The sequence below is a fragment of the Carettochelys insculpta genome, chromosome 18 (genome assembly GCF_033958435.1).
Source record: "Carettochelys insculpta isolate YL-2023 chromosome 18, ASM3395843v1, whole genome shotgun sequence".
Classification (NCBI taxonomy): domain Eukaryota; kingdom Metazoa; phylum Chordata; order Testudines; family Carettochelyidae; genus Carettochelys; species Carettochelys insculpta.
Window position 1 is genome coordinate 12216229 of NC_134154.1, and position 56244 is coordinate 12272472.

General features: G+C 58.6%; 1 protein-coding gene across 5 annotated transcripts; it reads left to right on the forward strand.

Annotated features, from left to right (window-relative positions):
- The first annotated feature begins 24542 nt into the window (after positions 1-24542).
- On the forward strand, positions 24543-45745 carry TBX1 (T-box transcription factor 1). Of its 5 annotated transcripts, none has more exons than XM_075012676.1 (9): positions 24543-24676; positions 25769-25891; positions 27244-27637; positions 32672-32773; positions 35580-35751; positions 36478-36633; positions 39450-39517; positions 40074-40174; positions 42885-45745. In XM_075012676.1, exons 2-9 carry the CDS (start codon positions 25858-25860, stop codon positions 43298-43300), a joined length of 1443 nt encoding a protein of 480 aa, XP_074868777.1. In that variant the 5' UTR covers positions 24543-24676; positions 25769-25857; the 3' UTR covers positions 43301-45745. The 5 variants fall into 5 exon arrangements, with proteins under 5 accessions (XP_074868777.1, XP_074868776.1, XP_074868778.1 ...); XM_075012675.1 differs by having other exon boundaries at positions 24614-24798; XM_075012677.1 differs by lacking the exon at positions 24543-24676 and adding an exon at positions 25428-25638.
- Positions 45746-56244: the final 10499 nt, after the last annotated feature.

Genomic DNA, 56244 nt, shown 5'->3' on the forward strand with positions numbered 1-56244 from the left:
GACATGACTGGTGCTGGACGGGAGAATTTGCTGAACCAGAGGATTTCAATATTGTCTAGTACTTGACCACCATTTCCACTGCTTACTGGGCTCTTAGAAGACATTTAGGGGCAAATTACAGCCAAAGAACAGCACAGAACACAGAAAGGCAGGGCTGGTGGCTAGAAACAAATTTTATGGGACCACGGGAAACTTGGCCACTCCCATGATAAGTGGACATCTGGCTAACTCAAATCATGCCGGACCACAGATGTCGCCAGGTGAGAGAGGTTCAACCTGTAGTTCATTATAAACCCAGGAAGGCCAAAGTATTTTGTTAGATTTTGATTTAAACACTTGTGTCCACAAGACGTGGGCTTCAGTTCTGGAATTCCACACCAACAAATAAACCCCAGAACCCAAAGCTCATGTGCCCTGTATGTCTGATCTCCACGTACGCTGTATAGCACACACAGTGATGGAGCCTGCTTCACCTACAAAGCCATGCATCCACATCCAGCTTTGCTCTAATCCCTAAACAGTCTTTAGGTTCCTGAAAGGGAGAAAAGAGTGTTTTTAAACCAGAATATTAGCCTGGTGCTTTTGAGCCTTGGCTGTCAAAGTCAGAAGAAGATAAATATTGCTTCCCTGTAGAGTTAATCATGTAATTATACTGAGCATTATTGGTTTGTAATTCACTAAATTGTTGGGTGTTGTATGAAATCTAGAATCTCTTTACACAGAGCCAAACAAGACAAGACCTATGCAATGCCGACCAATCAAAGTGCCAGGCCATTGTTCTGCACGCACTTTGAAACGCTGGCACTTTAACTGCTGCTCTGCTGCTATTGTGGCATGCCCCTACTTGTGCTCTCTGGCTCTGGCTCACTTCCCCTCCTTGTCTACCTGGGTTGCAGCTCAGTGTGTGTTCCACCGCAGAGGAAGTGCCCGGATGGAATATTCAGAGCCTTCAAGCCCACAGGGATGCCAGCTGGCTGAAGAAACTAAACAATCAGCGGGCCGACATTTGCTGAGGGTTTTAAGGGTTTGTATTGTCCTTAGTAAATGTTCTGTTTGTCTTTTCAAAAATGGAAAAGGGAATTGTGAGGTCTATTTGTCTAAACACCCTGCTCCCAGCCTTCAGGGACTCATTGTTACATTCACGCCTCTGGCTCCCAGCTCAGTTAATTTCCTCCACAGGCTTAGAAGATGCACTCACTTCACAGTATGTGCAAACCCTCTACAGCCAAAAGCAAGCCATCAATCTATTCTAAGGTGCTCCATAGCCTGGTATGTACATGGGTACCTTGCACAACCGGGTGCACCAACAGGTAGATGTGCACTGGGTTATGAAACATGCCTTTACACTCCTTTGCGTGTATTGATTCTTCCCTGGTGACACCACATTTTTACGACTGAAAATTCACATAATACCATGCGTCTCACTGTTTTTTCAATGATTTCAATGTGTGTTGAAGGCATTAATAGGATGGAAATAAGTTAACGTCTATCCTCCCGGTTTTCAGATTCTCCATGGCCTCTCAGCTGCTCTCTGATTCTCTGCCATCTCGCCTGGTCTTTTATTAAACCCCGTGAGCTTGTTACAACAGCCACTTGGGGAGAAACTCAGTGTCGAATACACAGCTTCAGCTATGTGAATTGCCTAGCACAAGGGTCTGCAACCTGAAGCTCTGGAGCCACATGCAGCTCTTTAAGGACTTCTTTGTGGCTCCCAATGCTCTAATTGCAAAGTAGAAAGACCCTCCTGATTATTTTCAATATTTTGGTGCCTGTCTAAATGTCAAACGATGAACAACTCATATCTAAATAGCAAATGATATGTGATCTCAAAATGTGTGATGTGCAGTGCATTGTGGGATATGTGTGAGCACTGGTCTTAAAACAAGGGTTACAAGAAGTACGGTTTGACGTTATTGGTTGAGTACCGTCTCCTATTGACATGTATTGCAGCTCTTGAATTGTCGAGATTCTTAGGGTGCGGCTACACTTGCATTCCTCTTTTGAAAGAGGTATGCAAATGAGGGAAATCGAAATGCAAATAAATAAATAAATTCCATTAAATAAAGGGAAGAAGGATTCTTTTGAAGATGGATTTACTTTCGAAAGAGCAGCATCTACACTGGCTTTCTTCTTTCAAAAGACACTCTTTCGAAATTGGAATATGCAAACGAGGTGCCAATATGCAAATTTATACCATATTTGCATTTTTGATTTACCTCATTTGCATAACTCTTTCGAAAGAGGAATGCAAGTGTAGATGCACCCACCCTTACCCTGTGTCTACACGTGCCCCTTCCTTTTGAAAGGGGCATGTTAATGAGCTGGTTCGAAAGATGCTAATGAGGCTCTGCAATGAATATGCAGCACCTCATTAGCATGATGGCAGCCATGGCGATTTGAAAGGGCTGCTTTTCGAATTGTGCCCCACCCGTGGAGATGGGACCTTCTGAAAGGACCCCCCCTGCCCAGTTTTTGGAAGCCCGTCTTCCTATCTCTGATCTGTGAAAGATCTGTGATCTGTTGAACCTGCTCATTAACATGCTCCTTTTGAAAGGAAGGAGCACGTGTAAACCCAGCCAAAGGGAAGAAGGATTCTTTCAAAGATGGGGTTTACTTTCAAAAGAGCAGCGTCTACACTGGCTTTCTGCTTTCGAAAGAAGCTCTTTTGAAATTAGAATTTGCAAATGAGGTGCTAAATATGCAAATTTATACCTCATTTGCATACCTCTTTCAAAAGAGGAAAGCAAGTGTAGACACACCCTTAGTGAATTCCAAAAAAAATGGCTCTTCTTTCTCTTTCTGTCGCAACCTCCAGGCCTAGCTGGAGTTCACCTCTCTTCATCTCTTCTCCTCACGATCCCTGGGGGGAATCTCTCAGCTGTTTCATCCCGTCCAAGCTCACCTTAAGCCTCCCCCTTTGCTCTAGGCTCAGCTAAATGCTTCTTCCACCATTCTATTCTTGAAGGAAATCTCCTTTCACCGTAAAAGCCAACTTCAGCCTTGCCACCTACCAGCTGCAGATTCCTTTGTTCTCCTTTTCCTATATCCCATCATCCAATCCCACTTCCCCTTTTGCTCCTGTACAATACCACCTAGCTTTTACCTAACACCTCCCATCGGAAGCCTGTAGCACCATTAGGCCTCACAACACCCTGCTAATGCACAGCATCATCTTTCTGTCTCTCTTTTGTGTTTGCACAAAGAACTCTGCCTGGAAGAATAAATGGGATTATTTATACTTGTGCAAAGTCAGCACTTCTATTACCCCCTCCAGCTCTGCACGTGCTCTGAGCTGAAGAGCTGAAGCCTCTGCGTCTGTCAGGGGAAAGGAGCCCTCAGTGCAGTAGGGGGTTGGCGCAGAGATCCTGCTATTAACCCAGTCTTCCAAAGCACCGTGATTTGCAGCGCAACACGCAGTCGCTACTGAATAGAACCGGTTGCAATGGAGCAGCGGTTCTTAGTCTGCGTTCTGCGAACAACTCGCAGGCGAGCTCCGAGCCTCGGCCGGTTTGTCGATATCACACACCGAAGGTCTATGTCTGCTTTCTTTAAAACCAGAGCCAATGCGACTTCTCCATTGCTGCGGTTCCTGGTGCAGTGGCTTCATCCGGGGGGTCGCTGGGCATGTTGCTGGTGGGGTTTGGTGGGGCGGGGGGGGCTGATGGTTAAGAAGTGCTGCCTTTGCGGACGGTGGGCTAATGAGGCTTTCTGGTTCATTCTGAGCTAAGCTACCCACCTTCCCCAGCGTGTTTAGCAGGCAGAGCCCGGGGGGCGAGCGGGTACCTGCCTCCCTTTCGACTGATCGAGCTCCCGCTAATGAGCGGTGTGTTTTATGGCACAAGACCCTTCCCTGGGATCCAGGGGACCGGTTTTTACGGTGGATCTTGCTCGGCCGAAGCTGCGGGTGCTGGGTGAGCAATCAGCTCCTTCTGGTACCGAGCTCGAGTCGATGGGTTTCAGATGAAGCCTGGGCTAATTCCATATCTAATGCAATCAGCCACACACAATGCTTGTGAGAAGTTACCAGCCCAGGGGCAAAGGATGCTGGTCCTCCCGTTACCATGGCAGTTGAGGGTAATGGGGAAGAAAACCCTATGGATGATTTTATTCTCCCATTTAAATGCCCAGCTCCCCCAAGTCCCTAGGCGGAACAGGATTGTGCACAGTTGTTTGCAATAAGAATAGCGGCTGTTAATGTGTATTTGATTGGCTGGCTGGCGTTGTTTGGTTGTAGTTGTTCTCCTGCACCTTTGCCCTGGCACAATGTTAGAACCCACGAATGAGGGTTGAGTGTGTTCTTCTGCCACACGCGTGTGAATGACAAGCGCAGTGAGAACGCTCACGCCTCAGGCTGGTGGCTAAGGAGCCTTTTCTTCTACCACGCCTCCCAAGTCAGGGTCACAAACAGCACCGGGAGAAAAAACTCAGGGGCACTGGCTTGCCCAGGATCACTAGGGCAGCAGAGGCGCTGCTGGGAGCAGAATCCGGGATCCTGCTTTCTAATTCAGCACTCCAACTGCTAGCCACTACTTAACGTGCCTTTGCACAAAGAGCTCTGCCTGGAAGAGGAAATGGAATTATTTAGACTAGTGGCTCTGTGTTATCGCACTATTATAACCCCAGAGAAACTCCCCAGAAGATTCAGAGCCCTGAATTAAACGGACACTCGGCACCTGGCTGAAAAACCGCTCCCCCCACGCTAGTCCGAAGGGGCAGCTGGTATGACTGAATTTGTCTGTTTCATCATCTTGGGCTCTGTGTTTTCAGTCGCTCTTTGGGCGCTTGACAGAGCTCTGGGGGCTGTTTCTCTGCCTTCAGTTTTCGCTGCTTAGGTGGGATTTTCACGCAGCCGCAGGGGAAAGGACGAACATTCTTCTCTGTTGGAAGTTGCACCGGTTTAACACCAATCACTGTTTAACCAGTGCAAACCCAAATGGACACGTATTTTGGGGTAAAAGTAGCTTATTTTTGGTTTTAGCTTACACCTGTTTCTGGGGCTTTCTCAACACTTACAAGATGTACCGCTTTACAGATGCCAGTTTAGCTAAACTAGGACAAGATCTCTTGTGAGGATAGGGTTATCCGAGTACAAAGATACTTCCACCAAGACAATTAATTCCCACGAGGGAGGAAGAAGCTATAGTGCTAAAATTTGCCTTTATACTGACATACGCGTCCGCATTACAGCTACAGTTACACTGCCGAGTTTTGCGGACAAAATTGGTGGAACGTCCACACACAAAATGCATTTTGTGGACAGTTTTTCAACAAAACTCAGAACTTTTGCCAGGAGCCATGAGGCATAACGCTGCTGTTGACAGAATCTCTCGACAAAAGAGCTGTGTGGATGCTCGGGGGGGGGGGAGGCTTCTCTCGACAGACAGGGCATCCAGGACAACGGGCAGCCCTGTCTGCTGTGATTCCTGGTGCCTTTTTTGTCAAGAGAGTGCTTTTCTTTATGGCCGCACTTTGTCAATAGAAGTTTTGTCGGGAAATCTCTTCGTACAGTGATTTCCGTCAACAGAGCGCTGTAGTGTAACTGTAGCCTATAGGTTATACCTGTATTATCGTTTTGTTTTTAAAAAATTGCCTCCCTCTCTGAAATGAACTAAGGGGTAGCCCTTTTCGTTTGTAGCTTCACAAATAACAAGCAGTCCTGTGTCACCTTTGAGGTCTGCTTCGTTTGGGTTTCTTTTTTTTTTTAATTTAAGCATGTTTTATTTTATACTTTCATGGCAGATTTTGATTTGTAAACACAGATAAAGTACTAGTTCCATCTCTTCTTTCATGTTGACAACTGAGAGATGCATTTAAAAATGCAGTTCCTGAGTTTAAAAAGAGAGATTTGTTGTGTCTTTTACCTTACAATCTTTTATAGTAATGTTCACAGAAGGCACACAAAAAGGAGCATTTCTCAAAATAAGACAGTGTCCTTTTTTACTATAAAGTTATCAGCTACATCTACACAAGAAGATTTTCCCAGCAAAACCGGGCTTTTGTCAGGAAAAAACAAGGAGCATCCACACACAAAACCCACTTTGGTGGCAGTTGGTCAACCAAATCCGGCTCATCCACCGGTAGTGTTCTACCTCTCCCCATTGAGGTATAAGGCCTCTCTTGACAGTGTTCTGTCGACAAAACAGCCGTACGATACGCCTTCGCCCTTTTGTCGGCAGAGATGGGTTCTGGACCACTGACAAGCTCTGTTTGCAGAGCTTCCTGTCAGCCTTTCTGTTGAGAGAGGACCGGCAGTCTGGTTGCTCTCTGTTGACAGAGCAGATTGCTCTTTCAATATGCTTTTCCACGTAGAGGTGATCTGTCTACAGAAGTTTGCCTGGAAATCCCTTTCCATAGTGATTTCTGCCGACACAGGCTTCTTGTTTAGACATAGCCTTAGGCTACAGTTACATTACAGCGCTCTGTTTACAGAAGTCACTATCAGAAGAGTTTTCCCGACAAAACTTCTGTGGACAGAGTGCAGCTGCACACAAAAGCCAATCAGAAGAGCGCTCTGCTCTGTCTATAGCGTGGCCACACTGCCCAGCTGCTCTCTCAACAAAACAAGCACCCAGAAGCACAGCAGACAGGGCTGCCATTTTTCTGGGTGCCTGCCTGTCGAGAGAAGCCCCACCCCCACCCCCAAACCCAAGCATCCACACCGCCCTTTTCAGCAGCGTTATGCCTCCGGGCTTTGAGGAAGAACTCTGCCGGCGAAAGTGCTGAGTTTTGTCCACAAACCATACCTTGTGTGTGCACACTCCACCAGTTTTGTCGACAAAACTCGCCTGTATAACCGTAGCTTGTGCGTAGCCCAGGCCTTGTCAGCTCAGCCTGGTTGAAGCCGAGAGAAGCGTGTCCGCACAGGGTTTGCGCTGCCCTTGAACGTGTTTAAATTCACACCTCAGGTTGAAACACCAAAATTGTTCCTTGCGTAAAAAAGACAAGTCCCCTGTTGACTGGACTCCAACCTGTCACTGTCTCGCTGATTGCGTGAAAATTTTCTGCACTGGTGACACCCCTAGCAATAGTCAACAGCTTCATTTTATTGGTGTTCTCAGTAACTTAGCCTACCGGGGGCGGGGAGGTCTCAGGAACCCTACATCCCAGGCTGAACTGGGGCGTCTCCAGCCTGGCCCACTCCTGCCTCAGAAATAACTCCGTTGACTCCGCCTTTCTGGTTATTTCAGGGCGAGGCTGTGGATAGAGGCTCCCAGTTTGGAATAACGGAGTCTTGTTTCATTTCGCTTAGGTCATTTTATTCCATGCAATTTAAAAGAGACTGGGCAGGACAGAAGCTATGCGAGGCCGTGTGGTCTGGTGCCAAGCACAGAAACTAGCGGGCACCGAGGTACAGATGGGGGCAGGCCAGAAAGGGCTTGGGGCGGGATTTCCTTACAGGCAGAGCAGATAACAGGGTGAGCTAGGCTGTGGGGAGTGAGTGGGAAAGGGCTCTTTGGAGACATCACAACACTCTGCTCCGAATGAAGAGGGGGGGGGGGTGGGGAGGAGCGAGGGGAAACAGGAAAGGAAAGCTACGGGGTACCACCAGGGACACAGCATGTGGCCCACACCCAAGAGCCTGCAGCTGATCCCGTCTGCCCCTGTCATATTCTCCTTTCAAGACTAGAACAGCAACACTCTGGGGCCCAGTCAGAAGGGGGGAAAGTACCCAAAAAGTTACTGGAGTGAAAATACAGCTGCGGTGGGAGGAAGGTACAAATTACCCCTGTCCCGCTGGAAAGCGGCTTGGCTAGAGATACACCACAGCAATCTGTGTGCAGAAGGTCCTGTCGGAAGCGATGGTCCGGCAAAACTTCAGTCGACAGATCGGATCCGCACATAAAAGCAGGTGGAGCTTTTGACCCGCTCTGCCGACAACCCCCCCCCCACGCGTCTCCAAGGCTTTGTCGTCAGCAGCTTCTGTTGATAAAAGGCATTTTGCGTGTAGACTCTGCGAGAGTTGTGTCTACAAAACCTGCTAGTGTAACTGTGGCCCTTGAGTACAAGCACGCGCCCTCGGGCACACCCCTCACGGCTGGCTTGTACTCCGGTACCCAGAAGGGAAAGCAGCTGCACTGTTACTCGAGTAATTTGGGGGCACTTTTCCCACCTCTGGGCCCCGTGACTTAAGTTGGATTCATTTTATCAAAGCCGGACAAAACGCCTTCTCAGCCGGGAAGCAGCGCCTGGGCTTCAGTCCTCACTTCCGCCCTCCTCAAGCCACCAGGGGCTCACGCTGGGTGTTTTAGACGGACAGGTTGACCCTGAAGCTGAAAAGCCGGGCGAAGCCTCCTGCTAGGAGCCGAGGTCTGCAGCCGCCCCGGGGGCAGGGGCTCTGTGTGCGCGCCGGGGAAGAGGGTGGCTGTGGTGGCTGTGTTTAGAGTATCTGCTACAACCCAGGGCTGTGAGTTCAGCCCTGCAGGGCGAATGGGGATAGAGGGTGGGGAGAGGGCTGGTGCTTGGCCCCAGGTCCCCTCCAGCTGGCTGAGATGTGTGTAACCGGCCCGCGGTCCCTTCTCCCGCTGCTGCGACTGCGCCGCGAGGGGTTGCTCGGGGCAGTAGCCGGCCGCATAGGCCAAGGGAGGGCGGCGCCGGGTGCTACACCTGCAGCCGCGCTACCTCCACCCGCTGCGCGCAGGACACGAGCTAAAATGGGCGGCCGCAGCGCGGGGGCTGGGTCGCTGGCCGGTTCCCGGGGAGGCAGACGCCGCGGGTAAGAAGGGCGCTCCCGCTCGCAAGCTAAGCCGGCTGGGCTGGGCTCGCCGCTCGGAAGGGAGACCGCGGCTGCCCGCGTGGGCTTTTAACCGCCGAGCGGGGCTCGGTTCCCCCTTCGCCGGTAGGGGGCAGAAGAGAAAAGCGCCGGGCGGGGAACGCAGCCCCGAGAAGTGGGATAAGAGGCCTCTGCGGAGTCAGGCCGGCCCAGCCAGTCACTGCGCGCTCCTGCAGCGCCCCATCCTCAGCCGGGGTCAGGAACCCGCCCTCCTCTGAACCCAGGGGCGCTCCCCCTTCGCGCGGCGGCGGCGGGTCCCGGCGCTTCGCTCTCCAGCCAGAGCCGAGCCGGGCCCCTGGCAGAGAGCCCCAGCAAAGCCAGCATCCCCTGCGCCGGCCTACGGCCCTTCCCCGCCTGGGGCCGCGACGGGACCTACCGAGCTCCGACCCCTTGCAACCCTCCTCGGCAGCGGGATCGGGCCCAGAATCGGGGGAACCGGGAAGGTCGTAGCTCCGGCCGGGGTGGAAGGCAGCCCGCTCGCTCGGGGCACAGAACTGCTGGAGAGGGAAGGGGGGAGGTCCCTGCTCCTCTCCCCCCGGCCAGTTAGGCCAGAAGAGATGCCCAGGGCAGAGGGGGATCCCCCACGCTGGCTCCCTGCATTGCCGGGGGGGGTGGGGGCACTAGGACTCGGCGCAGCCTGCACCGCCCGAGTTGCGGCATTTTGCAGGACCAGCAAACCCGGCTGTAAACCCCCCCCCCCGCCCCCGCGCGCGGGCTGGGGAACCCGCGGGGGCAGCCGGCGAGCTGCGCCCTTCGCCAGGGGGCGAATCGCTTGTAACGAATCCGGCTCCCTAAGCAGCGGCTGCGGACCCCGGGGCTCCTCTCGGGAGGCTCTGCGGCCCGGGCGCGGCGCTGGGGCCCTCGCCTGCCTGGCTGGGAAGCGCTGCCCGGTGGCCGGCCTCGGCCACGCGCGCCCCGGGCTCGGCTCCGCTCCGCGGGCGCTGGGGGAGCGCAGAGCCCCCGAAGGACCCGCCCGCGGGTGGGATCACAGAGCGCTCGGCTGCTCCGGGGGCGGGGGGAAAGACACAGTGTCCACGCTGGCAGAGATGCTCCTTTGGGGCCGGCGTGTCTGCCCGCGAGGCGACAGGTCCGGGCCAGCTTTGGAGGCGCAGCACGTTCGTGACAGGCTCCCCCGCGGCGTGGCACGGATAAGCCACGACACGTGGCCGCAAAACGGCTGGAGCAATTTACCCGTTGTACAGCTGCTCAGCTCCCCGTAGGCACCTGCGCCCGGAAGGCAGCGCGGCTCTGTGCAAATGAAACCCACCGGCTCCTGCATTGACCATTAAAGCGGCAGTTCTCTCCCAGCGCGCGGTACAAATCGATAGGTCGGGAATCGTCGGCGGGGCAGAGCGCTTCGCCAGCCTGACGCCGCCGGCCCAGCGCGCTGCTGCTGCTGCTGCTATTAACGGGGCTGGTTTAATGCGAAACCCACGAGACAGACTAACCAGGGGCTTTTCCCACGAGGCCTCGCAGAACGCGTCGCTCTGTCGGAAGCCCGTTCGCGAGCGCGCAGACAGAAAGTTCGCTCAAGGGAGCCGGGTTTTCAGGCTTGGCTCGATTCGGGAATGAATTAATTAGCGTCTGAGCAGAAACTAGTGAGAAGTCTCAGAGGGGCAGCCGAGTCAGTCTGCATCTTCCGAAGCCACAAGAAGGCCTGTGGCGGCTGCCAGACTCACATCCGACGGAGCGGGTCTTTGCCCAGGAAGGCTCATGCTCCAAACAGTCTGTAAGCTGCCGCAGGACTTGTCGTTGTTTTGGAAACAAGTGAAAGTGACTCCAACCTCCCCCCTCTCGTTAGCAATTACTGCAGAAGGGCGGCAGCGCCAGGAACTCGATTTCAAGCCCTGAAAAGTCGTCCTGCTAATTTCTTTTTCGTTCTTCCGCCTCCGGTTATTCCCCGGGAAACGGCCGATGGGGAAAAACCACCAAACACCAGCCCCCCAGGTGTGCAAACCGCGCGTGGAAAGCGCCCTACGGGCGTGAATTGCCCGCTCGCTGGAAAGCCAGCGTTGTCCGTCAGTGTCCCGCCACCAGACAATATTGTAAGGGAGCGGATTTCTCTTTTGAAGTCGTACCTGAACGTGCAAAACCACCCAAGGAACATCCAGTGTCAGTTACACAAGCAAAACAATAGGGCGCAGCCAGGAAACGGTGGAACGTTCGAAAGAACGAATCGAACGCTGCTTTATGGCTGGAACTCCAGCCCGGCGTTCGGAACGGCTGGGCGTTCCACGGCCGCTAGCTACAGAATTCCAACCCCTGCTGCAGCGCGGCTGCCCCTGAGCTGGCTTTACTCCCGGGAAATAGGGCCTTGCATGGAACCCTTTGCTGGTGCTCAACGCCCTCTGCTCGCGCGAGTACGTCTGTAGCGGATTTTCGGGCGCACACAGCAGTGGTTCGCTGCTCTTTTCCCCACACTGCTCTCGTGGTGGAACAACGCCTTCCTTGGCTACCTGGGCGGCTTGTTTCGAGCCTGTCTCCCCAACCTGACTGCCACCAAAGCGGGTGCCGTGAGAAACCGCGAGCCCACTGAAAAGGCGCGGGCTGTATTTGCTCGGCACGAAAGGCCGGCCCAGGAGCGACCCGATGCAGGCAAATTCCCCGGAGGAACCGGACTGGAGGGCTGCCGATAGCGCACCTCTTTTTCGGAGCAGCTCCCCCAAAGTCTGGGCTAAGCTAACAATCGTTGGACCATCGGGGGCCGATCGCGGGCTCCCTCCTGCCCCCGAACACCCCGCGCGCCGAGCGGCAGGGGGCCAGGACGCCCTGCGCTCTCCAGACCTGAACGGGTTGCTGAGTGCGGGCTGATCTCCATTCTCGGCGCTTAGAGGGTGCCGAAAGCTTTGCTCTGCAGCCGCAAGCCGGGCAGGACTGGGGTTCTCTGTGGTTATTTATAGATCAGATCGGCTTTTAACGCACCCCGGCTCCGGCAGCAGCCCTGTCGCTGTATCGCAGGTTGGGCTTCTTTGCCCGCCCGCACCACTGGTTGTAGGGATGGACAGGTCACATTCGCAGGCCAGCTGCGCCCCAGACAGCGTCCTGCCCGGCTCAAATCCCTCGAACCCTGCGATGAAGGGCTGTAGCCACTTAGCTTCTTAATTAACAGCGCCACTTACACTTCGCAAATAACAAACAGTTCCTGTGGCATCTAATTAGAGACGAATGCATTTAGGGCAGGTCTATGCATCAACGTAATATCGAAATGACCTGGTGTATTGAGCTACGTCTACACTGGGGAGATCTTGCGAAAGAGCCCTGGGCTAAAGGCTGCTGCACACGGTGACCATAGAGCCCCGCACAGGCTGGAGAGACAGCGTCTCTCAACCCCCCAGCTGATGGCTGCCATGGAGGACCCCACAATTTCGACGTTGCGGGACGCGGATCGTCTACACGGTCCCTACTTCGACGTTGAACGTCGAAGTAGGGCGCTATTCCGATCCCCTCATGAGGTTAGCGACTTCGACGTCTCGCCGCCTAACTTCGAAGTTAACTTCGAAATAGCGCCCGACGCGGGTAGCCGCGACGGGTGCTATTTCGAAGTTAGTGCCGCTACTTCGAAGTAGCGTGCACGTGTAGACACAGCCCCTCTGTGCCGGTCCATCGGCTTGCGGGCGGCAGGAGGGCACGCCCGTGGGTTTGTTCACAGTCACGCACGAGGACGCCCACGCACGAGGCTGCAGCTGCTGCTCCGAAGGCGCCGGCACCGCCGGATCGGGACCCTAGGCGGCATGCAGGCCGAGCGGAGAGCTCCTCGCTGGGGCAAGCCGCACGGAAAGCCGACGCTAGTTCCTCGCCGCCCTTTGCACAGGCCAGCGCGCGGGGCGAGGGAAGCGAACGCCTGGGGACAGCGCAGCGCACCTCGCTCCAAAACGAAACTGACAGTCCGAGCAGAGAGGGCCGCGCGCGGTCCGATCTCCCGGGGCCGGTGGGGGGGTTCTGCGGCAGGGAGGGCCCCGTGCGGTCCGATCTCCCCGGGCCGGTGGGGGGGGTTCTGCAGGGCGGAACGAGATCTCCGCTGCAGGCTCAGTCTTCAGCTTATTCTCGCGTCTCTCTGCTCCTCCCGTGCCCGGCGTAGGGGACCGGCCTTGCCCGCTTCCCTGCGAGCTGCCCTGTGTACCCCGGTGCCCACCAGTCCCGGCTCCCTCCGGCTTCCGCTCGGACCAGTGGCTCTGCGCTCCGCCTGGAGGGTGTGGGGAGAGGCTCCGCCGCACACAGGGAGCGGGCAGGAGCCAGCCGGCCGCCGTGCGGGGTCCCCGACCGGCAGAGACGCCACCCGGCCGCAGGACGAGGGGAGAAAACAGCCCGTGTGTCAAGCCCCGCGCATCTCGCCGAAGCCGCGAACGGTGCGCGGTCGCTTTCACAGCGGGGTTTCCAAGGGACAAGCGTTTTCCTAGGCCCGTCGGCTTCGTCCCCCGGCTCGCCCCTCCCCAGCGCCTCCGCTTCCCCACGCAGCTCCCGCGCTGCCTGGCTGCCCCAAAGGACTTGTGCGAATCCAGCGTCCTCGCCGACGCAGCCCGCTTGGCCCTCCAGGGCAGCTTGGCCGCAGCTACAGCCTGTCTCGGGTGCGACCCCCAAATGAGCTCCCGGCCTCTGCAGAGCTTGGGCTGCCTCCCCCGGCAGGGAGTGGGTGGATGCTGCCGGGTCTCAGACTTCCCACCAGCAGCCCTAACTCCAGGCCGGCTCCTAAGGGCAGAGCTACGCTGGACGCATCTGTCCGCAGACGGTTCCGTGGGAAGAGATGTTCCCACAACCCTCCTGGGGACAGGTCCCTCTATCCACACGTAAAAGCAGATGCAGCTTTCGATCCACTCTGTCGACAAAAAGGCCCCTCAGAGCGTCTACACAGCAGGAAAACATCAGGTATAAGAGGCTACCAGGTTCCCCGTTTGCTTCCGCCGGCAGCAGCTTCTCCCAGAGAGCTAATATGCACATGAGCGCTCATTTGCATTTGGACCCCTGCATTTGCATAGTACTGGCAGTTCGGGTCCGCGTGACGGTAGCCCCAGAGTTTGGTGCACAAAACTCTGCGGTGTGGACGCAGCCTGCCCGCAGGGGCCCCTGGCAAGCCCAACGGCTCCGGGAAATGGAACCGCTCACTCAGGCGCTGCCGGGAGCCGCGGCGAGGTTTGGGGGGTTGTTTTCACTGGGGCTGGGGCTCCTCGCACCAGGACTGCACCTTGCGGTCCCCCCGCTGGCCCATCAGCCGCCGCCCCCCGGGGTTGGCTGTGGGCGGTGGGCGCCTTCCGCCCGCCCGATCGCTTTCTCGGGCAAGGGGAAGGGAGCCGGTGGAAGTGAAGCGGGAGCTGGTCGGTGTCCCGGACCCGAGCGCCCTGTCCTGGGAACTACCGCACCCGCTCCCGGGCGCGCCCCGCAGGGGTTTGAACTTCTTCTGTCCGACCTCCCGCCTCGCTAGAATAACGCAGTAAATGAAGCTCCCTGGGGGGTTGGCTCCGGGAGGGGAAAGCAACTTCCCTCCCCACCCCGCGCCCCCCGCCCCGGACCTCCGCCCGGCGCTCGCTTCTTGCCAAAGGACGCTAGGAAACCGCAGCACCGCCGCGCTGAAAAAGTACCAAAGCGGGTTAAGAGGCTGGACGGCGCGGGAGAGGGAGCTGCCGCCGCCACCGGGCGCGGAAAGACGCGCTGGGAGCAGAGCCGTCTCCTTTGTTGGGCTTTCTGGGGTCCGTGCACCGGAGTCTGGTGCGGGGAGGGAGGGGGGTTGTGTGTGAGGAGGGGCAGTAGCCGGGTTAGGCTGCAGCGGCGCAAAGCACAAGCCGTCCTGCAGCGCTTTGCAGACTAATGGGACAACTTCATTTATTGGCTAGGGTTCCGCTCGCACGTTTTGTCGACAAAACTGGGGGGTTTTGTGGACAAAACTTGTGCAGCAGCTGCGTGCAAAATGCGTTTTGTCAACACAAACTGGAGAGGCGCAAGCCGTGCAAACCCTCCCGCGGCCCGTTTGTGGAGGGAGTGGATCGAAAGATGAGCGGCTTTTAGGTGTAGCTGGGAGCTGGCGACGGAAGTGTGATGGGACCAGCTCTTACGACAGTAACTTGCGCAGCCAGATCGCTGTAGTGTAACCATACGAAGGCTGGGGGTGTGGTAACTGATACACCTGGGGGGTAAAATATCCCACGAAGTGGGTCTTACCCGCCAGAGCTCATTACCCAAGAACTCAGATGGTTAGTCTCTGAGGCGGGGGCAGGACCGTTTTTTTTCCTATGAGTGAGCAGAGCCCCCCGAGCTCTGCAACCCCGCCCCTAAAGCGGGGCCCGCCCACGGCTGGGCACCGCACCCGATTGCAGCGCCAGGCTGCGGGTGGCCGGACGAGCGATGGCCGACACGCCGCCCGAGCACGAAAGTCAAGCGCCGGCTTCTTTGCTTTCCGCGGGTCAGGAGGCGGCCAGAGCGCCAGCAGAACTCGGGGAGCCTCCACGTGCGGGGAACAGGCCCGGAGGGGAGCCTGGCGGGCCGATGGGCGTCCCAGCGGGGTGACCTCTGGGTTGGGATCTGTAGAGAATAAACCACGTCGCGCCACCAAAGAACCCCAGGCGCGCCTGGCGCGCAGACACCCACCTTTCGTGGGCAAAGACCCGCTCGGTGCCTGCCTCGGAGAGACGGGGCTTTGCCCACGAGAGCTCATGTTCGTCTCGCCGGTGCCACAGGAGCTCCTGCTGTTTCTGAAGGCACAGGCTGACTCCGCTCCCCCTCTGATGCCTCCGGGGAGTAGAGCACATTTGCTGGCGCGTGGCGAAGCGCCCAGGCTAGGGAGGGCAGATGCGTTCACCCGGGTAAAGTCCAGGGCCCCCGGGTGCCCACGCAAAGCCGATCCAACGGCGGAGGAGGCGGCGGATGGGCTTAAAGCACAGGGCGGGCGGAGCGGAGCGGAGCTGGTCCCCGCCACAGGCGTGGGAGGAGAAATCACACGCCGTTGGGGCGATCCCGGGCACCCCAGAGGCCCCTGACCCAAAGCCAAAGGCCCCAGGGCAGTAAGAAGGGAGGGACCCGGCGAGGCGCGCGGGTGGTCTGGTTTCCCCACATCCGTCTCTGCCGGGCGAGCGATCGCAGAGTCGCCGGGCTGGGGACCTCGAACACAACGGGCGTGTCTGCTGTCCTGCCCCGGGTAAGGCGCAGCTGGGCCCCAGCGCGGGGGAAGCGCCCGGAGGGCGATCAGCCAATTGCTTCCTCCTCCCCAGGGCCGAGCACGGTTCCCCGCACCCGCCGGCTCCCCAGCCTGGGGTGGTCTGTGCTCCGGGCGGGGCGCGCCCGGGGCTACTGCCGGGGAGCAGCCGCCACTGTCAACAGGTGTCGGGGCCCGGCCCGGGCCAGGCACTCCGGCGTGATACGCGGCTCTGCGCCCGGCCGCGGGTCCGCAACGCGCTGCGCTCTCTGCGCCCCGGGGCCGCTTCTGCGCTTCCCGCTCCCCGCAGCTGCCAGGGTCAGCGTGCCAGCGCCGCGCCCCCCCCCCAGCGCTTGTGTCCCGTCCCCGCTCGCGCCGGGACAGGGGCACCGGCTCCATCGAGGCTGGCCGGGAAAGGCCGAGCAGCGACGGCTCATCCTTGAGGGTCGCCGCCCCGGGCGCGCCTGGGATCGCAGAACTGCAGCTCCGGGGGAAGCAAACCCCGCCGCGTGCGGCCCCCTCCTGGGAACCAGCCTCGGCCCGGCGGCTAGACCAGACGGGAGCCGTTGGTCCGGCAGCGGGCCGGGCCGGGCCGGGCGCAGGGGGTCAGGCCCCGGCGGGGTAAGCCGGGCTCACCTCCCCAGGAGCGGTGACAGGCGCTGGCGGGCAGGGGAGGCTGGTTCCCAGGCGAAAGGACATTCGGGCGCCAGGCGCGTTCCGGGCTTGTGGGTACGCGGTTGTCTCGGGTCAAGGCCAAGGGCCGCGCAGCAGCTCAGGCTGCGGGCGCCTTCTCGGGCCCTGCCCTGGTCCGCCGCACACGGCCGCGGCTGCAGGGGCGCTGGGAAGAGGTGACCCCTAAGGGCCGGGAGGCCCCGGTAACTGCGCCGTGGGACGCGCGGGGTCCCGAGCTTGCCGGAGGGGGAGAAAGCCGCCCGGCTTCCCAGTGGCTCGAGCCGTTGCAGGGCCGAACCGGCGCCGCGGGGAGCTGCTCCTGCCGGTCGGCGGCTGGTTTGAAAGGGCGGGTGAAGGGGCACCGGGTCCGCCGCGCGGAGGGAAGTGCTCGGGGATCGGGCCCGCCTCCTGTTGAACGAGCGCTCAAAGGGGACCGGGCCCGCCCGGCGGGGGTGACTCCGGCGCTTTGTAACCTGCAGGGTTTGGTCCTTTGCTCGCCCGCCGCGCGGTGCGCAGTCCGGGCCGGTTCCGTGGCAATCTGGGGGTGCTGGGGGGCCTCCGCGGCTGGGTGTGGCCACAAGCCGCTAATGAGGAGCGGAGGCGGGGGGGACCTGTCAAGGAACCACCAAGCTCGGGAACAGACCGACCGGCCGGACACAGGCTGCGCGGCCCGGCCAGGCCGGGGGGATTTCATCCTGCTCAGGCGTTAGAGGACACAGCTCCAAAACCCTCAGTCCCACGGACTGTCTGGGCCCGTGTGCCGGGTCCCAGCCCTGCCCTCGCCGGACCGCAACCCCCTCCTCCAGCCCAGGCCTTCCTCCCGCGGGGTCCTCCGGAACCGGGTCTAGTGCGAAAGCTCCGCGGGGAAACCCACGGATGTCTCCCGCAAACCGAGCCGTGTCTGAGCACAGGCCGGCAGCCGCAGACCTGAGCCGGGCGCGAGCGGAGGAGCCTGGAGGGGCAGTTGTGCCCCCGGGATAAGCAGGGGCAGAGGTGGGAAACGTAACCCAAAAGTTACTCGAGTAAAAGTACAGGGGGTTGGGGCAGGGGTGTACTTAAGTACAAGTCAGCAGCGCCCCTCTGGAAAACTACTTGAGTAAAGTTCGCCCGTGTCCTATCTCCATTGTACTCGGTGAAAGCAGGGGCACTTTTACTCAAGTAACTTCGGGGGTACTTTCCCCGCCTACGATCGGGGGGAATTAAGCGCCGACTGATTGAACTCAAGATCAAGGGGGATCACTTCGCCCCCCCCCACACGGAGGCTGCTCTGCTAACAACGCCAGTGGGTGCTGGGGCGAGGGGGACCCGGCGCTCAGCTCTAGCGGGGCAGAGGCAGGAAAGTGCCTGGTCTCGGGAGGGGGACCCCGCGGCCCCCCTAAGGAGCTGGCACTCGGGAGGGCGTTACGCGCCGCTCTGCCGGGCCGGGTTCGCGAGCAGGCGACGCCTCCCGAAGGGGCCCCGCAGCGCACGAGCGGAGACACCGGCGGGGTGGGCCTGAGCAGGCCGAGCGCGGACAAAAGCCCCGGGAACCGCGGGGCAAAGCGCGAACCGCCCCCGAGCCGCCGCGCAACCGAGCTGCTGTTGCGAACCGCTGCGGGCCCCGCGAAGGTCCCGCCCACGGGCTCTCGCACCTCGCAAAAGGCCCCGATCCGCTGCACGTGCCGGGGCAGGGGAGCGCCAGGCCCAGTCACGTGACAGGCCCCCCACACCCCGACCCGACCCCTCTTCCAACGCTGGCCGAAGAATTCCCCTGCGCCGCGGCCCTGCGGCGGAAAGATCTCCCGGCTTCTCCGGGCAGCGAGCAGCGGGGCTCTGCGGCTCCGGGCGGTGCTAACCCGCTGCCGGGGGTCGCACGAAACCAGAAACACTTGTAGCCGCGCTAGCGGAATGACCGGCTGCAACCGCTCGGGCCATTGCACAGACCCGGCCGGTAGGAGAGCGGGTCTAAAGCGCTGCTCGGGCGGGTGGGAATCGCGTTATTACATCCCCTGTACGTGTGCAGGGCGGCAGAATGTGCGTCTGCAACTTCCCTCTGCACCGCACACCTGCAGGCTCTGTAATAACGCAATTCCCACCCGTATATACACATGGGCCAGTGCGTGGGCTGTAGAACACGCTCCATAGCCATGACATGAGCTGGATACAGTGTAGACCCGCAGAGGTGCCCCGCATCCGTGTGCCCATAGGCTGTGAACCCGGAGGCCAGGCTCAGCTGGTAAGGCGGAGCAGAGCCGCGCTGGTAGGAGCGGACAGCCCGGAGCAAGGCCTGCCCGGGAATCGTTTGCACGCCAGCCGAGCTCTGGAACAGGGCCAGCAAAGGCCGGGGTCCCGAATAAGGAAGCGGCAGGGAAGGTGCCATGCGCCTATCAGACCTCCGCGTATGGAAAACCCACCCCACGGCGCGCAGGGCTTCAGCGAAGCCCTTTTCTTTGGAGCCAAATCCAGCTGCTGTCCCAGAACCGGCGTCACCCAGGCGGGCCCCCCTGTCCCTTCCCAGCCAGTCAGCACCTCCCATCCAAGGCTACCGGTCAAGCCCCGAGCTTGCGAAAAGCCCCTCCCGTGGGTCTGGCCCGATTTCCCGAAATGGGAAAGCGGCGCTCCGGGGGGCAGGGGATTGATTTCACGCGGCACTGGCCCGTCGGGTCAATAAAGCGCGGCCCGGGGGGCTCTCGTTGCAAGTCCCGGAGGACGCCTCCTGCTCCGCAGGGGGTGGGTGCTAGGTGAGGGGCTCTGCTCTGCGCCCCGCTTCGCGGGAAGAACCGTTGTCCCAGGAGCCGGTCCTCAGGCCGCAGCGGTCAGGGCTTCCCGCCGGCATCCGCCCCCGGGGATGGATTTATTATCTCCCAAATCCCGGAGCCTGTAGGTCTGCCCGCACCCCGGGGGCTTTTGCGCGCAGCAGCCAGAATCCACCACGCGCCGCAGTTCCGTGCGCCCCAGGCCGAGCCAATGGCTCGGGAACGCGTCTTGCTGGCCCCGGGGGCCGTTTATGGGCCCTCTCCCGCCCCCCAGCTCCTGCGCCCCGCGGTGGCTGCTCGCACGGGGTGGAACCCGCCGCAACCTCGACCAAGAAAGCGCCGCACAGGGCAGCGCAGCGGTTCGCGGGCGCACCGGGGTGGGCTCGGACCGGGAGGCTGCGGCAGCGCAGGGCGGCCGAGGGGTGATTTCTCGGTGCTGGAGAGGGAAGGGGCAGGGGCTGCGGGGGAGGCCGAAGGAGGATATGCGGCAGAGGCGGGAAGGGAGAGACACAGCCGGGGAAGAGCCGCAGGGAGCTGCCTAAGGCGGGGATCGGCAAACGACAGCGGGGCTGGCAAGGGCCGGGCGCTTCTCTCCCTTCCACCAGCGCGGCTCTACGCCGGACTGCGGCTGCAGCGCTCGGGGGTCGGCTCAGCCCCAGCTCCCAGGGTCGGGGCTGTCCGTCGGGTCCCCAGAGCTCCCTATGCCCGCCGAGCTCGCTCCGCCCCAGCTCCCGCCACCCCGTTGGCAGAAGGGGGTGTCGCTTCCCTTGGCTCCCAGCAGAGGTGCGGGGGCCGCGGGGGCCGCAGAGCACCTGGCTGGAGCGCAGAGGCGCCGGGGGAGCAGCCGACAGGAAGTGCAGGGGCTGGGCTGGGGGGGGCCTCCAAGGTTACCGAGCTCAGGGCAGTCGGCCGGGGAGCTCGCTTGCCTCCTGTCGCTGGCCGGACTCGGGGCAGGGAACTGCAGCGCAGGGCGACCCCGAGCTGCTCCCGGCTTGGCTGTCCCTTCTGCGCCCCCCTTCCCGTGGGACCGGAGGGGCAGGCGTGCGGCGCGGGGCAGCGGAGGCTGCGCACCAGGAAAACTCCCCGCGGCTTGGGACAACGGGGACACCCCCCTGCGGCTCCCGAGCCCACAGGCCTGAGCGGCCAGTCCCAATAAAAGGCGCCCCCCGGAGCCGGGCGCTCCCACCGCCGGTGCGGCGAATGCGGACCCTCTGCGCGCAGTGCGGTAAGTAGCGCGGCCTTTCCGGCCCGGTCCCCCGCGCGCGGCGGGGTTAGCTCTCCCCACGCCGCGGGAAGACGCGGGCCCCGAGTTTGAAGGGGGGGCGCGAAAGGAGGGGGCGGCTGAAACAAGGCTGCGGTGGCTTTGAACTTTGCCCGCCGCGGAGGCAGGACGCGCTAGCCGGGCGGTGGGTGTCCTAACGCCTCGGTGCCCTGCGTGGGAAGCTCCGGCTTGCGCCAGTAACCCTGGTGAGCGCGTCCTGCCCAGGCTGGAGTGGAGACCCCGCGCGGGGGCCCACGCGCGTGGGGCAGCTGGGAGCTGCTGGAGCTGTCACGGGGCACCTGAACGGAGAAGGAGACGCTTAAACTTTTCAGCGCACTACCGGGGACAAGGGAGACAAACAGCTGAGGCGGGGGTCCCCTGGAGGCCGGCTGGCAGCGTCCCAGGCACGCCGCAAACCCCCGCGCTGCAGCGCACGCCAAGCGCCGCTACCGCCGGCTGGAAATGCGCAAAATAAGTCACCTGCGGTGTCGCTCTCCCCCCCACTTCGCAAGCCGCGTCCGCCGGGGCCCCTGCGGAGCCGGGAGCTGGGCACAGCCTGGTGTCAGGGGCCCTCCCACCGCTCTCCGACACGGGGCCAGGCGGACGGGCCAGCCTCCGCTTTCGGCTGGGGCGTCACCTCGGGACATGAAAGGAAGGACAGTACCTGGGCGGGCCGATCCCGGCTGGAAGCGTCCGGCCCGAGCTGCGGCGGGCGCCAGAGGGGACAGGGAAGGGCTCCCCGGTGACTTCCCGCCAGCCACGGCGGCAGCAACCAAACGAAAGTCGAAGAGGGAGAAATCGGGCCAGGTAAACCCGGGCCCCGCCTGTTGGAGCCCCTGTGGCCGACGCCTGCCCGGCTCCCCGCCCAGTGGTTTTACGCAGCTGCCGGGCGCTCAGGTGCGCTGAGCTTTGCGCACTATAAGGTCCATCCAGCCGGGCACTGCTGAGCTTTCCCCTCGCTTGCTTCCCACAGCGGCGTTTGCTGAGAGATGCAGAAACCCCCCTCCGGTTCGGTGCACCCGCCGCAGCCCGTCCTTCCGCGGCAGGGAGGGCCCAGCCCGGAGCTGTCTGGGGAGGAAAGGGAGGGAGAGCTGAGCTCGGAAACGGGCCGGGGCCGGGGCCGGGGGGATCTTCTGCCCTCCCGGATTGTCCCAGCGCGCTGGTTGCAGCTAGGACCGATTCCCGGCAGTTTCCCGGCGCCCGGAGCAGGCAGAGCCGCAGGCGGCTGTGCTGGGGAAAGTGCCCGGAAACGGCGAAGAGTGAAGCTCCGAGCGCAGCCGGGGGCTGAGCCGCCGCCCGCCGGGCCAGAGGGAAAGCGCCGCCGCGAGACTTCTATAGGTCCCCGGTGGAAGAAGTTTTGCCCAACGGGCCCGAGCGGAATTCACAAACCAGCGCCCAGGCGGAGGGCAGCGCTGGCTGCTGCAAAGGCTTCTCCCGTGGCCCCCCCCTCACCCCCAGCCAGGATAGTCCCCGGGGGAGCAGCCGGGCCGGGACACGCGCCGCACAGGAGTGCAGCGCCGGGTCAGGCCTACCTCCGCCCGGGCTGCACACCCCAGCCCGCCCCTACCTGCACGGCTGGCTTACTCCCACCGAGCGGGAGCTCCGCAGCTGGTGCGCGGCTCTTCCCAGGCACACGCCGGCCGCGGGGTTAAGCAGTCTGGGGGCGGGGGGTGGTTCCTCCGGAGATCGGCGCCCTCGGCCAGGCCCGCGGGGCGAGTCCCGCTGGTTTGTGAAGGGGCCGATCCTCCCCTCTGGGGAAGTGACCCGGCGCCGCGGTGTAACCTTCAGGCCCCGGCCCCGGCGGGAGATCGCGGGAGGCGGCCAGGCCTGGGGACGCGCGCTCGTGGGCTGCTCTTTGCCGGGACGCGGCCCGCGCAGCTCTGCGGGGGGGTCTCGGGTCTGAGCTGGAGGCCGCGGCTGGGCGGTAGCAGGGCCCAGTGAAAGGGCTCCTGACCTCCAGGGCCTGGCTGAGCGCCGGGGCTTTCTCCCCCCGGGGTTGGCGGCGTCCTGGCGCAGCGCGGGTGCAGGGCGAGCCGGGGCGCACGGCCGGCAGTGAGGGAGGAGGCTGGGTCCCGTCTCCGGCTGCTGCTCATTTCCCGCGGGCCCCAGGTTCGCTTCTGAGCGTCAGCCGCGCTGGGGCGTCCGCGGGAGAGTGAAAAAGGACAATGGTCCCGTGGCGCCCTGTACACAATCTCCCAGCACCAGAGTCTGGTCTGAAACGCGCTACCGCCGGCTGACTACAGTGAGCGACAAGTGTCCCGCAGCCTGTCTTCGGACCAGGTCACCAGCCGTCCTGCGCGCCTCGGAGAGGGGGACACTTGTGGGTCGTGAGCCTGGGGGGAAGACGCCCCTCCTCAGATGGTGCCAGAGCGGCGCCACCTTAATCTGGACGCGACCCAAACAAGCCAGCGCTCGCGCAGCACTCCAAGGACCGACAAAACAACGTGTTAGGTGGGGAGCTCTCGGGGCCCGGCCACTTCTCCAGATCAGCCTCGCGCGGCTGGAGCAGAAGGTGGAAGCCCCGGGGATTCTCTAGGACGGGTGGGGGCCGGTCCGGGGTAGGACCAGCTGGTGAAGCAGTTTAAGTAGGCCACGTCCCACACCTGCAAACATCAAAGGCGGGGGAATTGCCCTTGCAATGCACGAGATGGTTGAGCTCTCCGGGAAGGCCAAGGTTAACCGTGTCCGCTCGGCAGGACTCCCAGGCCCGCTGCCTCCCTCTGCAGCGGCGCAAGGCGTTTGTGGAACATTTCAGTCCATTGTCGCCCGGCCCGGGAGCTGGAGTTCTCCTGCGGCGTGTTCCAGCCCCTGCTGGGGGAGTTAGGACGCTCCGTCCTTTCAAATAGCTATTCCCCAGGTTTTTTCATACCCGCCACTTTCCGAGCGGGCCGCAGTCGCAGGCAGAGGGACGCAGCCGCTTTCCTCTGTAAACTCGCAAAGCAGCGAAGCGGGCGGGAGCGCTCAGAGCCGAGCAGCAACGGGGCCAACCTGCACAAGGGGTTTCCAGGTCCGGAGAACGGACCTGCCGCAGGAAGGCTCCTCTGTTAGTCTCTACAGGGGCGCTCGCATTGGCGGAAGCCAGGCCCTGACCCGGCGGGATTGGGCCCCGCTCCGCGGTAAGGGTCCTCCCGACACAAAGAACGCAGCGGGCCGGGCCCCCGCGCCGCGTGCAACGGGACAGGGCGGGATCCCGCCAGCGCGCAGGGACGGCGGCGGTGAAGCACCAGCGTGGGGCAGAGACGCGGACGAGGCAGCGCCCGGGAGAGGGGCCCGGAGGCTCTTTCGGTTTCTCTTTCGCTCCCCCGGCTGGGCACACGGGCTGCGCTTTCCGTTCAGCCCCAGGGAGCCGGGCGGCTTTTCTACCCCCGCGGCCCCCTACACCGACACCCCGGGCTCGGAGCGGGCCGGCTGGGGAGGCTCCCCCGTTGTCCCGCCGCCGTTCTCAGCGCCCTGTGCTGAAGGTGATGCCCGCAAACGGGTGTGGCGCCTCCCGGCCAGCTCTCGGGGATCCCGCCTCCCCGGGTGGCTCAGCTATGAGCCCGGGAAAGCGGCAGCGGCGGGCAGAAATACCCCGGCCCGGAGTAATACCCGAGCCGGGGCATCCGCGGGGCAAACCCGCGCCCGGGCTCCGGACTCCTCTCGGTGCCTATTTGGCCGCATCCAGGCGCCAGGCGCTCGGGCTGCGCTCGGGGCGGTCACCTGTCAGCCCCCTGCGCCGCCGGAGCTTCCCGCGCCCTGCGGGGCTTATACCGTGGCGGGGAGCCCCTGCCCAGGCGCTGCGCCCTCCGGTGCCACCGCGGGGCGAGCAGGTGGGGTGGGCTGGGGAGGGGCTCCGCATTCCCCGCCGCACGGGGGCTCTCAGCCAGGAGCCACCGGGCGGGACTCGGGGCGCGATCCGCCGGCAGGTTGGAGCCTCCCGGGTCCGGCGCCCCGGCCTGCGCCAGGGGGAGGGGACAGCGTGCCCGGAGCTCTCCCGCGGGCGGAGCGCGGAGCGCGTCGCACATTGGCTGTGGCTGTCAGGGCCGTGAAAGGCGACACTGGGTCCCGGCTCGGCCTCCCGGCGCGGCGCTGGCGGAGGGCGAAAGCCCAGTTCCAGGCCGGCCCCGCCGCTCGCGCAGGTTTCTCTCTCCACCTCGCCGGATTAAGCCTCCCACGGCGGGCGCGGGGGGCTGGCGCGGACTCCCCGCCCCGCTCTGCCTACGGCTTGAGCCAGAGAATGACAGCCCGGCCCGCCGCGCAGGTTCATCCCCCCGCCCGCCGCGCGGGCCCCGCTCCCACCCTGCGCCGGGCGTGCCCCAGAGCCAGCCGCGGGGCCGCCTTTGGGGGCTGGCAGGCGGGGCGGGGGGGGCTGGGAGTGAGCTCAGAGCCCCGCTGGCGCGCTAAGATCCCCGCCGGGTGGCTGGGGCAGGCCGGGGGAAGGGGCCGCTCCCCCCCAGCCGGGCCTTTCCCCAGCCTCGCTGGTGGCTGCGCGTCCTGGCGGCCGCCGGTCCCGCGGGGGGTGAGGGTCCTGCGAGGCCGGCCCGCCCCCAGGCCGAGGCGAGCAGAGCCCCCCGGCCCGGGCTGGGAGGGGGCAGGTCCGATTCTGCTCTTGTGCCGTGACCCGGCGCCCCGCAGCCCGCGAGGGGTCACCCCCACCCCAGCGATGGGGCGGCTTCGCCCCGCTGGGACCGGCCGGGGCTGGGGGGGGGGCGCTACCGGACATCCGCAGTGACGTTCAGCTCCTTTCCCCCTTCCCCGCCAGCCTGCGCGCCCTGATTGACAGGGGCCATTTAAATACAACCTGCCCCGACCCCACCCCGCGGCTCCCTCCCTCCCTCTCTCCCCAGCCCTTTGCCAGGCTGCCGGCGGCGGCAGCAGTAGCTCGGCGCGCTCCGCCGGGCCAGCGCCCGGGCTTTCCATGTGACCCCCGGCAGCCACTGAGTGGGGCAGGGCGCCTTTAAGGGGGCCGCTCGCCCCGCCGCCGGCAGGAGCGGGAGCAAGAGAGGCGAGGAGCGAATCCCGCACACCGCCCGGGGGACGCGGCGGGAGCCGGCGGATTCCCCCCCGGCAGCTGCCGCGCAGGGCACGGCTGGATGGCGCGGTAGCGGGGGCAGCGCTTGGCGAGGCCGGGGCTGGGGCTGGGGAGGCGGCTGCCCCGGTCTCCCCTATGGACGAGAACAGCCCCCTGTCCCCCAAGGCCAACGCGTTCAGTATCGCCTCTCTGATTGCAGCGGCCGCCGAGCACGCGGGGAAGGAAGCGCTGGAGGAGCCCAGCTGTGGCCTTAGCCCGCCCCGCCGCGCCGGCCCCCAGCCCCGCAGGATGCATTTCAGCACCGTCACCAGAGACATGGAAGGTGAGCGCAGCCCGCACCTGGGCGCGGGAGCCAGTCGCTTGGGGGCGGCGCGTATCCGCGGCCCGGGCCCCCCCCCCCCCCCAGCCCCAGCGCCCGGTGCCAAAGCCGGCGGAGAGCGGGACGTGCCTGCGGGCTGTGGCTGGGCTCGTCAGCCGGGCAAGGGGGGCGAGTACTCGGGGAGCGCCGCGCCCCGGCCCCCGGCGCTGCGGGAACTCAGCCGTAGCAGCCGCGCGAAGGGCCGAGGCCTCGGAGAGGTTGGCGCTCCGCGAGCGGGGCCCTTTGCCTGGAGTTGGGCCGGGCCGGCGCCGCTCGGAGCCCCAGAGGGCTGGGACAGCAGCCCCCGCCGGCAGGCAGCGCCCAGGAGCTCCGAGGAGACCCGGCACCTCCCGCGAAGCTGTTGCGTCCCACGCGCGAGTGGCAACCAGCCGGGGAGCCTTACCCAGCGCCCTGCGCTCCGCGGGCCGTGCGTGGCCGGCAGCTCCGGGCCCGATCCTTCAGCCAGCCGCAAACGGAGAAGGGCTGAAAATTACCGGCCCGCGGGCGTCTTCCAGCAGGCGGCCTGCTAGGCGTGGGGGGGCCTTGGAAAATGCTCCTTCCCGAGTGTGTGTGTGTGTGTGTGTAGTGTGTACTTAGTGTGTGTTTAGTGTATGTGTATATGTTTGTGTGTAGTGTGTGTTTAGCGTAAGTGTATGTTTGTGTGTAGTGTGTGTGGTTAGTGTATGTGCCTATGTGTTGGTGTGTATAGTGTGTCTTTGTGTTTGTGTGTAGAGTGTGTATTTAGTGTGTGTGTTTGGGGGTACAGGAGGGTAGCGCTGAGGCGCACACGCGCGGAGGGACACGCGTGGCCCCAGGAGCACTCCCGCCCTGGTGCGGATTACTCCAGGCCAGTTCTTTCGTGTGCGCGGTGACACGCGTGGGACACAGATTCCGGCGCTTCCCCAGGACTAAGCCGGTTGCTTGGCGGCCGGGCCGGGCGGTTCGCTTCTCCGGTGCCGGTCGGCTGCGGGGCGGCCGGCCAGCGCGTCTGCCGGGCTCGCCGTGCCACGGGCGCGCTCTTGCGCCAATCCAGTCGCCAGGGCTCCGGCCCCTGCGCGTTACCTGCGGCAGAGCGAGGGAGCGGCGGGGCCCTCCGCAGAGCTCAGCCCGGCTCGGCTGCTGCCAGCGCGGCGCGCCCGGGGGAGCCACGAGGCTGGGGCCGAGCAGTTCCCCCGGGGTGGAGGCGGGGCGGGGCTGGGCGAGGGAGGGCGCCCCGGGGAGCGCCGCGAAGACGCGGGCGCGCAGAGCAGCAGGAGCGGGAGCGGGAGCCGGAGCCGGAGCGCAGCCCTGACCGCCTGTTTTTGGAATGATTTCAGCCGCCTCCAGCCCCTGGCTCACCCAGCTGTCCCATTTTTGCGATGTTGCAGCTTTCACCGCCAACAGCCTGAGCAGCCTGAACGCCTCCGGCGGCTACCACCTTTCCCCCTCCCCGGGGGACCCCTACGGCCAGCCCGAGCCGCCGCACTACCAGCCCTGCTCGGCCCAGCAGCACCCGCACCAGCACGGCTACCCCTTCGCCGGCGGCCCGGCCTCGGGCCCCGAGCAGCCGCCGCCCGGCCCGGAGCCCCCCGCGAGCGGCGGCTCGGCGGCCAAGGCGCCGGTCAAGAAGAACCCCAAGGTGGCCAACGTGAGCGTGCAGCTGGAGATGAAGGCGCTGTGGGACGAGTTCAACCAGCTGGGAACCGAGATGATCGTCACCAAGGCCGGCAGGTCAGTGACGCCTCCCCGCTGGTGGGCAGGGGCAGGCCGGGGCCGGGGGGGGGGTTCTTTGCCCTGGGGCGCCCGGGCTTGAACACAGCCGCTCGGGCTGGGGAAGAGAAGGGCATTGTCTGCGGGCCCCTCCCCCGCGCAGCCGGAGCCTGCGATCGCGGGGGCGTGGGAGAGGAGGGCGGCCGGGTGCCAGCGGGAGCCCTCTGCCCGGAGGGCGCGCAGCCAGCCCGGCCCGGAGCCGGCGTGAGGAGGGGAGAGTTGTCAGCCCAGCGATCCCGGCTTCCACCTACCCCGGGGCTTCCTCGGCTCCCTAGGACCGGCGCGCTTCAAGCATCGTCAGGTTTCTCAGCCTGCGAGCGGGAGCTGCCTGGCGGTGACCCCGGCAGGCTCGGCAGCTCACGGGTATCCTGAGGGGTTAGATCCCGGGCGAAGGAGACGCCGGCCTTCCCCCGGCCTAGCACGCTTTCGGGCTCCTTGGGCTCCCGTAGGAGGTGGATTCCCTGGGAATGTTCGCTAGCCAAATCCTCTCCCGGCTGCGGCTATTTCGCTGCCGTCTTCGGAAGAAAATAGACGATTTGAAATAGGCCCTGGTCTGGGCGAGCTGCCCTCTCGTACCGAGGAGGATTTCACCTATTTGAGGCCGGCCCTGCTTTAGGGGCAGAATTCGTAGTGTCCTTGTGGAGCGAAAGTTTTGGGCCTTCTGCGAAAGAACGGAGAGATCGGAACGTTTGCAGCGCAGTCGAACGTTTGCAGCGCATTAGAATGTTTACAGCGCTCTCGAATGTTTGCAGCGCAGTCGAATGTTTACCACTCCCCCAGCGAACCCCTAGGATTCGGATCGGGAGTGGGACAGCGTAGGGCTGGCTGGTTTGTTTTTAAATCGAGGACTCGGATAAAGAGAGTGATCGCTGTCAAAGTGAGGGCCGTTGAAAGGGCCTTTGCCTCTGAGACGCCAGGGTTAAAATGAGCCTTGTTTCTGGAGGACAATGCTCTTTACGAACAAGTTTGACGGGGTCGGTTTAACGCCCACCTCTGGGCAGAAGCATTTCTGGGGCACAAGCAGCTGGCCGGTGGGCTGGGTTAGCGCTTCCCGAAGAGATTCCCCACAGCTAAGCCGCTAGCGGTGCGTTCCGGGTGTCCCTCCGGAATCCGCACGCTACCGACCTTGAGACTGTTAATTCCAGGGCCCAATCCAGCCTCCCGTTGCCGGGGGACGCTCCTCGCTGTTGCAGCGGGTAGTTTACCAGCCCGGGGAGGGCCGGATCGATGGCGGGCCAGGAAGGCAGCGACCCCCCCCCCAGCTATAGGCTGCAGCTAACGAAATAGCTCCCCGGGAGGGGGCAGGATGCTGGCGGGGCCTGTTAGTGAAGTGGGATCCCCCGCGAAAGCGCTAACCAGGCCCCGCGTTGCGCGGCTGTAGCTTTGCTGCGGCCGGACAAGCCGCGTCTCCTTTCCCAGCGCGGCAGAGGGGCCCGGGCCTTCTCCGGGTCCCCCGCCGGACTCCTAACACCCTTCCCCGCTGCGGCTGCGGCTGCAACCCCTGGCGCGTCCCTTTCCGTGCGGCCTTTTCCCCCGGGCGCTGCTGGGCAATCAACCCGCGGGGAGGGGGTTTTACTTTCGCCATCGGAGTCTGCAGGCGGGGCTGGTACGTTCCCGCCTGACCTGACTGCCCCGGTCGCTCCTGAGGCCGGAGTCCCTGTGCCGGCTCAGCCGGGGCACTCTCCCGTCTCGGAAAAGCTGCGGGTGGCCCAGAGCTGCAGCCAAGGCGGCCCGAGGAAACCTGCGGGCTTCCCGGCACAGGCCGGCCGCGCTGTGGCTCTGCGGGGTTTCCCAAGGCCGGCAGGGGAGATCTGGGTTTCTGAATTTTCTGTACCCGGGAAAGGAGCCGGGTCTCGCCGCACCGCAGCGCCCCGGCCCTTGCTCGCATTTCCACCGGGCCTTGCTCAGCTCAGCGCCCGGGGCCTTATCCGGAGCAAGCCCCTGCTCCTGGGAGCGACCGGGCTCTGGACTGGACTCCAGTCCTGCTGGAGAGGCCTTCGCTCCCGGGTGGCCCAATACGGCGCTACTTCGGCTTGTGCCTTTTATTTCCCCAAATGCCTGAGTGGCACCGTTATCTTCCGGGCCCTGGAAACAAGTCACAGCGGAGGCCTTTTCCTGCGAGCGGCAAAGGACATTTTTCGCTCTCAGCTCAGCCTGGCTGGAAAACACCTTCCCACTTTCCAGGGCAGCGGTGCAAGAGGGAGAGATCCGGGTTGCGAGCGGCTCGGATGCTCTGTTAATAGCGTCACAGGTGCCCAGAGGATATTCAAATGAAGCGGGGCTCGGGGGTTACCGAAGGAGCCAGAGGTGTAAAACGGGCGTTCACATAGCGCAACCCAGACTGCAGGTAGCCCCGGCATTGCCCTGTTCCTGGCCTCACTGGTGCGCCCGCCCGGCCGCCTGTGTTTTCTTAGCTGGGGTTTATCAGCCTAAATTGTTTGTGTAAAGCTCCATTTACAAAAAGAAACACCGCCGGGAAGGTTAATGGGGTTTAAATCGTTTTCAGTAGAGGGCGGGCGCGGGGTCTCTGGCGAGCCCTGAGTGAGATATGACAATGTTGTGCCTCCCGGGGAGCTGGGAACCCCGAGAAGCGCCGCCGGGGGTGTCTCGGCCGGCCTGCAGCCTCCCCTGGGCTTCTGCCTTCCCCGGGCTGCGCGTGGCCTCGCGGCCGGCTCAGAATAAGCCTCGGTCAGTGTCCGTGAAACTGACTAGACTGTCAGGCCGCGGCGCGTTGCGAGGCGGCGATCGCCTGGCCGGGGAGTCCCGGTGCAGCCCCGGGGGCGGTCGCGGCTCGCGGGCCGGTGGCTCGGAGCGAGCTGAGCTCCGCTGGAGATCGGGAGCCGGCGCATCCCCCGGCCGCTGGGTTCAAATTGCCCCGCGGGCCCTTCCTGCCAGCAGAAAAACCAGCCCGGACCCGCGCCAAAGGCTGGGGCCGTCGAGCTTCGGGGTAACCGGCGCCAGAGGGGCCTGGGGCGCTCCCCGGGCTTGGAGGCCCTGGGTGCGCCGGTTCCCGGCTCGGGTGCGCGGGGGAAGCTACCGCGGGGTTCCGTTAGCTCCTGCGGGAGAGAGAACCAGGCGGGCCCCGGCCCTGCTCTCGCTGGCCTGCCGGGCGGGGGTCCGCTTGGCTGGGCTGGGCGTGCTCGGGAGCGTGCCGAGGCTGAGGACGGACGAGGTCACGGGCGAGGCGGAATAGCACGTGTGGCCGTGGGCCGGTGTTCACCTCTCTGGCTGAGCGGGGGGGGGCGGGGGTACCGCGGAGTCCTCCAAGCCATTGTCGCGGCAGGAGCTGGGGAGCCGCTTTGGAACCCCGAGTGACACAGCCCCGGCCCACGCGAGCGCGGAGCCAGGCGTGACCCCCGGGAAATCCTCTGCCCCGCTGGTCGGGGGTGCAAAGGGCGTTTTTCACCAGTCTCCCCGGCCAGTGTTGCAGGTCCAGGGCCAGGCCGGTTAGTCCCAGAGAAGAGAGAGGGATGCAGAGCCCTCGGTGCACGCACACACGGACTCAGACACAGCCACACTCACAATTACTCACAATCACACGCAGACGCACAAGCGTGCTCACACACTCAGACTCAGACACGCGCGCACACTCACAGACACACACACTCACACCGCTCTTGCTTTAATTTCAGGGAGCGGAGCAAAGTGAGTGTGAAGGGGGAGAAATTCCTGGGAGGTGTCAGGGAGCAGCGGCGGCCCTGCAGCTTGCCGGGTCCCTTGTGTGTCTGTGTGTGTGTCTGTGAGTGTGAGTTGGTGTGAGTGAGTGTGTGTGCAGCGGGGGTGAGCGCAGCCGGGGTTTCGAGCGGGGCAGGGCGTCACGGCTGTGCTGTGCACACGCCAGCCCTATTTCGAAATAAGACCCGCCCCGTGGCGCTCGCTTGGGTCGCCGGGCTGAGTTCTACGGAATTTCTGGCGGCCGGGCCGCAGCAAGGGTCAGGCGCCCCGAAATCAGCGGCCCGGGCTGGAATCTTCACCCCAAGGTTTTATGGGCAAGTTGGTGGAGCGACTTCCCCGGGGATCCCCGCACTCCAGCCCCAGGAAACTGACCGGGCCCGGGTGCACAGCCTGGCGGGAAAACTCGCTACCCGGAGAGGCGCTCGGACTGTCCGCCAGCCTGGCGCATGTCCGACCCCCCCGGCCGCCAGATAACGCGCAGGGGCTTTGTGAGCGGCTGGGAGCCGCGCCAACCGCCCCCCTCCGCCCTATCTGGGACGGAACCCAACTTCTCAGCCCTCCCTTCTGCTCTCTGTGCCCCGCGACTGCCGCTGGGGCGTCAGGGAGCAGAGCGCGGCCGGCTCCAGGGGGGCACCCGGCCAACGGCGGCAGAAAACTCCCGCGTGTCCTTGGGCTGAGCTTGGTGGGTCAGTGGGGGCGGAGGGGGGCCCCCGTGGGCGGTCAGGATCGGGCCCCGAGGTCTTTCCAAGGCCGAGTCGGAAACCGGCCTCTCCCCGAAGAACTGCTGCATTTTCAGCGTCACCCTGAGCTGCTCCCAGTCCCCAGTATTGAAACCATTAACCCTGTCAAGTCCTCCAGCTCGGCCAGGTACAGGGATGAAAGTGTGTGTGTGTGTCTGTCTGTCTGTCTGTCGAAACTGTGCACACACACTATCGATCTCTGGATCTGTCTATCGATAGTACATGTCTATATACACATACACACTTTCTATGTAATATATAATTCTGCAGGTGCGTGTATGTGTCGATATATACACACTACACACGATATATTACATATAAGACGATCTCCTGTATATAACCTGAACACGCACTCCAGGGGTGATACCTGGTCCTGCATATACACGCGATGTACCATAAACACACACCAGACGTGTCATATAGACCCTTGTTTCTAAATCCCCCCCACGCCCGGCCAGTCCGCGCTGCGCCCCAGCCCGAAGAGGGGGGCGGGTTTTGTCTGACCCGGGGAAGCTCCCGGGCCTGGAGCGGAGCCGCGCCCGGGTTTCTCACGCCCTGTGGTTTCTCTCTCCTGCCCCAGGCGCATGTTCCCCACCTTCCAGGTGAAGCTCTTCGGCATGGACCCACTGGCGGATTACATGCTGCTGATGGACTTTGTCCCGGTGGACGACAAGCGATACCGGCAAGTAGCTCGCGCTTTTCCCCGGGGCGCCCCGGGAAGCGCGTTTGGTGTCTCCCGGGCTCAGCGCGCACCGCAGAGTCGGGGCTCTCCCCGGACCCCAGCGGGCTTTGGCACAGGGAAGGCAGAAGCGCTGGGCCAGCGCCCCCCATCCTTACCCCGCAGCCCTCCCTTGGGGCACGCTCCCCGCGCAAGGTGCGGAGCGGGGGAGATTTTATAACTCCCCCCGGGGCTGCAAAGCTCCCGCTGGATTTTCAGCCAGCTCGTGAATGAGGCTCCTCTCCCGGGGCAGCCCCGGGAGTCCCTCTCTGCAAAGCCCTCGGTGAGGCCAGGGGCACGAGGCTCCCGGATTTAGCGGGGCAAAAGCTTTGCCGGGCGCTGGGGCCGGGCAGGGCAGCTGGGTGTCATTCCCCGTGGAGGAGGGAAAAGGCTGAGCTCGTGTACAGAGCAGCTGTGGTCCAGGCCGGCTTGCGCGGCTCAGCAGAGACCGGCGAAGGAGCCGCGTTGTCCCCCCGCCGGCAGTTCCTCCGCCGACCCGCCTTTCAAACCTCCTAGATCTGGGACGAGGTCACCCCGCGAGGCCCAGGGCGAGGAGAAGCGGCGCTGTCTTCTCTAGCCGGGAGCCAGCTCGCCTCCCGCCGGGCTTTAAGTCTGGGCTGGGGGGGACGGGCTGGTGGGTTAGATCTGGCTCCCAAGCGCTTCACCTGCTTGGAATGGGCTGTGGCGGCCTGACGGCTTGGAGGGGGGGTCTCCAAGTCCTGCCGGTGGCGGTGGGGCGGGGGTGGGGTCCGTGTTTTAAAATACAGAGCCGGACTAGTAACAAAAAAGCGTCACCCCGGCTTGGCATCCCGGCCTCCGCGGTGGGGGGGTGAGGGCCACGGGGGGTGGGGCTGCGGATGGGGGGTGAGGGTCACCGGGGGGGCTGCGGATGGGGGGTGAGAGTCACCGGGGGGCTGCGGATGGGGGGTGAGGGTCACCGGGGGGGCTGCGGATGTGGTGTGAGGGTCACCGGGGGCGCGGGGCTGTGGGTGCAAAGGTTTCTGTCGCGCCCTGAGAATTTGGATCTCTCTCTATCACCCCAAAGTGCCCTCCCAGCCTCTGGGCCAGGCGGGACTCGCTGCCCCCCGTGTAGGATTTCCAGTGTCTGTGGGTGTAACTGAGCCCTGCTAGGTGTGCTGGGTGAGACACTGCTGGGTGAGAAACACGCCCGGGTTATCACCCTTTCCCTTCGGCCCGGCAAACGCGGCGCTGACAGTCGGGTTCCTAACCCGCATCCGCGGGGAGCCAAGGCCCTCGTCTCCGTCGGCCCAGCGAGCTGGGGCGGGGAGGGTTCGTAGCGCTGGCTCGGTCTAGAAATGTCCTATTGACTCCAAGCCGCGGGGGGGAGGGGATCAGAGACACCTTTCGCCTTCTGCAAAGACCCCAGGGGGCCCCTGGGGCTGCCCAGACGAGCTCGCAACAGGAGCCGGTGCCACCATCTCCCCCCGTCCTCGCTTGGGAGCACCCCGGAGAATCACCCGCCCAGCCTCTCCCAGCGCGCTCCCTGCTCCCAGCGGGGCAGAGGAGGGCGACCTCGGAAAGACACGGCTGGCAGAGCAGTTGGGCCCTTTGAGGTGCAGCACCTTTGCCAGGGAGACCGTGAGAGGCTCATTCCCCCTCGCTTCAGATCGGGACGCCAAACAGCCACCGGGCCCGTGAACCTCGGTGTGGAGTATGTAAATATTTAGATCTCCAGCTTCCCAGGGCGCTCCAGAGACGTTCGCCCGCCCGGGGACGCGGGATCTATAGCGTCCAATCGAGAGTATCTTCTTTTAAAGCCCTGTTTCTGCCCGGCGGCAGCCTGGTGTGATCCCCCCTGTGCAGACACAGGCCCTTACAGTAAACACGTGCATAGATCTCTGTCTGGCCGGGTCCTGTTGGACGCGGACTGTGCGAGACTGAAGCCAGGCTGCTGCCCGCCGGGTCCGGCTATTGGACTGCCCGGAAATTCTCGCCTTTAGCTTAAGGCCTGAACCTGACTTCGGCCGCGAGTTTCCTGCCACGTTTTTCTGTAGCCGGCACCGTGGCTGGCTCCCCCGCTCGCTCCGCGCAGGTCGCGATCCATTTCCCCGGGCACGCAGAATGTTTCCTGTCGGGGAATTGCACCAGGGAGGCAGGGGAAGGGGTTTGTTTCTCAGCAAGGTCGGAGTTTCACCACCGGCTCGCTCGGCTGGGGCGGCTGTCAGAGCTCGGGTGATCGGTCTGTTGGGCCCGCTAGCTCTGCAGCGAGGTGGAAACTGCCAGCAGCGCTTTGCGTGGCCAGAGCAGATCAGGATTTGCAGGGAACCCACTGGCACCCCCCCTGCACCCCCTCACACGCACAGAATTTAAGGCAAACAGTAGCTGAGGAGAGATCTGTGCGGGTGTAACTGAGCAGCGCCGCCTCCCCGCATCCCCATCCCAGAGGGGAGCGCGCAGGCGAGCCACAGACACTGCCGGGGAAGAAAAACTCACCTTAATCCCGGATAATGGCATTTGCACTCCTGCCCGGCAACCCCACCCCGAAGTCTGGTGACAACGGTGCCGCTGCTCCCCGCTCGGGGTGCGACCCGGGGACCCTCAAGATGCTCAGCCTCTGGCCCGACCTAATTAGCCTTCCCGTTGGACCCGATCCTGCATCACTGAGCCTGAGTCTGATCCGCCCTCCCGTGCGCGCCCCATTGAAAGACTTGGCCCTGCGGAATTCGGATTAAACTCCGGCTTCCCAGGCACGTGGTGGCACCGCCTGGCCCAGGCGTGGCTCTGAGGGCGCCTCGCCTTTGCTTTGCAGGTACGCCTTCCACAGCTCCTCCTGGCTGGTGGCCGGCAAAGCGGACCCCGCTACCCCAGGGAGGGTTCACTATCACCCAGACTCTCCGGCGAAAGGGGCCCAGTGGATGAAACAAATCGTATCCTTCGATAAACTGAAGCTGACCAACAATTTATTGGACGACAATGGGCACGTAAGTGGGGGGGAGGGGGACGAGCGGGGCCCTGGAGGGGGAGAAGGGCACGTGGCAACCTCAGCACGTGCCTGGCCCACTGGAAAGGACACCCCCCTCCCCCCCCGCGGAGCGCAGTGGAACCAGCGCGGGAGCTGGTGTCCCCAGCGCCGCAAGGGGCCCGCGCTGGATCGGGCCCTGCGCTTTTTTCTGGACGTCGCATTTGGACCAGACCCAGTGCTGACGCCCCGTTCGCTGCCCCCCTAAGGCCCAATAGCCCCTCTCCTTGCATCGCCCCCAGCGGCTTCAGCCAGCGGCGATGCTGGGGGCAGTGACAGCCTCGGGCACAGGGAGTGGGCCAGGCGGACAGACGCGGGCCCGGCGTTAACCACCACCTGGGGCGCCTCTCATAGCCCCTTGCCCCCTCCCCGCCCCCGGCCTAATCCACCTCTCGGGTGCGGCCGGGGATGTCCTGCCCGGTTCCCTGAAGCTCCGGCCCCCTTCGTCCCGCCGCTGGGGGGAGGGGGGCGCGGCTCAGCACTCCGCTCTCCTTCCCCACCCCTCATGCGACACGCAGCGCCCACGCGGGACCTGCCGCCCGGCTGCTCCGGCGCAGGGAACCCCGCCCAGCCCAGCCCTGCCCCGGGAGCCCCTTTGCAGGCTGCCCGCCTGCCCGGCCCTCCCGCGCGGCGCTGGCCTCCCCAGGCTCTGACTCAATGACCTCTCCTTGCTCGTTTTATCATTCAGATCATTTTGAACTCCATGCACAGATACCAGCCCCGGTTCCACGTGGTCTACGTGGACCCCCGGAAAGACAGCGAGAAGTACGCGGAGGAGAACTTCAAAACGTTTGTGTTCGAGGAGACCCGCTTCACCGCGGTGACCGCCTATCAGAACCACAGGGTGAGGGTCTGGAGCTCATTAGCCAGACGCAGCCCCGCCGCTACTTCATCCATCAAACCCTCCCCGTGATGGATGGGGGCCCGGCAGGGGGAGGGGAGCTAATTCAGAGCAGCCAGGGCGTCGAGGCCAATGGGAACGCTGCGGGTGCACAAACAAACAGAGGGGCTCGGGGGGCAAAGGGGGAGCCGGGGGGACGCAACCCCCTTTCAGCGGGACGGCTCCAAATTTCCACCCCACCCCCCCAAAGACGCGTTGGAAGCAACTTAAGGCACAACGCAGAGAAAGGCCAGGGACGTGAGCTCACTGCCGGCGGCCCGGCTCTCTGGGGAAGCGCTTTTTTCACCAAACGGATTGAACCCCCCTGGAAAAGCCACGGGGAGGGGGTCGGTGCTTTGCTGTCTCTCCCTAGGCTGCGAGTTAGAGCTGGAGGAAAAGGAAACACACGAGCCACCGCGCCCCCAGTGACAGTTCCAGGGGGCATTTGGGATGCTGGAAGGAAGGTCTGGGACAGCTTCGGGCATAGCTAGCGCCAAGCACTGGAAGGGACCTTCAGAGGTCCAGTCCTGTCCCCCCGATCGGGGCCACAGCCACGCCTGAAATGGGAATGAGGGCTGGAGGGAGCGGCTGGAGGGTCCCCAGAGCTGGGCTGCACATCTCGCCTCACCCCGTATGAAAAAGACTAAGGAGGATTTCCGGTGGGGGAGCTTAGCCAGTACAACTCCGTGCTGTGGGCTTAGCTGAGGGGCAGCGGGGAAATGCGTGAGGCTGAGCCGCTTGAAATGACCGAGGCCTTGGGAGGAAACAACCACATTTGCCGTTCCCAACCGACCCCTGATTCTGACCCAGCGGCTCCTTTCCGCGGCTTTGGCTTGACCATTGCCTCCAAACCCAACTGAGTGCCTGAACTGTCAGTCTAACCCGCACGCGCGTCTGGACTGGTAATATACAGCCTTTAAACACACCGCCGGGCGAGTCCAGCGGCCATCGCCGTGATTTATAAGGGACTGCCGAGAAATCGCTGTTTGCATTGGAAACTCGCTTTCCAGCCCCAGCGTTGATTTACTCGCGCGCAAGCAGCTCCGGCACTAAATTATTGCACAGCCGCCCCGCAAGCAAGCGGAGTGCAGCGTCCCTCCGCCTGAAGAGACAATCCGAAGGGACCTCCGGGAGACCGGAGACGAAATAATAAACACGCCTCTGAGCTGCAGCCCAGGTGGGGCGCGAGCCAAAGTCCGCTGAAGTCAATTTCACCGACCCACACGTCAATTTCACCGGCCGCGGGAGCCGGCCTGGGTTTGCCTTTGTGGGGGAAGCAGAGACAAGCGCCGCGGCTTTGGCCTGTTTCCCTGAAGCCCAGGGCCGCCTTTCCATGCAGCGCGGAAGATCTCGCCAGCCCTGCGAGGGCTGAGCGGGGTGGGGCGGGGCGGGTTTGACGCCTCGGTCTGGGAGCCTCCAGCCGCGCTGGGGAAGGTGGCTGGGGAGGGAGATGTCCTCTGCGCCTCCTGGCCAGCTGCTCAAGCCATTGCGTGACTTCGCCCGGAATCCGATCGCTCGGGGAGCCCCGCTCCGACGCTACATTGTTGCGCTCGGAGGAAGCTGCGGGAGCTGCGGAGTTGCAACTTTAACTCCCTAGAAAACTTCCTCCAGCCCAGAGGGACATCATTGCCGATGTCAACCCGAGCCCCAGGCTCGCTGGAAACCGCCGCCTCCCCGCTGCGAAATGTCACTCCAGCTTTGTTTGGACAAATCTGCTGTTTTACTTCTCGGCCTGGGCCAGTGCGGGTCTGTTCGCTGGGAACACGCATCCCCTAACCTCAAATCCAGCCGCGTTTCCAAGCCGCCCTCGCTTCGTGTCCGGCGGGGCAGCGAATCGCAGCCACGGAGAATTGCAAAGCACGGGGCTTTCTGCGTGCTCTTAGCCCGGGCTGAGAATGCCACGCCCGGGACCTTTGTGCTCTTGTGCGAAGGTTTAGTTTGTTACCTATTATTTGCTATTTCCCCTCTTTCATTATTAACTTTAATTGGACCTATTCCCAGGGAGACACGGGCGGAGCTCCCACCCTCGGCAATCGTCCCCTGCTTTAAAACAAAACAAAGTGACACGGAGAAAAACAAATGCCACCGTTATTGTTCGGACACCCTCCAAATCCCACGTAGCCACAGGCGCCTGGGCTGCGAGCTGGGTGCTGCGCCTTTAAGGGGCTCCCCCAGTCCTTCCAAGCTGGCATTTGCCTGATGGCTGAGGACAGCTGCTCCTTCTCCCCTGCTTTCTATCAGTTTGACCTCTAAGGCTGGAACTGTCACTGAGGGGCTTAAAGTTTGTTTTTCAACCCATTCCGGAAACTCACAATCACATACTTTATCCGCGGATTTGCTCAAATATAGAAAATGTCCTGCCTTCTCCCTGGCGAATGAAATAAATACATAAGTCTGATTTATCCAGTGATTTGTCTTAGCTGCTCCGGGGGTGACCCTTAGAATGTGGCATTTTCTTACAAGTGCATTTACCCAGCTTTAGCAGCAGACCCGGGCTGCCTCTCCCTTCGCCTTGAACTCGTATTAGATAGCATACAATTCTGCATTTGCGAGCAGAGGGAAACCACATGTCTGTAGCCCAAAGCAAAGGCGGCTGTAAACCGGCTGGTGCCCGCAATTTTCTAAGGAGGGCCAGGCCTGCACATGCTCTTTGGCCCCTCTCCTTTACATGGACTGCAGGTTGGTTGGGTTCTGGCCCCCTGAAGTCAGCTGAAAGGGGTAGGCGAGGGCTCTGGGGAAAGAACTGCAAGTGCCACTAAAGTCCTTGTCACTTCTTTCAGATCACACAACTCAAGATTGCCAGCAACCCCTTTGCTAAAGGATTCAGAGACTGTGACCCAGAAGACTGGTAAGTCTCCTGTCCTTTAGGAGCCATAGTCAGGCCTCCAGTCAGCCAGGGACTTAAGCATCCGCTTCACCTCCAGCACCCGAGTAGCCGTCTTGACTTCAGTGGGGAGGGATGGGGTCCTACTGGCACACTGCAGTTAGTGATAAGGCCCCGCTAGTCAGAGCGATGTTAATTTCCCCATGCCTAGGCCGAGCCTTTAGTCCAGTGTTTCTTAAATTTTTCGAGCCCAGGGAACACCAAGTAATAATATTTTTATGTATAACAGCTATGAACATTTTCTTCGAAAATTATCCTCAGACTAAAAAAAAAACAAAACCACAAAGAGCAACATATAGAGCAAAACCGAAACGAAGTGATTTAACCAGGTATCATCGCAATGAGGAAGTAACAGTGGATCTGGTTTTCATACGGAAAAAATAGAGTTTGAATTATTTTTCCAAACACGCGGGTGGGGCACACCTGAGAGTTGCTCAGGGAACACCAGTGTTCTGGGAAACCTAGTTTAAGAAACAGGGCGTTAGACTGAAACAGCTCCTCTGCTTTTCTTTCCATCCAGGCCCAGGAATCACAGACCTGGGGCCCTTCCTCTCATGAGTGCGTTTGCCAGGTCTAGGAATCCAGTGTCTTCTCCTGCCCATCAGAACGGGACTGAGAAAGGTGAGCTTCCTCCATCGTCGCAGACTTCAGGCACTTTCAGTTTACACAAAACAAAAAGCAGTCCAGTAGCCCTTTAAAGACTAGCAAAATAATTTATTAGGCGATGAACTTTCGTAGGACAGACCCACTTCTTCAGACCATAGCCAGACCAGAACAGACTCGATATTTGGCTATGTATGGCTATGGTCTGAAGAAGGGGTTCTGCCCCTCGAAAGCTCATCACCTAATAAATTATTTTGCTAGTCTTTAAAGTGCTACTTGACTGCTTTTTGTTTTGATAGTGTATAGACTAGCACGGCTCCCTCTCTGTTACTATTCAGTTTATACAGACGCCATAGAAATATCCTCTGTATTTTTCTTATGGGTGATATTAATAATTAATCAAAGCCGAGGAGCTGGAAATTTTCCTTTAAGCTTAACCATTTGTGCTGGCTGCGCGGGGGCGGGGGGGGGGGGGGGAGTCCTGGGGAGTTTCTGGTTGTTTTACTTCCACTGATAAGGGCTCTAAAACTGCTGGGGTTAATTTCTTTTGTTTTATTTATTTATTTATTTTTGCTTAGGCAGTATCGGTTTGGGTTTTCCTGCACACGGCAGAAAAGTTGCGGAGGTAACCTGTTAGTCTGTATTTTCACAAAACAAACCAGCAGTCACGTAGCACTTTAAAGACTAATAAAATAACCTATTAGGTGACCAGCTTTGCTGAGGCAGACCCACCTCCATTCCCAGATCTGAACAAGTGGGTCTGCCCCATGAAAGCTCATCCCCTAATAAATTTTTGTTAGTCTTTATAGTGCTACATGACTGCTGGTTTGTTTTAAGGCAGAACAGGAATGCTTAAATCCACATAATTCTGCCATACAAAAATTAACACATATCTACTAATAACTCGGGATTTTTTTTTAAATCTTACCTTTTTCTTTTTAACCAACCCATGCATTTTGGGCCTAATCTAATCTTTTCAAGCATTTTAAAAACACCCATTACTGTAGTAAGTGAGTGTGCTATCTAAATTACTTGACACTTTCATTTCCCTCCAATTAAAAATAGGATATTTCATCCTCTTGGCTAGTATGTTTCCCATATTTAGTTTCCTCCACTCAGACATTTTGACAAAATGTTTAGTTTACATACCTACAATCACACAGATCCTAAGGAGGCTTCTCATGCATTGCTCTTTTGAAAGAAGCAAGCCGGTTATATTTTCAGTGTAACTGGTATAATATTCAGGAGCTGTATTTAACCTACTGCATGGTTTAAGCATACACACTGGGAACTTTTCGTTGATTTTTTTTTCCATTACACAGAGTAAACAACTGCAAAGACAACCAGGGGCCTTTCTCCCTGCACACTGCAGGTCTATTAAAATAAAGAGAAGTCTGTATTTGTTTAGTGTTACACAATTGCAAAAATTTCAAGCTTGTACAAACTTGTCAGTCAATTCAGCTCTATTTATCACAGTCAGAATGTATTGTCCCAGGAGCACAGATTTCTGTTGAACACAATGTTTAAACACTTCATTTAAAAATCACTGGGATTGTTTTTTTCTTCCTAGGGCTTTTTTCCCTGGGTTTTCTCCTCTCCCCCCTCCTTTTACAACATTAATTTTTTGCATCGAAATGAACTGAAGGCTTTTTTTTACGTGATGGTGTTAAAGGGGAAAAAATACACACAGGTAGAGAGAGAGGTGGTTTTTCTAAGCTTCCTTGGAGGTGGTTGTTGGGCCTAGTACAGACTAAAAGTTACAGGACAGATTGTGTTAACCGCCCCCGCCCCCAATCTCAGCGCCCAGGTATTTTAAACATGAGTTGGGGTGCCGGCATTTGGCCTTCCAAAGGAAGAAAATTCTAAGGAAAAGTTTCACTGTGCTGCAGCAACGCTCCTGTAACTGCTGCACTTTGGCCTATTGCTGCAGATCGCAGCAGTGCGATACAGCTTATTGGGGACATGAAATCCTACAGCTCCCTGTCTGTGCCCCCCCCCCCCCCGCCGCCCATCTTCAACACAATCTGGAGCCGCCCCAAAGTCTGCGCCGCCGCTGGGCTGCCGTCGGCTCTGCTCCAAGGCAGTTTGGAAAGGTTCTGGGGCTCCCCCTGAGCGGTGTTCAGCACGGGGTGTTGCAAGGAGGTTCTCATGGTGCTGGGGGGGGGGGGGGGCAGCCTTGCTCCTGCGTTCGGGGGAACCGAATGCCCCAGGACTCCTGGATTCCTGTGTGTGCGTGATAGGTGGGGTGGAGATGGGTTCAGTGCGTGAGAACGACTCCAGGGGAAGGAAGCGCTGCGCAGGCTAAGAGCGAGGGAGGGGGGCTGTGGCTGTGGCTGGGGGACCCCTGGCGGCTCCGGAAGGAGGCTGGGGCGAGGTGTTGGGTGTCAGGGAACTCTTAAGGCTCAGCCAGGGTGCCGGGGTCTGGAGCTGGAGGACGGGGGATCCCCCAAACACTGATGCCGGTGGGAGGAGCAGGGAAGCTGCCGGGAGCCGTGGCTAGGCGGCAGGGCTGGGAGCGGGGGTCGCTGGCTCCCAGGGAGGCCGGTAGGAGTCTGGCTGCGTGATGGGGACTCCGTGGCTGGCGGGCGGGCGGGCTGGGAGTGTGGGTCACTAGCTCCCAGGCAGGGCATTGGCCGGGGGATGCCAGGGGCTGGGAGCGAGCCCCAGGGCGGGCGCGGGCGGCCCCGGCCAGGCGGTAACCGGCTGCTCTGCCCGCTCGGTGTTGCAGACGCTGCGGAGAGCCGGCGGGAGTACGAGCGCGACGCGGGCAGCGGGACGCCTCTCCACGCCGACCCCGCGCACCAGCAGCTCATGTCGCGGGTGCTGAGCCCGGCCCTGCCCGTCCCCGGCGCGGGGGGCCTGGTCCCGCTCAGTAGCGCGCCCGGGAGCCGGCCCAGCCCCCCGCACCACGAACTGCGGCTGGAGCCGCCCGCCTCGGAGCCGCTGCACCACCATCCCTACAAGTACCCGGCGGCGGCGGCCTACGACCACTACCTGGGGGCCAAGAGCCGGGCCGCGCCCTACCCCCTGCCCGGCATCCGGGGCCACGGCTACCACCACCACCACCACCACATGGGCCCGCCGGCGGCCAACGTGTACTCCGCGGCGGGCGCGCCGCCCAGCTACGACTACGGGCCGCGGTAACCCTCCGCCGCGGCCGCTCCCTGCATGGTGTGCGCCCCCTCCCGGGCCGGCGGGGACTCCAGCGCCGCGCCGCGCTGCCCCCTAGCGCCTCTCCGGCGCGCTCGGCTCTTCCCAGCCGCCCCGGCTAGCTGCGGGGAGCGGCTCACCCAGCGGCTGGCCGCGCCACGTCGCTTCGCTCCACGCTCCTGACCCATAGCACGGAACTTTCCTTGCCGGGCCCCTCTCCTCCCGGGAGGCCGCTCAGGGGCGGTGCCAGCGCGGGAGCGACTCGCCCGAGGCCCCTGCAAAGACACTTGCCGGCTCCGCCTCTGGCCCTGGGCAGCTGCGCCCCTCGGACCTGCCGTTTGAGATCAGCCTGTGACGGGACTTACTGAAGGGGAGGATGGGGCTCCCTTGGCTTTGGACCTTCTCCCCCGACTGAGGGCCTAGCCTGGAGGGAGGGTTTCCTGTTGCCAGGTGAACCTTCAGCTCAGCCTTCCCCGGGCCCATCTCTCATCGCCCAGCAGGTTGTCAGGGGCAACTTTCTCAGCAAGCAGCAGGTTGTGGCCTTCAGCTTGCCAGCGCAGCCGAAGGCCAGGAACAGTGCTGCGGGTTTATTTGCCCTCAAAACTGATATTAAGGTCATTGAAACAGCCAGAAAAAAAGCTTGGGCCATGTTCGCATATTCTCAGAGGGGTCCTGGTTGTGGGCGAGGAGAACTCCAACAAACTGGTCCTGCAGCAAACAGTGCATTGCCCAGTGGTCTCTTCCCCCAACATACTTTTCAGGGCTGGCCCTTTACATCTAGCAGAGCTACCGTCCCATGGTGACCCTAGTGCTACCGGCTGCTTGCTGGGCATCCCTTATTTCATCTGGAAAGTGCCTTTTATGTCTTCCCTCAGGTTGGTTTTCCTGTGAAGAGGGCCCACCTCCCCAAATTTAGCTTCTGGCATATGTCTCCAGCCACACATTATGAATATCCAGACTTTGGTCTTGCTTGGTGCTCCACCAGTTCTTGGGGCAGTCCTGGATTTTAGGGAAGGATTTAACAGCTGTGGGTTTATAAGTGCCTCCTCCTCTTGCTGCTCCACAGAATTGTGTGGAAAGAGTTGGGTTATATTTTATATCCTCTGATTCATCCATATTTATACTTTATATTGCAAATCCCAGTGTTCTCTTGGCATCTTTTTGAAAAGGGACCTTGTGAAGGTGCCCGGTATTAAGATCAATGTTATGTCAGACAGTCTTCAACAAGAGGTTCTATCAAGAAGCAATACAGGCAGATGTGACTATTTTCTGTAACTTTTCTCATTACAAAATTCTGGATCAATTGTGAAGGTTTGGGAAGAACCATGTGTTTTTATTTGACATTTGCAGTGAATTGTGAAATTTTGTGTCCCACTACACCATAATAACATCCCCAAAAGACTGATGTGAAATAGACTTGTGCATATTATTAGCCAGCTGGAAACTGCTCTCTGACATGCCCTGTTGCTTTGTCGCTGTTATTTCAGAGTTTTCACTATGATTTGTTACCTGGACATTGATTAGTGCCAAAGCTTTTGTTTAATGACATTGTTATATTTATTTTTTTCCTTTCAGAGATTATACAAACATTTTTGGTTTTGTTTTCATAATAGTTGCAGTGTAGAAAAAAAAGGCAAAACAACCAAAGAGTCATATCTGCAAACATTGTAGATACTTGTAGATATTTATAGATATGTGTAGATAATCTTATTTCAGTTAAATTGAAAAGACATTGGATGGTGACATTTATAAATGGTTTTCCTTCTCTTCGTGTGTGGGTGTGTGTTTGGTCAGGTTGTATGTTCTAAAGTCAAAACTTCTCTCCCCTTATAAAGAAAAAAGAAAAGGCAGTGTTAGGCCTGGATCTTACAAGTTGTTCTACATAATCAAGCCCATCCTGCTGAGGCTTCACATGGTTGCATTGTTCTTTGGAACAATGAAGGATTAGGCTTTAATTTGCAAGTAAAGCTAAAACAATAACACTTTTGCCTGTATATGGTGCCTTTCTTCCCCAAATATGTACAGGCTCGAACCAGTGCTGTTAAATATATTCAGAAATGACCTGAAAAAAGGGGAAACTGGTGAAGGGATAAAAGTTTGCTTGACAATACAAAATTCCTCATGATTGTTCACTCCAAAGCAGACTGCAAAGTTACAAAGAGATCTCATGAAAACAGTAGAATAGGCAAGAAAATGGCAGATTAATTTCAGTGTTGATAAAGGTAATGTAATGCACATTTGGAAAACTTAATGCCAACTCTTTATATGAAATTATGCAGTCTGAATTAGCCATTACAACTCAGGAAAGAGATTGTGGCATCATTGGAATGGAGTGCAGCAGCCGTCAAAAAAGATGACAAACACACTGTTAGGTACCATTAGCAGGGGGATAGAGAATAAGATAGAAAATATCATAATGCCACTATAAATTCATGGTATGCCCATGCTTTCAGCATAGTCTGCAGGTCACACACCCCCATCCCCAAAAAGAGAGATATTTAAAATTGGAAAAAGTACAGAGAAGGGAAATACAAATGATTGGGATATGGAACAGCTTCCCTATGAGGAGAGATTAAAAAGACTGGGAGTGTTTGGCTTGGAAAAGGGGCATATGATAGAGGTCTGTAAAAATCTTGAGTGATGTGGAGAAAGCAAACAGGAAATGTTATTTTCACCTTCACATAATACAAAAGTTGGGGCCGCATCAGGAAATTAGGAGGCAACAGATTTATAGTATGCATGAAGAAGTACTGTACTGCTTCATACGACATAGAGTCAATTTAGGATGCAGGGCCAGGGGACAACCCACCTATGCTCCAGACCTCTGGTGATGGCAGTGAGGGTCACCCCCCCCCCAAGTTCAGCAACGGGAAGCAGAGTGACCCGGACCCAGGCCACTGTGCTTTCCCAAGCCCACCTTCCAGCCACATCCCTTGGGGGAATGCAAGGGGCTGGGGCTGGGTCACTCTGCTTCTGCCATCTGTGGTGAAGTGTGGTGCCCACTGTAGTCAGGCCAGCTCTGCCTGTGGACCTAGTTGCCAGGTGATGTTGTGAAGGCCAAAAGTATGGTCCATCAATGGCTATTAGTCAAGATGATTAGGAGCTCCAGCTGCCCCTAATGCTCTGACTACTAGAAGCTGGGACTGGATGACAGGTGATGCATGATTTGATATGTTGCCCTGTTCTGTTCACTCTCTCTGAAGCATCTGACACTGACCACTATTGGAAGAGAGACTATTTGGCTAGATGGACTGGCAGTCTGACATAGTATGGCCTTTCTTATGCATCACTGTAGCAATGAAATCCAACCAGTGCTGGGGCAGTGACTTCTAATAAAACAAACTTGTCCTTAAAACATTCCCCAACATCGGTGATGTGAGGCAGGGAGCATGTGAGGTCACCTGCTTCCCTAACAGCAACGAAGGGTCCTGTGGCACCTTATAGACTAACAGAAAAGTTTAGAGCATGAGCTTTCGTGAGTTAACTCACTTCTTCAGATGCTAGAGTTAACTCATGAAAGCTCATGCTCTAAACTTTTCTGTTAGTCTATAAGGTGCCACAGGACCCTTCGTTGCTGCTACAGATCCAGACTAACGCAGCTACCCATCTGATACTGCTTCCCTAAGTGGATCACATGCCCCCCTAGATTTTAATTGCTGAAAATTGCTATTGTCATACTGACCTCTTCTACAGGCACCACTCACCTGTTTCACGGTATGGGGGAAGGTAAATAAAGGCAACTGAGTAAGGATACTACAGTTGACCCCTATTTTTACAAAGCATGCTTGGTTTCTATAATGCCCTCACCTCTGGGAGGATGAAGCTACCATAAAGGTTTGAATTTTTGGCTGTGGGAAATGTATTTAAACTCGATATTTAGACGACTACACCACTATCCCCTCAGCTTTTCTAGAACGGGGACTTCCTAAAGTAGTTCTGCATCTGAGAGGGTGGGTGAGACAATGCAAATATAGGACTTGATAGATTTAAACTTTAAAGGGTGTTTCCACAATGCTTTCACCCCTTGAATAAGGTGGAGTCAGCAAGGGATTTAAACATGGGAGGAATCCAATTTGACATCATATTTCAAAAGTGAGCAATGCTTAAAAACCTTGCTGAATTAGGGCCATTGTGATTTGTGTTGCCTGATCAATGGTGAATCCCTCAAACCATCATGCAATATAGGATTGTGTAGATGTGATTAAAAATACCGGCCAAGCTTTTCACAACAGACGACTTGAGGACAAGAGATTTTTAGGGCATTATGTCCCTAAGTTCACAGGTGCATCTAAAATCAAGCACACCAGCCGCTCCTCCTCTTAACGCTGCATGTAGTGAGCACATCACAGAGACCTTTCCTTGGCCTGGTACTGTTTGGCATTCTCGGTACTGAGAGAGAGAACGTATACTTAAAAAATTTGCAGCTAACCCTCTCACTGAGAGGGTTTGCGAACATTTTGGAAGCCAGGCTGAGAATTAAAAAGGATCTTCTTTTCTGGCCAATTCCTCTGAATCACTTTTAAAAAAACCCCACAAGTACAGAGTACTATTGTTAGGCAGGAGACATCAATTATATGAATACGAAAGTGAGAACTAGTGGCGAGGAGGTAGTACTGCTAAAATTCTGGAAGCTATTGTGGATCATAGCCTACATGAATAGGCACCAACAAAGTGATGCATTTGTGAAAAAAGGCTGATGTACTTTAACGTGTGGGGCAGTTATAAACAGGAATGTCTTATGTAAGATACCAGTTGTAACAGTCCTTTGCTTCTGGTCACTGGTGAGGTCTGGGCTGACACACTGTGTCCAGTGCTAGGTACCACCCTTTTGGAAAGATGTGGCCACATTTGAGTCCAGAGGAGAGCAACAAAGATGGCAGGGGAGGGGGCCAGGGAGCAACAATTTAGAAAACCTGACCCGAGAGGGAAATAACTGGGCACGTTTAACCTTGTGAAAAGAAGACTGGTGCTGGACTGGTGATGCTTTAGAACAGGCCTTCAAATATGTTAAGAGATGTTATAAAGATGGCCCCAGTCAATTGTTCTCCATGTTCACAGATGGTAGGGCACTAAATAATTAGTTTAATCTGCACCAGTGCTTTATTTGTGCTGGTGCTGAGTACTGGAACAGGCCCCAAATCCACCCTCCCCACCCCTAGGCTTATCCCCTCTGAGCCCCAAACCTGTCCCCCCAAGGATTAACCTGTCTCAGACCACAAGCACTGCATGCTGCTGCTGCTTCTCTTCAGCTGCTGCCTTCTCCTTCTTCTCAGAAGGGTTGTGCAGCTCTAGCAGGGGCAGATTTGGCTGCTCCTACCCCCCACCCACCAGGCTCTCCTGTTAACTTCCACCCCTCCCCCCGCACCATGGGCAGATCCCTGCCCTGATGCACTAAAATAATGGAATTCAATTTAACTGGTTTAACGGCCAGATCCCTCCCGCTGTCCTGCCAGATGTTAAGCCAATTGCATTTAGTTCCATTATTTCAGCCATAGCAGGGCAAAGAACTGCAAGTGGCTCCTTAAAGAGCCATATGTGGCTCGAGAGCTGCACGTTGCCAACCCTTGCCCCAGCTTGACTGCACCCTCATGCCCCACGCTCCTTTTGGCTGGCTTGGGTAAAATGGAGCTGCTGCCACAGGAAAAGGCTTGGTGTGCTAGATTAAAAAGTTTTCACTGGCTGGATTCTGGCCACCCCTGGTGTTGGTACACTATGCTTCCCTAGGATGGAGAATCTAGAGCAGGCGTGTCCAACCCGCGGGCCACATGTGGCCCTGGACAGCTAGTAATGCGGCCCCACAAGATCGTAAACTTCTAACATTATTATGTGCTTTATATACATTAACTATATTATATATTTTATATGCGCCCTCTTCACTCAATGCGGCCCAGGCAAGCCAAAAGGTTGGACACCCATGGTCTAGAGTATATGACCACTCAAGGGTCCGTCCAGCCCTATGAGTTTTATATTAGGCATTGCCATAATTAACTTTTTCAATATTATAGAAAAGTGTTGCTAGGGCCAATCAGCAATCATTTAATATCCCAACAGTCACGTGAGCTTTCTAGCTATCAACTATCCCCTTTCCCCCATAGGTACGGCTGTTTGCCCCTAAGATTGCAGCAGAGACGCCTAATTTATGGCAGGCTGAATGTCACTCATGCAGTTCTATGTTGCTGTCAATGGCTGATCTTTCACTGCTTCGAAGGCAAGCTGGGGGAGGGGGGTTGGGGGAGGCGCACAGCCCAACATGGTTACCTAATGCTGCACAGCTTTATGAAATGCTGAGCGGGGGAGATGCTGCTGGACATGTAACCCACACAGCTTGGGGTGTGGTTCACTATCCCATGGAGTGGCACCCAGACCATTTACAGAGAGAGAAAGAATGAGTCTTCTCTTCCGCCTTAGCAAAATGCCAACTGGCTTTTAGCTCAAACTGTAGTGGCTCCTGCACTAAGTGCCAGAGGTCCCAGCTTGAAGGCCACCTGTTGGTGGTTACACACCCACAATGCAGAGACATTTCAATCTGACAACTAGGCCCTGGGCTGAATTTCCCTGGGAGTACTGACAGTGTCAGCCACACCAATGGCTTTGGGTCAGTGCTCAGAAAACTGCGGTCCCTAGTTCACTGGCTGGGTAATGAAGTTTCCTCCCCTGACCCACCAGGCAGGTGGGGGCCTGCATTTGTAGACTGTTTGTGGCCCCAAGGCATGGCACTGCCAACCCTGGGGTGGTGGTGTGGGGGGTGTTTGAGCAAGGCCACCACCTGGGCTCTGTGTGCCCCCCCCCACAAGGTGGGAGCACTGCAGTGGGGTAGCTCTGGGCTATTCCTTCGGGAGACTGAGCATGGCGGGGGGGGCAGTGTGAGCCAGACAGGATGGTGTGTGTGTTTGTGTGGGAGAAGTTGATTGGGGGGGGCGGGTCTGGGTGTGAGCAATGTGAGCTGGACAGACACACCCACTGATTGACAGGTGTATAGTTGTGAAACACAGACGAGTGGGTGGGCAGTGCTCAGCCAGACGGACAGGTGAGTGTGTGGGCGATGGACAGGAGAGACAAGGCGGGGACGAAAGAGTGACACACTGTAGAGGGTGTGTGTGTGTGGGCATGTCAGCCAGCCAGACAGCCATCCTGACAGGTGTAAGGGAGTGAGTGACAGGCATGTGTGTGCGAGTGAGAGAGACAGCCTGAGAGGGAGTGAGGGACAGGTGTGGGGTATGAGAGACACAGGAGCCTAACATGAGTGTGTGTGAGAGAGACAGGCAGCCAGTCACGGATCGAGGGAGTGACAAGTGAGGGGCACGAGGAGGCATGAGAGCGTGACAGACTGAGGGGGGGGGGTACGTCTGAGACAGCCAGCCTGACTGACAGGTGTGAGGGCGCCGCCGACAGGAGCGGGAGCGAGACACACAGTCACACACCGAGAGCGTGACAAGTAAGGGGGAGCTGAGAGAGCGGCAGCCTGACCCGGTGGGAGACGGACAGACGCTGATAGGTGTGAGGGTCTGAGGCAGCGCCTGACAGAGGTGTGTGTGACAGAGAGCTTGGGCCAGGTGGGGAGGGCAGACTTACAGGAGTGTGTGAGAGCCACACAGTCACGCACAGAGGGAGAGACAAGTGTGTGTGTGGGGGGGGAAATGAGAGCGCGACGGACTGACGGTGGATGTCAGACAGGCAGACACCCTGAGTGACAGGTGTGACGGAGCGACTAACGGGCAGGTGTGTGTGTGTGTGAGAGAGAGAGAGAGACTGAGGGACGTGGGGGTGGTAAGAGAAAGCCAGACAGTGTGTGTGTGTGAGAGAGCGAGAGACAGAGACAGTCAGGCCGACCCCCCCCCCCGACTGACAGGTGTGAGAGCGCCCGACAGGTGCGCGCGAGACCGGGCCGAGGCTTGGCGGGAGTGGCGGGGCCGGGCTGCCATTGCCCCTCCAGCGGACGCGGGGCGGCCTGGCAGGCTGCCCCCGCCGCAGCGCTGCTCTGGTGTGGAACGGGGCGGGGCCGCGCGGATGGCCGGGCCGAGCTGCTGTCTGGCCATGGCGCGCTGTGGCAGGATGGCCCGACGCACGCAGGCTGCTCCCTACCGGCCCGGCAGCGCTCCACCCGCAGAGCCAATGGCAAAGTTCGTCCTGCGGCCCTGGCTGCAGGGGTGACACGTTGCGAAGGGAAGGGCGCTTCATTGACACGTGTAAGGCGCCATTCTGGCCCGTCCCAGCCACCCGCAGCCCTCAGCTCGCGACGCGCTGGTCTCCTGCTGCCATCCGCCCGGGGGCGCCTGCGCTCTCTCCCGCCTGGGGCAAGCTGTGCCAGCGGCTGCAACCAGCCCGCGGTGTGTTGGAGGCGCAGTTGAGCGGCTGCTGGGGATGGTCGACCTTAGAGCTGCCACTGCCTTTGCAGATAGGCCGGGTTGGAAAGGTAGGTTATTTTCTACCTAATCAAACCAGTGTCCCAAAGAACGCGCCTTTCTATTACTCAGCCTTCCTGCTCCTGTCTGGCTCTGCAATCCGCCCCAGCAAGTGATCCATTCTAGCAGAGCTGTGGCTGAAGAGCAAACGCCGTCCACAGAGCAAGTTGTGCATTGCATAACGCTTGAATTTGCAGATGGACAAACTAATTTGACCCCCACCCCACCGAAAGAAACCCAAACAACCGTACATTTTAACAAGATGCGATGTGACACGTAAAATGAGCTGCGGTGTTTCCCCATGCCAAAGTAAGGAAGTAGCTCTGTATTTGTGTAGGAGTCCCGAATAACTGGCCAGACAGCAGTATTCAGCTGTGTTTGGACTGTATCCTATGTTATTAAACATCAGATGGAATATGCTTCACATCCGACCCCAGCTGCTGATAAATTGCTTTACACAGAACTTTCTCCCCTTTTTGATTGCTCTAGGCCAGTCCATCTGAAAATAAGAGGCATAAATTACCAGCATTTCTGAAATAATCTGATAAAAGAAAAAAGGTCTTTAATCTTTCAATAGCAATCATTGCAGTACTTGGAACTTAGTTTGTGATTAATTCCATCATTTGTCAATAAAGTGACCTTTGAAGATCTGTGTATTTAAGCTCCTATCCTTCACTGATTTCAGTGCTTAAGAGCTTAAACACCTCTGTGTGTGTCAACCTCCCCAAAAAACCAAACAACAAAAGCCCAACCCCCCACATTTTCAAATAACAGAAGTAGTCTAGTATGCATTTGTTGTAGGTTTGTAAACTGGCACACTAATTTGTGTAATATACTTATTAGATCCCCTTGCCTTGCTTTTCTGCTTTGTGAATCCAAATAGCTTTATATCTATCACGTGTTTTGCATATATATGCAAGAGGATTAGCCAAATAAAATGTGTAAAGCATGATAAATATATTCCTTCTGTATGGGAAATAAAATCCATTCAGATTTTAATGAAGTGGTCTTAAAATAATTATAATAATCATATTCCGGTAGTCATGATAAATAGATACATTTCATAGAGTAGTGTGTCAGACAACAAAAGCCAGAGCCTTCACACTTAAGGACTAATTCTGCATGACTCTGTGTGCAGAATTTCCGTTAACATCCGTGAGACATCTGTCTATGAAGCATTTGTTAGCCTGGATGCCCTATTTATCAAGGCACTTGAGCTTGTATATCAACTGCCATCTGACAAGCTCAAAATTATTATGAATTAAGCCTCACAACAACACTTATGAGACTGAGGAAATATATCATATGCCTATACCTCATTATGGCAGGGGTACCACTCATTTTAGTTTCATCCTTTCCTGCCTTCCACCTACGTTTGTGGGGGCCTTTCACTTTTCTGTTGAAAATGAATAGGGGCACAGACTTGAAGGGCTGAATACAGTATCTCTGTTCCAATGCAGCAAAGGACTGGCATATGATCAAATATATTAAATGTGATGGCCCTTGTCTTAAATTAAAGCATGCATGTGATTATTCTGGTCCAAATTCACGGATCAGCACTTCACACCTTCCAAGAATGAGAAATAAAGAATCAGGAACCTGAGTTTAGGGAAAGTCCTCTCTATGAATCATAGAATCATAGGGCTGGAAGGAACCTCACAAGGTCATCTAGTCTAGCCCCCTGCTTCAAGCAGGATCAACTCCAACTCAGTCATCCCAGCCAGGACCTTGTCAAACCAGGACTTGAAAAACTTCCAGGGATGGAGAATCCACCACCTCTCTTGGCAACACATTCCAGTGCTTCACCACCCTCCTGGTGGAGTAGTTTTTCTTAATATCCAACGTACTCCTCTCCTTCTATAACTTCAGACCATTGCTCCTTGTTCTACCATCTGTCACCACTGAGAACAGTTTCTCTCCATCCTCTTTAGAGCTCCCCTTCAGGAAGTTGAAGGCTGCTGTTAAAGCACCCCTCAGTCTTCTCTTCTGTAAACTAAATAAGCCCAAATTCCTCAGCCTCTCCTCATAGGTTATGTGCTCCAGCCCCTTAATCATTTTTGTTGCCCTCCACTGAACCTGCTCCAGCAAATCCACATCCTTTTTATACAGGGGCGGGGCGGGGGGGTGGCTCAAAACTGAACACAATATTCCAGATTGGCCTCACCAGTGCCGAATAGAAGGGAACAACCACTTCTCTAGATCTGCTCACAATACTCATCCTAATGCACCCTAATATGCCGTTAACCTTCTTGGCTACAAGGGCACACTGTTTACGCATATCCAGCCTTTCATCCACCAGAACGCCTAGGTCCCTTTCCATTTTACTGCTGCTTAGCCAGTCAGTTCCCAGCCTGTAACAATGCTTGGGATTCTTCCATCCCAGGTGCAGGACTCTACACTTCTCCTTTGTTGAACCCCATCAGATTTTGGCCCAATCCTCCAATTTATCTAGGTCACTCTGGATCCTATCTACTTGTCCCCCTACCTAAGTGTCATCTGCAAACTTGCTGAGGGTGCAATCCTGTCCCTCATCCAGGTCATTAATAAAGATGTTGAACAACACAGGCCCCAGAACCAAGCCTTGGGGCACTCAGCTTGAAACCAACCACCATCCACATATTGAGCCATTGAATCACTTCCACCATTTTAAAGTTTCCTGTACATCTATTTCATCTGGGGTTTTTGCCATACATTGCACCCCACATTTAGTGCTTGCAAGGCTGAGAACTGTATGCAAATGCTTCACACAAAGGTGGCCATAATAAATTAAAGTGATTCGTCTACAAATTAGAACAAATGATTTTATTGGTGGTTGCATCGTGCTACGGCTCTATAAAACAAGCATTAATATTTATCCATATTTGAGCACCATGGTCTATAACTGCATGTCCCAAAAGTAAGCTAAATCAGTATGAGTAAGGTGTTAAACTGTTTGGAATGTATCTGCATTAGGAATTTGTAACATAATTTTTTAGATAGCATTAGTTGGTGCATTCTTTATACAACAGATAAGATGTAAATACCTTGGTATTTGCTTTTTACCCTGCTGCTCCCTAGCCAGTCACTTGATCCATTCAGTTTGTCCAGTAATTCAGTAGCTCCCCAAGTTCTTCTTGGGTAGATTGCAAATCTCAGTAACAGCAGTCATCAACTCATGTGCTCAACTCCCACCATGTTTTGATGGGCTCAAAACGAAGCAGAGCAAGTCCTCTCCACCCTCGGCTTTACCTGCTTTGAAGGGGAGAGGTAGCACTGGGAAAGTGGAGTGGGGACGTTCTTTTCTTCCAGCACCACTTTGCACATTTCAGCAACCACAAAGGCCATCTTCCAATGAATTCCTTTTCCTGCTTGTTGTTAGCTACTTCAAACCAGATGGGCTCAAGAGCTAACCCTGTAAAGAGTCACACTTGCTGGGTAGTTGAGTGCCAAGTTTGCATGCCATCAAGAATCCAGGGCAAAAAGTAGAAAACAATGGTTATAATAGGTATTAAGTTAAAAGCCCTGTAGGTGGGGATCCACTTAAGAGTTAATACCAGCAATTATAGGCATTTTAATTGCAATCTTGAGGGATGCCGTGTCTGCATTTTCTACCAAGCTTAAAATTATAACGTAAACCCACTCATTAATCTTGCCTCCAACATGTATGCCAGGATGGCTCTCCAGCAAATACTGCTGCACAACTGGTGACTGTATGCATCAGGAGAAAAACTCTGGCTAAGGTGGTAATGGGGGTAAATGTCTTCTTTCCTGACTTTTGTTGGCTGTGCATTTGGGCACAAACTGCCAGTGACCTGATCTGGCTGCAATCACACATGTCCACCACTTATTACTTCTTCTGAAAGTCTAAATGTCGCAGCTGGGAGAGATAGGGCCAGGGCTGTCCAGAAATGCTGGCATGTGATTAATGCTCCTTTTTTGCAGTGCTAATGTACATACTTCTGGGGCAAACTGAACTGATGCAGAACGTGTCCCATATGCTCTAGTTTTCAGCAAGTGTCATTAAATTAGACCTTCTAAACAAAAGATTAATCATAAACATGAAAGCATAATTTGTCTTTCTTATGTATTATATATTGGGCTTTGTAACATGGTAACGTTGCCTAGCAAATTGTACAATTCTCTTCTATTGGCAGATGTCAAAAGTATGTTCCATAGCCTCTATTTTCCTGAAAGGTAATGGAGATTCTCCCAAGAGGTAATGAAGTAAAAGACGCTGGGCCTGTGCTGGAACAAGTGGGATGAAGTCTGTCACCATTATTCTAACATTTGCAGTTGTCAATTGTTTGCAGTGTTACTGCAATCACACAGTCCTTCCGGCAGGTACAGTTTGCCACAACAATTTGTCAGATATGTGCGAATGGTTCCTAAAAGACTCTTTTCTGATTGCAACTTGCACCATTTCCTAATATGTTGTAACCATTATAATAAAGACTGCAAATGAGTATGAAGATGGAATGTGATAGTTTACTTGTACAAAAGGCCAGCTAAATTCCAGGACAAATGCTAGTCTTCTTCCTTAATGTTCCTCCAATGGCT

Bases quoted from the DNA above. Each gene is read 5' to 3' on its own strand.
- TBX1 (XM_075012673.1), top strand. From the start codon at position 25,705: ATGGACGAGAACAGCCCCCTGTCCCCCAAGGCCAACGCGTTCAGTATC. The intron at 25,892-27,243 runs GTGAGCGCAGCC...GAATGATTTCAG, and splicing joins CGTCACCAGAGACATGGAAG to CCGCCTCCAGCCCCTGGCTC. The intron at 32,774-35,579 runs GCAAGTAGCTCG...TTTGCTTTGCAG, and splicing joins GTGGACGACAAGCGATACCG to GTACGCCTTCCACAGCTCCT.